The sequence below is a fragment of the Onychostruthus taczanowskii genome, unplaced genomic scaffold (assembly GCF_017590055.1).
Source record: "Onychostruthus taczanowskii isolate IOZ18803 unplaced genomic scaffold, ASM1759005v1 scaffold67, whole genome shotgun sequence".
Lineage (NCBI taxonomy): Eukaryota > Metazoa > Chordata > Aves > Passeriformes > Passeridae > Onychostruthus > Onychostruthus taczanowskii.
In genome coordinates, this window is record NW_024504455.1 from 752278 (window position 1) to 824177 (window position 71900).

Sequence of the window (71900 nt, forward strand, 5' to 3'; positions counted from 1 at the left end):
ATCTGGAAAATATGAAGGCTAAAACTTAAGACATCACTGGTGCTCACTGTGATGTTCCTCTCTGGTACCTCCATGGCTTTACAGGGTTGCTTCCCCATGGGCCTCCCTGCTGCATTGCCAGTCAGGTGCAATTTGCACATTTTCCCCCTCCCCAAATGTAGTTTATGTGCACTAATAGGTGAGTATGGCCCTTATGTGGTTACTGGGGCAGAATTCACATCTGCAAACCTCAGCAGGGCATTTGGCCTTTGATCATAAGCAAAATGTTCCACAAACATGGGAGGCATCCCACTGAAAGAGGTCACAGCACCTGCTACCCAGCAGCTTAAAGCTCAGAAGGAGTAAGGGTTCTTCACCCTTCTTTCTCCCACACCTACGTGTTCCAGAATTTCATCCAGCTTCCTTGTCTCACTGTATTTCTTTAGCAACACTTGGAGCAGTCACTACGGTGGCAATGGCCAAAATGGCTGTGTTAATAAGCTCAGCCTTAGATTGCTACAACAAAGCCTTCTTGAGCAGCTGCTTAAGAAAACATCTGTGACTTTTCACTTAGATGTGGGTTTTTTCCCCAGAATAATCAAAGGAAAGCAAAGAGATTGCCGCCCTGGCCCTCCCAAGCATGGAAAAGAGTCTTTTTTCCTTGGCTTTTGTTAAATTATTTTTCCCATGCTCTTGCTCTTCAACCCTGTCCTTAGGTCAGCTTAGAATGGTGAGTGGTCTAAGTATGATGGATTTATTGCTTTAAACTTCACAGAGTACTGGAGAATGAGGTAACAGCATAAGCAATGTGGAAAGACTTGTACATTTTTTAGTTTGATTACTGGATGTACTTGGAGGTTTCCAAAATGGATTTTTTTTTCTTACAAAAAAAAAAAAAAAGGATTGGTTTGAATACTGAAATTGGATCAAATCCATCTTGCATCCCCACCTAAGACTGAGATTTGGATCTACAAGTTGAGAATCTTGAGAATAAAGATCTCCCTCCTCACATGTAATTACAGATAGTTTCTGAGGAGGTGAAATGTCACAATATGATGAGATGGAAAGTGCATTAAGAGAGAATGAGTTCATCTTCCTGATACAGAACAGTCCCTGCACAGTAATTGGATTATGGCAGCGCTGGACATTTGGGAAAGTCTGTAATGCTGTGTCTGCTCCATTTGATTTGTACACCAATGGATTTCCCTTGCCAGTAATAGCTTTCTCTGAGCTACTGCAAACTCTGAAGTGGGAAATGAAAATTGAATTTTGGGGAGACAGGAGCTGCCACGATCACGGTGACATTGCAGCTTGTTATCCAAAGCTGTGGAGGAGGCACTGATGCATCCCTGTGGTGTAAAGACTTTTATGGAAAGAGCTTGGGCCCCTCTGTAGGTACTGACAGCTCTGTAAAGCTGCACTGCCATTGTTTAACAGCCTAGGAAGAAAAGATGTTCCTGAGCACATATAAACTATTTCTGTAAATAAAAACCAATTTCATTCACAATTTGTAAAACACAAGAAAGCAAAATCCAAAATTCGTAACAATGGGAGCAATCAATAGATTAGACACGCACACGGCGTAAGATTTAGACAGGATGAGTTTGCTTTTACTTTTGGGAATATATTTTTGGAAAGCTCCATTTTTGGGAACAAGAAAAACTCCCAGCGTAGTGTTATGGAATGTGAAAGGATAAGCGAGAAATCACCATGGAAAATTAATTATAAGGTTCTATTAGAAAAGTAAATTTTTGTTATAGTGCCTCTGAAGAGCCACACTTCAACTGGAGTATCTGCAGCTCTGTCTCCCCAAAAAACCTCTCACCTTTCTGTGCCACCACCTCAGCGTGCAAAATGCACCAACACCATCCCTTCTGGCAGGTCTTTATTGCTTTGAGATTGCTTTAGATGGATAATAATGAATCTTATAACAAACGCCACCTTCTGCACTTTCCTGCTGTTTCACAACTCCCCAAAACACTTTAGAACTCCACCCCACCACAACTAAAATGCAGTGTGCACATATAGAATATATTGATGTCTTAAATTTATGCTCAAGATCTTTATGCTCACCTGCCTGCAGTGGGGCACAAAGAGCAAACAGAGGCCCCCAGATACACCATATAAACAAATCTTTTTGGACCTATGATAGAGTTTGTATTTATTACTTTTACTGAAATCACAGAGTCAAGTGTTTTGAGATTACAACTGGTAAATTATACATATATAATGGTTTACAAAACAAAATATTGGCCTTCTGTGTGTCATTGTACAGTGTAGACCTTGCACAGTTCAGTTCAAAGGTATTTGTATTTTGTGTAACATATTTTTATGATGTAAACTGGCTGACACAGTGGTGCTCTAAAAATATTAACTCCCTCTGATTAGACAAAGACTAGGATGAAAAGTAGGTTTTGTGACACATCTTGGTTTCTGAAGGGGTACTGGCATTTCAGCCAGGTGACAAAGTGACTTCCTACAATATGCTGACACCAACAGTGCACAAAGAGGCACGGGAAACAAAGAAAACCCAAACTTTGAGCTTTCCCCTTAGTCTTGCCTGCAATACCTTGTTCATTTTCTCTTATCTGATGCTAAGCAGATGACCTGGCAATAGAAGTTAAATGTATTGCTCTACAGAATTATACCCTGTCTCCAACTTACTTAATTCAGCATATTTCCTGTATCTGATGGGATTTTAACAATGCCTGTATGCCTGTCACTATGTTTCATAAGATAACCTATTTGCAGATTTCACAGTTCACATGATAAATTGTGTAAACCAGCTACTATAAATAACGAAAAAACGATGCTGTCACAGTGGTGTAAGTCTGAAGCACCTCCAGCAAAGCCAAATGACGCCATGAAGTAACTCTAAATTTATGTAGGCATTACTAAACCCAGTGTAACTTTTTTTTTTCCCGTGGGAGTTATGGACACCCAAATACTCACATACAAGCACACACACAAAATATGCACCTGCACTCAGCCACGGGTGTCTGAACATGGTCTGTGCCAGGCTGAGGATTTTACTGTCCTTACACTGGCTCTGAGCCTCCACAGACAACTTCCAGGGCAAAAGATGCTGTGAGTTTTGTCCTGTGACTCGGAGAGTGCAGAGCAGTGGGGGGGTGTTGGGGTGCTTGGTGTGGTGTGGGGAGGAGCTCTTACACCACTCACCTGTGTTTAGGGCTTTTCAGATTTTATCACTGAAAACTCGTGCTTGTGGTTAATCCTTCTAAGCCCCAAAGCCCCTTTTGGGGTGCCAGCTGAGGACCCAATAATCTTTCTTGCATTAAGAGACATTGCTGGTGCACGTAATAAACCAGAAATAGCTGCATTTGCATTGTTCTTCGAAGCAAGAATTGAACTAATTAAGTTAATACAAGGGCACCCATAGGAAAAAAGCCCTTGAAAATGTTGAACATGGGAAGTATGAATGCAGTGAGGCACTCTGGCAGCTCTATAAAAATCAAATCACTTCACGAAAAAAAAGGAAAAAATTCTCCAAACCACGTTAACTTTTTTTTTCCCGGAAAGTTCCAGCCTATACCCAGAGAATCCAACTTTGCCTCTTGCTATAGGCTTCACTTCCTCAGTGTCAACAGCATGGCATGAGGAGAAACATTCACCTGAACTTACTGCTGAAAGCCCACAATTAATGATAAACCCTGTTCAAAGCCTGTCCTTAAGATCATCAGAGCCCAGCCTTGTATTCCCTGGCATTTTGGATTGAGCCTTGAGAGGAAGAATCACCCACTGGCCATCCCTAATTCCCCTAAAGCCCCGTGGCTTGGGCAGTGCCTGGGTGGCAGAAAAGAGCTGGAATTTAACTCAGGTGGGCTCTGGGGAGCAAGGTGACTTCAGCAGTGTGGAACTGTTCGTGTGCAGGCTGTGGTACTGCCCTCGCAGAGCCACTTGTGTCGGTCACTGAAGTGACTGCAGAAAAGCTGGAGGTTTGTCCATATCACATTTTTCCCCTCACACTGCACCCTATTCTAGTTCCCTTGAGGTCTGCACTAGCTGAACTGGAAGAAAAGTGGAAGCAAACAGGTATTATTCTCATGGAAACATGCTTTGCTGGATTTTTTAAAATCTAATTTTGCCTGATGTGGTGCAAAGAGCTGAAATACAATTAGGTAAAACACTTCAAAGCCTTCCAAGTTGGGCTTTTGACTTTTTATAGCCACATATACATATTTATATATGTATATAAACAGTGGTAACATAGAAAAAAACAGCTTTTTTAATGGTTCAGTCCTCATAAACCAAATCATATGTTTATCAAGCTATTTTACAGAGACACCCAGGAGCTTCCTCTTTAGTGTTGTCACTTAAACATAAGAAGCTGCATGAGAGAAGAGTGCTGGCAACTCAGGGGAACTTCACTCCCATGGAAAGGACTCCAGTTACCGAAATTCTGCTACAATTTAAGCAAGGGGTAGGATCAGCTTTGGGGGTCAATCGCTGAGGCCTCCAGCATGAACTGCACGTGCCTTTGAGACACCAATCTGTTTTCTGAATTCTTCAGGAGCCACTACAGGGCTTTTTTGGCCCGCAGACCTTTGGGACTTGCTTGTTGAGAGCTTTTTGAAGTGTACCAAGGAGCTTGGAGCATGAGGTGTCATCAAATTAAAAAGCTACAACTTCTCGAAGGAAAAGGTGGCAGCAGAAAAAGAATATACATCTACACATGTGTGTATACCCATACATGCAGAAAGTCTTCTAAATAAAATCATACAAAAAATGACCAGTGCCATATATTATGTAAACTCACAAGGTGTACTTTCAACACACACCCGAAGCATAAATTAAAAGAGCCAGAAAGAGAGACAGAGACGACAGCAAAACATTTTAAATATAGAATTTGCACAATTGGTATTTTGTTAAATAAGAATAAATAAATTCATTACATCCGTTCACATACCAGTTGTAAAAACAATAAATTATTTTATTTTTTTCAGTGCTGTGTTGCTTTTTTTTTTTTTTTAAACAGTTGTTATTAATCCACAAGATTATTCCCTCTTCCCCTTGTGATAAAACTGTTTCCACAGGAGGGCAGCTGAACTTAATTTCTTGTACACAGTCAAACCAAAGATGCCAGGCTTTTTCCTAATGAGAATATCCTACTTGCAAAGCAGATGCTGTAAACCCCACTGATGCTCTGGGCTCCAAATTCACCTAAGGGAGCGTGTCTCAAAGTCAGAGTGAATTTAACACTGAGATGGTTCCTGGCTGTGCCAAGAGCACAATTCCAGGTTTCCATCCCCTTGGTGCATTTCATGAATCCAGCTGTGCAACACTGGGCAGAAATGTAAACAATGATGTCACAGTGTGAGCGACACGGGATTCAGCTGAGAGCAGACCTTGCACCAATTCTTCACTCATCAGGAAAGTGGGACAGCCTTGCCACAGGCAAGGTTTGGAACTGGACTCTGATTTGGGAACACCTGAAAAAGCAAGTGTTGGCTCACCCTCTACCTGACATTTTTCAGGTCCTGCCTTGGTCTGTCCCCTTTGCCTCCTCACATCTTTGCCATGTGAATTTGCTTCGTTGCTACACTGGTGAAAATCACTGCAGTGGTTTGTTCTCGGATTTATTTCTAAGTAAACTCTTTCATTTTTAGAAGATATTTGTGATCTAAAGAAGCTCTGAATTTATACCCGCATATGGCATGCCTAGATAGCATCCAAAAGCTTTACTCAGCCTGCTGAATATACAATAAATTATTACCATGATGCAAACACAAATACTTGCACGTTCTGTCTCCACGATGACAGAACACAAACACCACTTAATGCAGCAGCTGTATGCTGAGACAAATGCTGTCTATGCTGAGACACATGCAATCTCCTGATCTCTTTCCTCTCACAATGGTTTCTATCTGTTATGGACGTTTTGGAGAGGTCCTAGGACATGTGTAATACACATATAAGCATCAAAATTAGATTACTTGGAAGGAAAAATAAGGCATTTCAAAGTGATCTTATTTTAACAGGCAGAGGAGGCATAAATGTTTACTTTCCAGCACTGTGCAAATCATCTGAGCCTTGATACCAGTTCTTACAATTGGGATCAAGAATAAATGGGGAGTATTCCTCAAGATGCACAGTTTTGCACAGGATCTACTCCTGAACAGAAGGCCACACCATTTTTGAAAGCTGATTAATAACATTTGTTGGCAATCCATTTAACAGAGGAGGAGGCCCTGCCCTTGGTACTGTTTATTTAAAACAGGGTAAAAAACCAGATCCTTCTCCAGATTTCACAGTTGGAGATGTAGCAACTCTATGCTGTTTTGAAATCATCACATGATTTTTGAGAGTTCACACAAACATGCCACAGTTGCAAAAACATGTTTGTGTCAGCCTGGAGTCAGACCTGCCCTTCTTGCTCCACACTCCAGCGAATTTTCCCTGCTGATTTCATGCCTGGGATTTTCAGAAGAGCCTGAGGTGTTTCAGTGCTCAAGTACCACTGACTTAGAGCTGAGGCTTGTCTGAAAATCCTCCTGCAGTCTCCTGCTCTCCTGTGTGGATGAACAAAGGAGTAAAAGATGGGGTCTATTTCATCAGTGGGCTTTTTTACCCTTTATTTTGGTACCTGTTATCTTAGGGTCTAATTCAAAGCCTATTATTAAAGAGATATTAAAGAGAGCAATTTTACCAGGGCTGCTCTCAGGCCTCCACCTGCACAAGGTGAAATGCCCAGCCTCAGTCACAGAACTTCCACAAGACAATAACAGGATTCAGGAATTGCTGCCAAGGAAAACTGTTACCAGCTACTGCCTGTGCTGTGGAAACAGTCTTATTGATATTGGACAAGTCCTCCACATCCTGATGTGGTTTGACTTCCTAGTGACCCCTCTTCCTCCCAAATGTGGTAGATATACAAAACATGAATGCCTTCTAGAGCTTTAAAAAAAAACCCCAAAACACACACAAAACAATTAAAAATAAAAAGACAAATAGTTACAAACTTTTGCTGGTAAGATGAATACCAGAGTTAGACACGATGGACAAAACAGTGATAAAATATTAACTGCTTGCTGTGTTTTTTTGACCTTGAGAGCCTCTTGAAAAGATGTAGGTACATTACACATTGTTAAATTCAAGGCAGAAGCCACAGAGAAAACACCAGAGAAAGCAGCTGAACACACCCTCAGAATATCTGAGTTAGAAAACACTTGATTACCTCACCTGTAAGTTTTGGTTCTCTAACTAGTTTTCTACAAAGCACAGGATGCCTTTGTTTCATGGAGAGGAGCAGCTCGAGCAGCTCTTGCTCAGTGACAACAAGGAGCCCAGGCTGTGACACAGCTGGAACAGGCAGGTTTACAAGCACAGCGTACACAAACTCCTGCAGCCAGCTCCTCCTTGGGTGCATGCCTGACACACACACGAGGAGGAGCTGCTGATGCTCCTGCTGTTGGAGGAATGGGGGCTTCCCTGCTCTGCAAGGCTCCTCCTGAGAATTTTGGGGTGGAAACACAGGATTTGTCAGACATTAATGATACACTGTCAGGAAATTCCTATCGCGAAAACGTATTTCCTTTTGTCAAAACCAAAAGGTATCACTTTTTAAAACCAGCAGCAAGCTCTTCATTTTCCAGTAAAACATCTGTGGCCCTTTATGAAGGATGGACCAAGTCCACAAGGGCTGCAGACATACTTTGGTCAATCATTTTGCTTATGTAATTTGTCTTTTGATTTCTTTAATAGAAGGAAGTGATATAAAGTGATATACCAACTGAAACATATTTACAAAACAGTATAAAATAAGCTACTGTGGGATCATGGGGACATGTGACGTTTCCTAAGGACATAACTGTAGCAGAGGTAGGTGAAAAAGGGGAGATGATTCTGTAACCTTCAAATATCCCAGGATCCTCCATTCACTAGTTTTTTCTTCTTTTGCATTATTTTATTTTACGTTTTTGCAGACACAGAGGGCTTATAACAACTTTAACGCTTACTTTCTTTGACGTATTAAGACCACCCTACCGTTATTTAAAGCAGTGCACATCTTCATTTGGTCCAAACAGGCAGATTCTGCCCATAATTAGAGACTGAACACAAGTACTTTGAAGCCTTTGCTTCTGTCTGTGTGGGCAGACCTGCCACCAGCACGCCAACAGCGGCTTACTCAAACCTCTCGGAAAGCAGCTCCCCGCCACCGGTTAGCACTTCTTCAGCAAGCACTGTTTGAACGCTGAGGGTCTCTGGGAGAGCAGACATCCCTTGGCCAGTTTGCCGTGCCCGTCCTTGCACTGCACAGTCCTGGTGTGCCAGCCCGTGTCGCACGTTCGAGAGCAGGAGAGCCACGGCCCCGTCACCCAGCGGGGCTGCGCGGCCTGCGCCGTCGCTTTGCCGCCGGCGGCGCCGCCGGGGACGGCGTTCGCCAGCTGGCCCTGTTTCTTTGGCACAAAGAAGCTGTAGCGCACGTCCACGGGCTGCGTGGGGTCGGTGGCCAGGATCTGCACGATCAGGATCTCCTTGGTGGCCGAGTGGCCCATGGCGTGCAGAAAGTCGTCCTTGTGGCTCCAGCCGCTGTAGTTCATGACAGTGCCGTTGATGTCGATGATGGTTTCCGAGGTGGAGATCATGTACTTGCCGTTGACCAGGTACTCCCCGTTCTTCTTCTTCAGGGCCAGGTAGGCCGTGAACCTGCTCTGGTCCTTGCTCTTGAACTGCCGCACCTTGATGTGGGTCGCCCCTTCCGGGATCTTCACCACGTCCGTGTAGCCCTTGCTGGAGGAAGGGAAAGAAGGAAGAGTGTCACTGCAACGCCTCACAAAGTCACTGGCATGACACAGAATCACGGGACCCAGCAGGCTGGAACAGATCTTTCAGTCCAACCTATGGACAACAACAACTTGCTTCATTTCAGTTCAGGCCACCTGGATTTTCCCTAAGATTAATTTAACCAGGTTCCGCTCTTGGCCTGCTGTGCTGTTCTTCATGTTCTCCAAGCAGTTTCTGCTGCACTTCTTGCAGATTGCTTAATCTTTAGCTTTAGGGACAGTTTGACGTGGGTCAGATACCAGAGGAATGAAAAATAACAGATAGCTTATAGATTTCAGCAAAGGGTGGGAGATATGAAATACGATGCACGCGCTGCCTGCCAAGGAAAAGATAATGAGATATGCATTGGTTACAGCTGTTTCTTGCTGTCTTTGCTATAATGATGATTAAGGAAAGCACGAGCAGAGGAACAGCTGGGTAGAGGTACCTTGGGAACATTTAAAAATAGTCTTGATCACCGAGAAAAAATTTGTTTACTTTGAAATTTATAAAGCCAAAGATTAATCATCAAGTGCCTAATAAGAGGGGCACCCAAAGGCTTCATCATGTGTGCCACTGGTTATGAACTATCTTAACTGGGATTTAGAAAAAGAGATTGAACTCTTTTACCGAAAGTGACAAGCATTCAAACCCTGCAAGCATGCTGGAATTTATCACTATCTCAAGTATGTTATTTTAACTTTACTGATATATAGAAAACAATTTAAAGGCTTTACATAGCTGCAAGCTACCAGCTGGACACTGGAGACGTGTTTTCATTCCTAAACCTGTGACAAAGCCGTCCTCAAAGTACCTCATATCTGAACGGTTTAATGAGAAAATACATGAAAAATACATAAAAGTGATGGCATCTCCTTTGGGATTGTTTAAAGAACAGACTGCTAATTTTGAGAATTTTTGGCTGCACAAGTAGAGGCTGCACATATTACAAATGAAACATTTGTGCTGATCCCCTGCTATTTCCAGCAGTTATGGGACAATGACTTAAAACTCCATTGATTTAGCACGTCCATAAAGCTGGAGCAATGTGGTGTGAATCCCAGGCTGGGGACTCTGCTCTACAGCACTGCACAAATATTTTTACATGAAAGTTGCCAGAATAACTCAGTTCAAACATGTCATTAAAGTTACAAAATCATTTGTTCAAAACCTACAAGCAGTCCTGGAAAATTCAAATTGTCTGCACGAAGAGCTGTAATGCTCCATGTGCACAGAGAAGCATGTGCAGATTAATTCCCCTCTTTCCCAACTTCTGATAATTTGGCTTTACAGCTTTTTAAACAAAAACCCTAGGAAGCAGATTTCCCAGGAGATTCTGTTTTGCCTGCTTTAAAAGAAAAAAAAAAAAGCACAAACAAATGTTGTCATGGCAATTGTCTGCAATGGGAAGTATTAGTTTTGCCTTGTACATTTAAATTGCTCTGTACAGATTGTTGAAGTTTATAGTGGACAGCAACAAGGGAGTTGCCATTTTTCAGTGGAGGAAAGATGATTTTCCTACCAGCACTGTCCTTTCAAACAAAACTGTACAAACAGTTTACAGACAATTAAGATTTCACTATTTTAATCAGGGGTTTATTTTAACGTCAATTACTCGCAGAGGAGAATTGCCCCAAGCAATTTTTCCAGTAAAAATAAATCAGCAGTCCCAAATCCAATCAAAATCATATTAGAACATAAATTCACCCTCTGGCCAGTCTCATGACACTTAAAGGCATGATTTGAGGAGTAAGATGGTAACTTCACGGGGATAATTATAACAAATCTCTCCATTTCCAAGTGTATCTATGGTACAAATCTGGCCTCCCTGAAATTCATGGAGCCCCTCTAACTTTTTTCCTGGAGCTTGATTATTGCCAAATCACATGAAATACATCTCCCACTGTCAACTTCACTTAGACATTCCCAGACATCCCAGTATTTACAAATTGGAAAATATTTGGTTTATAAAATTACTAATTTGGTTGGAAAGCAACTCTTTTTGGCAGAGGTGTTTTGGCATCATTAGGTGAGCAATCATTGGTTTACCAAGAAGAAGATTAGTTATGTTTATTTTTAAAATAAATTCACTCTCCAAGCCATTTTTGAGTGCTATTAATCAGTCTGTTGAAATGTATAGAAATAAAAGATCATTTCAGGAGTCAGATTTCAACTTCTGGTAGCTTTCAACATGCTATGTAAGAATTTGGACGTTATAAAATCAAGTTCATATATAAAAGATGCTTAACACAGTCACTGATTCTGAGTAACAATTGTCAACTAAAAGTTTCTATGTGTAAATCAGTCCTTTGAGATCTTGGTATCTGTATAAATGATGAATAAAAATCCCAATTTTTCTGTGATCTTAAGAATTGAAGAGGGAAAAAAATTAGTTGACAGAAAGGACTTACCTGAGGTTGGCCTATCAGTACTGCCCCTAATGTGGTGAGGGAAAACCATGGCAGAAGTTGATTTATTTTACTTGTATTAAGTTTTACTACATTTAGAATGTGAACTCTGAGAGAAAAATGGCTCATGGATAAATGCTATAAATATTTTGACTTTAAAAAATCCATCTGGAAATTGATATTATGCCAGTGGACATGAAGGGATATGAAGAGATATAGTCATGAGTAAGCCTATGGCATTTCTGATATCTCATCTATTTATCTGAACTCCACACCTACTCAGCAGTGGGAAAAGGCAATTTTTGGTATAATCTCTCTCAGCTGCTAAGGAAGGTGTTTACAGCTGTCTGCTCCTTTGCACTTCTAATACAAGGAATGTTTGTCACAAGATCAGGTGGGAAGTCCTCAGTGCCACTCAAACAGATGAGATGAAAAAGCACTCTCAGGGTGTAACCTGCTACTGCAGCAACAAGTGGGAAATGCAAAATTTCAGACAGATGCAGATAATTCTGATCCCAACAACTTTCTGATTCACCTCTCTCTTCCTTTTCCTCTGTCCTCTAGGAACCACAATCCATCTGACGCAGCAAGGTTTGCAAGTGGCATGACTTGCTCTTGCTGTTGGTGCTCACCTGCTTCACTGGCACTTTGTGTCAGAAATGAGCTGGGTGCAATGCTTTGCCTGTTCATGCTTTGCCAATTTCAGGATAATGCTAGGAGCCAGCTGTGCACATCTGGAAACTGCAATAAGCTACAGGCAGTGTGTTTTTTCCCCCATGTGAAAGCAAATTGCATTTAGAGACAGAAAGCAAGCAGAGTAACTATTTACACAACAAGGTGCACTTTGCTGTTGAGATCAGTACCTCTTTTTGGTGAAGGTTCCCATGACTTTTGTGCAGCTGGAGTTGTCTCCTCCACACACCCCACACTTGTCATACTGGAGCTTGGACCCGATGATGCCATCGCAGCCCGTTCGGATGCACTTCCCTCGCACGCAGACTGAGTTGCTGTAGGGTCGACACTCCGTGCCATCGGTGACCTGGGCAAGCAAATAAAACTTGGTTCAGACTGCCACAGAGATTTGTGGGTTTGGATCCACCTGGCAAAACCCAGTTCCTTATTTAAGTCACCAACTCGGAGCAGGTCGCCTCCCCTGACAGATCACACTGAGCTTCTCTAATATTGATGGTAAAAAAGAAGATGAAATGTGGCAAAAGGACAAAAGCAAGGACAGCTAACTTTCAGTTTGGATTGCATCTGATAGAACAAATCGACCACAAGTCATATCTGTACCACTAACTATCCTATACTAATTGGTTCTTTAGGAATTACTTTGGACTCTTTAAACATAGTTCAGGGTTAGACTTACTCTTTTCTCCTCATACTCTTTTTCCTCCAGAAAACCCCATAATGACAGAAAACTCCAGGCAGAAAGCCTTTTATCCACTACTGAAAACAACCTAGTAGAGAGAGGCCCATAATTTTCATGCATTCACATACTGAGATATGGAAAAACTTATCTCATTTTCTGGCCCTAAGGTACAACCACTGGATCAAAACCTTAAATCTGATCACAGTTAAATATTTGCATCACATGATTCTTTTCCCTGGTTGCAGGGAAAGATTTCTAAAATATGGGACACTTCTAAGCTGACTGAAATCCTGACTGGAGCTGCCATTACCTTCTGAGAAAATACCACATAATAACCGGTTCCTTTGGCTCGGCAGGTGAGCTTGCAGACGTCTCCAGGCAGTACTCCAGCATACTTGGGGACCCATTCCACAAAAGTCTTGACCCCCTTTGCATCAGACTGATAGCCATTCCTTGCTTCACACTGCTCTTGTCGGAAGGATTTGGCTGTGGAATTATTCACATCATTAGTGGCTATTTCAGACCACGCTGCAAATATCATTATGTCCATCTATTATTCCAATTTCTTTCCTACATCATTTTTAAGTTATGTCACACCACTTCTTTACTTAGAACTGGCCCTCCAATCCCTCTACTGTTTTAGCTTGGAAATCTCCCAATGGCATAACAAGCACTAAAGGCCTAAAGTTTGCATGATGTTTCATTTTAGAGGACTGAATTTGTTCGCTTTCTCTACGGCGTCCAGGGCGAGGTGTGGGTGAGGAATTAGGATATTGTACTAATGCAGAACGTCTTGCCTTGATAAATACAACCTGGGGAGGCCACAGTGAGCCTTTGCTGTGTGGTTTCAGGGCAGATAATCAGTGTTCAGTGTCTGTGGAGGGAGGGAGGGAGGGTGGAGCAGGAGGGCACTCACCGCTGGCGGGGCAGGGGGTGACGTTGCAGGAGCGGTAGATGGCCCGCTTGCCCGTGCAGTATCTCCCGTTGTTCCTGGGGGCTGGGTTGTTGCAGTGGCGATAGGCAAACTGAACTCCCCCTCCGCAGGTACGGGAGCACTGTCCCCAGGGGCCCCAGGATCCCCAGTTGCCATGGCTTGAAGCCTGAAAAATACATGGAACGGCAGGAGGTGAGTTCGTCATCCAAACATGAATGGAGCTGTTACCTCAAAGTCACTGCTAATGTTTTCCTCAGGTGAAGGCAATTCCTTCAGTTGGCTATTCAGGGATAACAGGTCTTAGGTACCTTCCTTCTCCCAGCAAAGTTAATTTCTATCTTTTATCTGCACGCTGATGACATCTCATTTGCACTGTGGGTGCAAAGCCAATGCTGGGCCTTGCTCCACCTTCAGCCGCTTCACAGAACACACCCACAGTTTCATGGGCTGCTCTCTTAGTTTTTGCTATTCCTACCAAAAAGGCCCCTTAAACTTGCTGCAAGGGGTTCAACTCCCAGAATATACCCCTACTGCTAATCTGAGATTAATTAAATCCAGATATTGTGATGTGTAGGTATTGCTTGGAATTACTGGCAAGAGATGGAGTTGTCAACTCTGCCACACTGCCTATGGTATTCCAATATAATGTAGAAGCATAGAAATCCATATAAAAGGGTACAGAAATCCATTTAAAAGTGCTGTTAGAAAGGCTGTATCTTGAATTGAATGGCTCCCATAGTTTAGAAATATTTTCACAAAGCTCTGCAAGTCCACATCTCTTCTGTGGATGCAACAGAAGGGGCTACTGTCTACCCAGAGAATTTAGAAGTATCTGAACTGTGCAGCTGACAGCTCTCATGGGGCTGGGGATTCTTCAGATATATAAAGTACACGGGTTCTTTGTCACTGGAAGCACAAATTTTTCTGATCCAGAAGTTATATTCTGGATTAATTTCATCTGTCCTTTTCTTCAGTAGAATTAGGGCCTTGGGGCCTTTCAGATGACAGCTGTAAGTTAAATGTGGAGATGAGATTTATCTTGGTTTCCGTGCCAGGTCAGAAAGCCATGTCCTGTTAAGTGCCATTTACTGAATGGGAAAATCGCTTTGTCTAGTTTTCCAGGAATGGAGGCTTTCCTTAAGGAAGAAAATACACTTCCTGAACCTCACCAACAACACCCCAATTACGAGCTAAAAAACCAAGGCAGCTTTCAATCCGACTCCCACAAAAACCAGCCCCTCTGAGGGATCACCTTTTCCAATTCCCCGCGGGGTAACTTACCGAGTAGTACTTCTTCTTGGTTTTGTCCACGCACTTCCCTTGGAGGCAGATCCTCCCTTTGCCACAGGGGGTTCCCTCCACGGCGGGCAGCTTCTTGGTGAGGCAGACCATCTGTCCCTGGCGCACCACGGCGCACCAGAGGCGCGAGCACACGTCCATGCCGGGGCACACCGTGTACTCGGCGCCGAACGCCAGCTTGCACTGCCGGATGGCGTCGTACGTCTGCCCCGGCAGCTCCTCGGGGCCCACCATGTGCTTCCTGGGCTGGTCCAGCAGGCAGTTCCCTACAAGAGCAAGACAAGGGGTTGTTCGCTTGGATTTTTGCTGTTCTTTTCCCGGCGGCGCCGCGAAGTCGTTCGGGCGACAGCGAGCCTCCTTCGAGGGATGGTGATGTGAAGATTCTGGTGGCATCAGGTTTTCACAAGGTCAGACTGCTGCCACTGCGTTCTGACCCTGCTGCTGAGCTGCCTATTCCCAGCCTGAGGTGTAAATGAGTTTACCCAGTTTACCCTTTTGGCCTTTCAATCCTTTACACAAGACTAGGAACACATGCCATGCTATTTATCCATTTGTGATTTAAGCAGCGAGCTGGACTCATGTAAGCAAGACTCAGTGCGAGCACAGTTGTAATTTGAGTTTTAAATCAGAAATAGTAAAGCTTCTAAAGGGATACCAGAAAAATCAAAAAGCACAGACTTGTAGCCAATGAGGCCAAAAAACCCAAACAAAACAGATCGAAAAATCAAAATTTCTACCAGGCTAAAGGAAAAATAGCAAAATTATTAGTATCAAAACTAATGTTGCCACTGAAGCTGGACTGCACTTTTCTTCTAAGGAGTGATACTTGGCTGCTTATGGAGCCAGTCTGAAAAGGATTATCCATTTTATACAAAAACTCATAAATAACAGGAAGAAAAAACTGCATGAATGTAAAGATTTGTATTTGTGTTTTAAGGTCTGCAGTGATCAAGATTTGTCTGGCACACTCTAAAAATGAGAATTCAAATTTATGTTCTAGGTATCTTCTGATAGCTGGGTTTTTTTTCACTATTGAAAACCTCACTTGTTGACATGCAGAACTATTTATTCAGTGTAACCTCTTTTACACTTCATGAAAGGGATATGTGGTCTGGGCAAGCTTCACTCATCCTCGGCCAAAATAACTCACCACAATTTACCTCAATTTGGAACCCACACCAGTGTTCTTCACTTGCATCATGGCTGAAAAAAGCCTATCTATAAAACCCTCACTATTTACACAAAATGGAATAGAATTTCAAGCAATGGCAGGGAGTTTAAGCAAACCAAATACCCCATTTCTCAATAGCTAGAGTCTTCCTTCCAAAACACACACTTACTGCAACTTCTGCTCTTCTAAAGACTAATGCCAATTAGCCCAAAATTCCTTCTGTGTGATGACTTGCAACCAAAAACTGTCTTGTTAAACCTGTTCCATTTGCTGACCCTGATTTACCCTAGCCTTGTATTTCATCTGGATCATGCTGAATTTTTAATGCAGACAAGGTGTGCCAGTGCTAGCTGTCATGAGATAAATTAAAAATGCCCTAGGTTGTTGTAGTGTAAAATATTAGAGATGTGATGAGGAGTAAGGTTTTCCCTGGAGCTTCTGGACATACTTTGCATATATTTGGGCAAAAATACACTTTGTAAAAGTAAACAGCAGTGGAAATCCTCTTGTGAGAAGAGAGGAAGCCACTGAAATGTGAGGGCAGTGATGGGAAGGCTGTAGCATGTCAATATTCAGTATTATACACTGCTTTTGTACCTATGCCTAAGTTTATCAAACTCCCAAGCAGAGCTGTTTTTCAGTATTTTAAAACATCATAATAACACTTCATTTCAACTGGAAATACAAATTTAGAGAAAAAGGAAAGAGAAGTCTCACCCTTGCATAAACTCATCTGTCAATCATTTCAGTTTCACAAGCTCACATAGCAAATATAGCTTTTCTTCCCCTCCAGAACACAGGAGAATGAGATCCAAACTTCTCCTTAACTGAGAGAAGTTGTGCAATCCCTACAAAGCCAGGTGCTCCAGAGGATCTCACACGACAAATTCAAAACTGAAGATAGGGAAGGCTCCTAAGGATTTCCCACAGGAAAAAAAAAAAAGTCTTTCTATAGCAGTGTCTGTGTTTGGACAGGGTGCAGTGAATTGCAGGTGTTTTTACCACCAGCTGGTCCAGCCTCCTGCTTGGAGGGCAGAGAGGGCTTCAATTCTGCATTACATTTCAACATCCAGAGCATATACATACTGCTATTCCCTTTTTTTTTTTTTTTTTTTTTTTTTTTTTTTTGGTCCTGGGCACCAAAGAACATCTTTGTGCCCTGGAATAGAGCAACATTGTTGGCTGTTGACAGTGCTAATTAAGCCATCTCATTATCTCTCCCAATGCCATGTGTAATATATCTTGGGAAAAAAAAAAAAAAAAAAAAAAAAGAAGGCGGAACAAGATCTGTGCAGGAAGCAGATAAGCAGGATATAAATTAATTAAAATACAAACAGTCCTTGTTCCAGGTTGCACAGAGCACTGGGACTGAACACACCAAGTCCCAAGCAACCATCCCACAGCCTGGTGGTTGGCATGACAATAAAGGCAATTAGTACCTATGGAAAGGCTTTGCTAAAAGCAGATGGATAAATGTCACTCTCCTCTGGACAAGAACCGAGCCTTTTCTTCCTAAATGTCAAACTGTTGTCTGGGGTCATCTTGTGAGCATTAAAAAAATGGTGATACCATGACAGAGCTGTTTATTGTTCTGAGAGCAGGCCCCAGGAGACAGGGAAGCAGCACCTTGATCCTCCCCAGCCCCCTGGCTGACCTTGGACGAGACATTTCCATTGGGATTTACTCAGCTGAGTCTCAAAATCTCAAAATTCATGCAATGCTGGTGTCTGCAGTGCACTCAGCTGTCAGGTGTTCTACTGCTGAGCAAAATCAGTTTATGGTGTCATTCAGCACCATTCGTGCCCCCAGTGCTGCTGAGGCCATTGATTGTCAGATCAAGTTTTCATATTGAAGTCAAATTATTGACTTCCACTTCAACTTAATGGAAGTTTGTATTCTGTTAGGACAGATCTGTGATTAAAAAAAAAAAACAACTGGGAAATTATAAATTTCTATAGAAGACTTTTACTTAGAAAAGGTCTCTGAATGGCTGATCCATCAAGAAAAGATTCCTTAAATATGCATTTGAACTCACACCAACAGCATTAGCTGTTATTAATACAATTAATTCCCAGAGGACTACAGACCTACATGATGAGAGTTCAAATTTGCTATGAATAACTTCATCATATCAATAACTCTTGAAGACCACACACCTAAATGATAGCTACTCATGAACTGAGGAGAAACCAGTTCCTTACACTCTCTGAGAGGTCATTCATGGGTGGTGGGAGAGTTACCTCAGTAACTCAAAAGGGAAAGTTCTCTTCATTTGTGGAAATTAATTTGGTAATATTAAATCAATGCCAGAGCAATATGGACCATAAAACAGGATAGTACAGATTAATGGATCTAATAAAATTGAGAGAAAAAATTAAGTCAGTCAGAGAAAAATATTTCAGGGAGCACTGAAATCAGCCAACAAAATATTTAAAAGCACATCTTTACATTCAGCAAACACACCATACATTTACCCATAAGCATTTTGGTTACCATAACAACTTGATCCATTCCCTCAATTATGTCATTTTTATCTCAGCATTTTGGAATTTGAGTGGTTTGTTTAATAACTGCAGTTGCTTTGGGAGCACAGTGAAGACTTTAAAATTCATTACAGAGCGAAGCTGAAGACTATGCTTTTTCATTTCTACTTTTGGAAAACAAAATTTTTGTCCTTATTCCCTGAGGAGTAAACGTCACATTTAGCAAATAAGCTGTCATAAAGTGTTCTCATTAAAAACAGAGATTGACAGTAAGCAGCACCATGTAGCTGCCACAGTGTGAGTGATAACACGTACCATGGCCATCATCAAAGAATTCTGTGATAGTTGCTGAAGTGCACTTGGACCAGGGTTTTGAAGCATCAATGCTGGTCAGAATGGAGGACATCAGGCGCTTGTCTTCCATGGAGCCAAAGTTCTCCTCACAGAACTTGGAGTCGTCATGGGAAAGCCCGAGCAAGTGCCCTGTGGAAATGAAACAAATTAATTAAATTATATGACTATCCAGAGTTTACCAGCTGGAGCTCACAATCATGTGAGGGAAGGGAACTGTACTCATTTATATTTATGAACAATTGACTTCTTACTGTTTCTCCACTTCACCTTCAGCAAGAAAAACTTTGTGAAAATGCTCTGGAACTGTCTAGAAAGGTGCTACATCTTTTTAAACAGCTAAAAATAAAAGTATTTAAGATGCAACTAAACAAAGGGTAGAAGAATGAATGGGAATAAAGCAGCAGAGAGCTGAAGCCTGAACTTAATGCTCCAAATGTTCAACGTCAGCCAAAAGTTGATTAATAAGATATGCAGGGCTAAACCAAGACTGCTTTAACAATAAGGACAAAGCCACTGCAGAAAAAAAAAAAACCTGATGCCCTGAAAGGGACACATTCTGCAAGACTTGGCCTTTTCTTTTTTCAGGTAAGTAAAGCCATTTTTGTTTGGCAATACTTCCTATATAAGGACAGATAAAGCTGTTTTTGTGCTGCACTGAGACACTGAATATCAGGAGGTACATGTCAAGTTTCAACCTGATACTGCACTATGCACAAAGACTTGCTCTGAAGAGATGACAACAGCTTTGTTTCATTCCAGACAAATGCTGGTGTTGAGCAAAACAATTCCCTGCTAAGATTATTATTTCAAACTGACAGATTCCTCTGACAGAGTAACCAAATAACCAGTGCACCACTTCTAACCTACAGAGCAAATTCTCTAAAAGTGTCTGAGCATTTAATACATTGTATATGTTAAGACTGCTCACAGTTGTAGAAATTACCTCACTGCAGAATGTTTGTGAAATAGGGCAATGAGGGTCTCACAGTGGAAAAGGAGTTTAATTTTTAAGTCTTTACCTTGGAACTAAACAGCCCTAGGTGAATAAAAAAAGCTGGAGCATTGATCCAAAGAGTTTGGCTGAGTAACATCCCATGGCATTCAGCACTGCTTCAGGGTGGGATATCAGTGATAGCTGGGTGCACAGCAGCAGCTCCAGGATGTAATTTTTCAGAGTGCTCAGCATTTTACAGCATCATTCAGAACTCTCCAGAGCTCTGTGACATGGAGCTTTCAGTCCTGCAGGGCAGAACTGCAGTTTGTCACAGCCTCTGGTACCACTCATCAATTAGGCCTTTTTCTGACCTGGAGGTGGGAAACTGAGAGGTGTTTTAAAAACTTTTATTCCATTTTCAGTCTCATGAGAAGGGTGAGACAATACAGATGTTATAATGCACACCATTACAATCAGAAGTGAACTATTTCCTAACTACAAAACACTGTAAGGTGTTTCTTGGCCTATCAGTTTTTGCCACACCATGCTGCAAATGCCTTAAAGCCAATTATCTAAAATTACCCCTCGTGGGTCCTACTACAGTGCATCTTTCATAGTTCTGTTTCTCTAAAGGATCTAGTCTCACTTGTAAGGCCACCCTTTGAAACTTGTTTGTAGTTCCATTTCCATCTTCTATCAGAAGGCAGTTTCCATCATCTGTCAGACTTCAAAAATTCTCTACAAGTTCATTTCCCACACCACTCTGCAGCACTTCACCCATGTAAGATGCAGTTTTATTCTCCAGACAAATCCCTTTATTGCAGAACTGCACTTCACTCTTCAGAACTGCTCATTTTCTGCTAAGGACAGCCCAAGGAAGTTCATTATTCAACAATACAGTGCACATATTCACAGCCTGTTAATGCTCCTGCAGCTTGGGCTGCTCTTGAGTTTCTCTTTCTTTTTTTCTCCTTCATAGAGACAAATAAAAAAAATATCCTTTGGATATGAGGAAGCTTGCAGGTAAATGTCAAGCTCCTCACTTTGAGCAGAGACATTGAAGATTTCTTTAGAACACTGCTGCAATTTAGCCTCCCTCCTCAGAAAAAGGCTGGACAGCCTCTATGGAGAATTTCAGAGTAAATAAATAAAATTAAATGCTTCTCAGGCCACTGTTCAGCACAGAACATTTCATCCCAAATACTTTGGCAAAAGCAGAGGAATCTGAAACAGGGTCATCTCCTGGAAAGTGTCAGGCTAATGGATTCACCTTCAATGAGAGAGCAGGGTAACTTCTCTGCTTTACAGTGATAAATGGGGTGAGCTGAGGACACACCTCATTAGCAGCATCTACTTTGTCATATTAAATCAGGCCATTGTTCCACTGCCTGACAAAAACCAAGTCACTTACTTGGCAGACTTCAGCCTCTTGGAGGAGAAGCTTCCCAAAGTATTTGTGAGTCTCCCTTGTTATGTTTAAAATTTTCAAAAATAATTGAAAAAACCCATCATGACAAGGAAAGAAGCAGTAAGTAGTGAATAATTTCCAAAATACATAATTCTGATTGTCAGTGTCTGGGCTTCTAAATTAGCCCCCAGTGATGTTAATGAGGATAATAGCATTAAATATATGAATTTTAGCTCTCCATACTGATTAACTTTGTATGCACATGTCCTGGGGTGACAAACACATTCACTTACAAACACTGTGAATGCAACTCTCGAAGGATTTAATGGAGTTAAATTTCCTAATTCTTACCACAACCTAAATTTCTCCCTGTTCTAACTTTGCCTTTTAAGGTACTCTGACCAGACTCAGAAGTGATTAAAGCATATGACAAACTCCCAATGATGCTGCAATCTGCTTTCGCATTTCATTAAAAAGAATCAAAATTCAAAATATCACAGGGCTGTGTAATCTCTAAATACTGCCTGGCTACGTTTTGCTCTTTTTGGCACAGAAATGAGAACAGCAAAGTCTTTTTAACACCTGTACCCTTCATTCTTTTGCATCCAAAAATTAAGGGAGGGACACTTCCCTCCCTACTTGAAGTCTCTCCCCACCACCACATGCATAAAACCCTGCTGATGTTATTACATGACATGAGGGTGGTTTCTGGCATTTTCTGGTGGGGTTCTTCCCTTCCAAATTGGAAAGGCTGATCCTTCAAGTGACCCTGCATGGAAGCAGAGCCCTGGAGAAAGCTCTGGACAGAAGAGAAGACTCGAGGAATACAGATCTTACACAGAAGGCTTTTGAAAACAAAGCCAATTTTAGCCCCACCCCATTTTGTACGAGTACCAACGTCAAACTGGGCTATTGAAGAAAAAGAAAAGGCTCCCAGCAGCTGTGTAAAATGATGACTGATTGAGAATGGGTTTGTAGATTATCTGCTGTTTTCTACTTAATGAAGCATCTTACTGGTGCTGACAGTTCCCACTGAGTGAAAATGACATAATACAATTTCACCAGCAGGATGGTGTTTGGTTAAGTTATGCTGTAGGAATGCACAAAACGGTGAAGGAAACAGATGGAGGGGAGGCAGGGTTTGCCCTCTTGTAGCCAAGGAGGAGGTGGCCTGCTTGTAAATCCATCTCCAACTCCAAAAAGACCCAAATGGAATGGCATCCTCTCCTCACAGCTTTCCCTGCTGAAGGCCAACACCTGCAATGGGCTCAAAAATGATCCCTACACCTTGCAGCAATGGGAGGCATATCCCTAATACAAGGTGGGAATACTTCAGAGAAATTATGCCAAGTCAGTTAAAACCTTGATCCTCTCTAAGGATCAGGACACAAGAGCCCTGCAGGGAAAGCAGGAGTGCACCAGAGCTGTGCTGGATGTGTGGTGAAGCAGCTCTCTTACTCCCAGGAACACTGGGAAGCAAACCACAATCACAGAATATCCTGAGCTGGAAGAACACACAAGGATGATCCAAGTCCAGCTCCTGGCCCTGCTGGACAGCCCCAAGAATCCTACCCTGTGTCTGAGAGCACTGTTCAAACACTTCTTGGAGTCTGGATATTTCTGTTTTTTCTTAATATACAGTTCCAGGCTATCTGCAGAGGTTCTCTGAGTGAACAAAACTACTGTCATACATTTCTCACTGGCATTTCAAGCATTAGAAACAAAGCAGAAAATACCCACAACATAGAGCAAGCTGACTCCAGGCTTTGCTAAAGCACAAACCAAGGTGGGTCTCCTGGACAAGACCTTGGACAGCATGCCAAAGAGCTGCTCTTGCACTCCCTCTGACCACAGGGGACACGCAAGGTGACACAGCAGGCTGAAAACGCTGCAGGCACTGTGATTTGTTTTCTCAGAGGAGCCCAGCTCGGATGGAGCACGTGTTTGCCAGTGAGGTCATTCCTTTCACCTCCTTTCCAGCTGGGACAACTGGGGAGCAAAAGAAGGTCAAGAGATTTGTCCCAGGTTCCCCCGTGAGTCAGTGGCTCTCGTGGGATCGGGGTTCAGGAAGCTCCTGGCTCAACATTCCTTGGGCTAATAATCACTTGTGCATCAGCCTCCTGCTTTCCCTTGGCTAAACAAAGGTTGCATGTGGGAACTGTGTCAAAATAAAACCACTTCTTCTGGCACGGGCTGTTTTTCTAACTCCTGTGAGTTTCTGACTCCTTCTTAAGAACTTCATGCTGCTATCACTCAGGAATCCTCTTGAAGTCATGATGGACCTAAGCAATAACAATTAACAAAGCTGGTGGTTTTTTTAACAAACAGAAGTGATTTGACTTGCATAGGCTTACAAAAAAATTGCATAGAATATAAAACTAGCCATTCCTTTTTTTTTTTGTTCTTGACCTTTACTTCCAGTTTTCTTTTCTTTGACTGCTATCAGCCACTTATGAAAGAAAAAGGATTAAAAAAAAATCACTCTCTCTTTTAAATCTCCAGCCCAGAGGCAGTTTTTAATGTTTCTGGCTTAGAAGAGTTCTTCAGACTTAATGAAACAATAGTCTGGAGTGCAGAGCTTCTTCTCAGGAGCAGACATTAAAAAAAAAAAACCCAATCAGACATTTACCCACCAGTGCTGCAGACTTTACACAAAACAAACCTGTGCTGAGCTGGCTTGTTGTAACAGACTTGTGGGAGCTCACAGACACATCAGCCCTGTCAGACAGGCAATTCCCAGGCAAGGTTCTGCCCAGGCAATCAGAGACCACTGTGTCCACACAGAATTAAATAATCTTTAAAAAGATGTGGCCTTGGAGGTCCACGCTGCACTAATTAATGGGGCATGTAGAAGAGAAATATTCATTTGAATGAAGAAGCAGGAGATGGTGACACACCTATTTCACACCTGCTCAACTCAGAGGAGTTTGGAAAGGACACAATTCACAGCAGCTCCCGGTAAATGAATGAACTCTGTGGGAATGTAAAAATCGCATTGCCTGCTGCACCAGAAGTCTCCCCCCACAAAAGTCACATTATTGGATTGGTATTATCTCCCTGCCAAGGAGGAAAGCAATCCCTGCTTTACCCTGCAAGGCTGGAGGCCAGGCTGAACACTGAACTTCTTTTTGGATCATAAAATCAGAGATCACTCAGGTTTGCTGGAAAAAACCATTGAGCACAACCATAAACCTAACGCTGCCAAATCCACCACTAAACCACGTCCATAACATATTTTTTGATAATGACTGCTGTGAAATATTAGGCAAAACACAGAATTTTACAGTTTGCTTTTAGCACCATGTCTGCTGCAGGTGGAGCAATGATGTATTTTATATAACATTACAAGGTAATAAAAATATTGCTGGGCAAGCCAAGAATTTTTATTCAAAATTTTAACCAGCAACCTTTTAGACAGCTGATGTTTGCTTTTTGAGGCATCAGCTCAATTTTCTGCCCCACCTTCAGCTCTTGTTTAGGCTTAGCTTTGTCTGCCCACCTTTCCTCTTAATGAAATGTTCATGAAGGCTTAATTTGAGAGCTTTTGCAAGCAGAAATTAAGACAGAACTTTGAAAAAAAAAGGTTCAAAGAGGAGGAATCAAGCAATTTTCCTGATGTATGTCAGCAGAGAAGACTTGGATGAGTGTACTCTCTGTTTTTTTTTGTTGCTTTAAGAAAGCAAATCTGCCTAATTACGATTACCTGGATATTTGCCTAAACTTCATCTGTCACGAAGGAAACCTAATATGAGAGTCACAACCTCCACTGTTTTTCTCATGTGGCTGTGAGACTGTGCCCTTGGCAATGTATCCCCCTTGAAATGAAAGGCTCCAGGAGATTTGTAGCTGTCAGGTCTGAAGCTTGTCTTTATCTGCTTTATCTTGACAGCCTGGAAATCAAAGGGCTGCATGTTCAGCAGAACATGGCAAAGGAAAGATTGCTGTCTTTAGTTACTTTTGAGTGTACACAAAATGAGCACATGCGGCAAAACAAGGAGTGGGAGGATTTTTTGACTCTTCTACGGACATCAAAAGACCCCTTTAAGTATCACACACGTTGTTCTCAGTTTCATTTGTTACTGAAGGAGTCAGAAGCAGAGTTTGCTGTAAGTTGGACAGGGTATTCCTTCCTCAGTGGCCTGCAGCTCCAACACAGCTCAGGCTCTGAATGAACTGCTCCAACCCACTCAGAGCTCATGGCATCCTGATGTATTTCAGTGAACCACATGAGGAGAGATGCCAGGAGCAATACCTCACTTCCAAAATGCCTTTTTTACAGAAAATGATGCTCTCTAATACATTTTGCTGACAGCGCTCATGCTACTTTTGTCCTCAGTGGTGACAGAGGCCACAGAAAGGCGCCACGCTAGAAAAGATTTGGTATCAAACTTGTTACTTAAAATATGAAGAAAATTCTTGGCTGTGAGGGCAGTGAGGCCCAGGCACAGAAAAGCTGTGGCTGCCCCGTCCCTGAAAGTGTCCAAAGCCAGCCTGAAGCAACCTGGAATAGTGGAAGGTGTCCCTGCCCACAGCAGGGGGTGGAACTGGACCATTTTTAAGGCCCCTTCCAACTGGATCATTTTTAAGGCCCCTTCCAACTGGATCATTTTTAAGGCCCCTTCCAACTGCATCATTTTTAAGGCCCCAAACCATCCCATGATTTTTGAGCTGTAGTTTCTGTGCAGTCCCCTGGTTTCAGGCATTACACAGCCCAGCTGTGGAGGATGTTGTGATAACTCCTCATAACCGCAGAAGATGATGCTGAGCAGAGACCTTGAAGGGGCATCCTGTGCATCCCTCTGTCCTGGGGCAGGATCAGCATCCCCTGAGCCACAGCTGCTTCAGCCAGATGGCTCCTGTGACCCCCCAGAATCAGAGCCTCCCCAGGCAATTCACTCCTGCCCTCAACTCTCCTGCCCAGATGATTTTGGCTAATGCTTAAAGCAAATCTCCCCTGCTGCAATTTCAGGCCGTTATCCCTTGTGCTGTCCCAGGTGGACGTGGGGAGTGATTTATTATGCAAATTTTTGCAGCAACTTTTAAAATGTATTTGAAGGCTGCTTTTATCCCACCCTTTGGCCTTGCCTCCCCAAAAGTCACACGTGAAAGATAAAAGGCAACTAATGAACAAAGGTTTAATTAGTTCCACGCAGCAATGCTAAAGCTATAGCCTAAAAATAAAATACTTGGAAAGAACATCAGTAAACCATATTACTCAGGAGGACAGAAGGAGTAACTGCATGCCAGAGTGTTTGTGTAACAGAGGAGTAGGAACATTGCAAAAGGTCAAATGAACATTATCACTGAGAAAAAAAGGCTGTATTGCCTCTTTTTAAAAGAGTAAGTTTCTTAAGATTGATGGAAAGAACAAAGATAAATATAATTTAAAATATTAGAGCCACGTAACTCCCACTGAGCTGAACTGGAGCTTTGCCTGCTTGAAGGCTGCAGGAAGGCTGCTTTTGTACTTAAGGACCAGATCAAAACTCGGGAGACTCTAGATCAAAATCAGGGTTAATTCTTGGCTTTCCCTGGGATTCCCTTTGTGATTTGGGGAAATTTCCTATTGACAAAACAAACAGTAGCTCCTCTTAGATTCCCTTGAACTCTCCTCGTTTTGCTTTTGTAGATGGCAAACTGTTTAGGGTGGTGGTATGGTTGTGCCAAAGCACAGTGGGACTTCAGCACAAACTTCTGACCATGACTGCATCTCAGAACACAGCACCAGGCTGCAAAACATGGAAACATCCCATCACAGAATATGTCAAATGCAATTCCAACTGATTAATTTGCCTGCTGCTGATGCTGGATCATGCTGATCTTCACTTGTTTATAATTCAGCAATGCCAAAGTAACAAATCTCTGATGCAAAGATCCAGAGTATTAGAGGGCAAATCTCATTGTTTTTGCTTCCTGATGGTTATTTTAATAAGGGACACATGGAGAAGCAATGTAGTGCTGCCCTATGAACAACATTACATAAATGTTGAGATTATGAGCAATCTCAGGTTCTTTACTGCTCTCCTCCACACGTCCCCAAGAGGCAGGGAAGTGCATGAAGCAAAGAAACATCTTTTTTTTTTTACAGACAACAGGCTGCTGATAACAAAGGCTTGGAGAATTCCTACATACTGTGCCTAAACTCAGTTCTGCAGAGCTGTGGAGGTGTAGTTGAAGGAGCTGCTAGAAGTAAAAAAAAAAAAAGCATACATATGCCACAACATGGTGATGATTTCAGGCAAGAATCCAGGGGTTATTTTTGGGAAAATGAAGCTACTGCTGTCCCAACTGACAGCAGCATGCCCCCTAGAAAATAACCAGATATGGATTTACTGAGGGCGGCTGGATGTCTTGGCAGGCTGTGATTTCAAAATAACATTGATGGTATTAGCACCGCTCCCCTGTATTCTGAAGAGAAACTGGATTACCAATTCAAAGTTACAAGGTTTCTTTCCAGTTTTTTGTTGCATTGTCCTTTTTTTTTCCCATTTGACATTGGAGACAAGCTATTACTGATTTTTCCTACATACAAGTAGGACAAGATTTAGGTCCTACCTTATCAAACTTTACATAAAGATTTCCACCTTTTATTGCCAGCTAATCATTTATACCAAGAATTTGCATCTATTCCTTCCTGTGCTCTCCTTGACAGGCCTGTGGAGGTTTTGCCTGTTGCTGCTCATTCGTTCTCTCCCCCTCAAAACCCACTGGCCAAAATCCACCTATTTTATCTGGAAGAAATAAAGCAAACATCTCCCACGTGCTGTGGCAGAAACCCTGGCAAGAGAAGCAGCAGGTTTGCTGTGCAGCAAAGCTGATTTTTGGCTTCCTGTGCGCCGATCCAACCTGAGCCCCCGGGCTGTGCATCCTCCTGCCGGGTTGAGCTGCAGTTCAATTTACTTTGGTTGCCTTCCAGAGAAAGAATCTGAGTCTGGAAAATGCTCTTGGATCCTTCAGGGGGGGAAGAAAGAGCATTCAGAGCCCCTGGAAGTCACAGTGAGGACACTCTGAGGATCAAGTCCTTGCTAAAGATGCTGCATCTGCTCCCCGTGCACAAAAACCACTGAGAGTGACTCTGCTTCAGCCAGTGGCTCACCTTGACCTTCCAAGTGAAAGAAAATAACATTTCAGGCTCACAGCATCCCCTCTGACTGAGGAACTGAGCCGCTGTAAAATTAAAGCTACACCCTGCCCACAGGACAGGGGGAACTTGGAGATTTCTGCATTGCAGGAAGAAATCTGGTCTCCAAATAAAATACAGCAAGGTTTTCCCCAAAGTGCTTAACTAAAGGGTATCCATGCCACACTTTTATTTTTCATCCTTTTTTGACCTTTGATTTAATTTAAGTACTCAAGCAATTTTAGCTGTGTTTTCTTCTCAGCTTCTCCCACTTCAGGCCACACACACAAAGATCATTCTGTGACTTGACACCCCTCCTTTCTTAAAAACTCCTGGTGAGGAGGGAAAAAAAAGAGGATGTTATTTTAAACAGCCTCAAACTAGAGGTTTTATGTCCATTAGGGTTCTTATTTATTCATTTCAATTCATGCCTTTTTTACATTGAAAATTATAGTTTTTAGAGATTCCTGTAAATGCTTAGGTATGTAAATGGCCTTTCTCCAAAATGTGCTTCTAGATCACTAAAAGTAATTCACTTTTGCTTATATTTTCTCTATATGGAACTCAAGGTAACAATGTGAACGTTTGCTGCTCATCCCTATCCTTACTGATCTGTGTTCTTTCATTTTTAATTGACCTAAAAATCTATTTATTGCTGATAAAATGGCTGGAAAGGCAACACTCTCCTCTTCACACACCAGAACCACCAGCAAGAGGGCTCCTCACCCAACCCTATCCATGACCCTCACTAGAGACATCACTTCTGGGTGCAAGGGACACAAGCAGTGTCCCCAGCACTGTGGCTGTGAATGACAGGCCAAGTTTGCCATTTAACCCATCCCAGATTTGTTATGGCTCACTCACAGCATCCACATCCCATGTGAATTTGTCTTTCTACACTGCTGTAGCTCTCTCTAAATGCACTGAATTAGTGAATCCAGAGGACTTTTTCTTTTGTTGTGATATTATCGCTTACTAAAATAAAATTTCTGCTTTGGGGACTCATCCTGCCACAGTATTTTGTGTTTCATGCAACGCCTGATGCCTCCTCCAGCCACCACTGATGCAATTCCTTTGCAGAGCTATAAGAGGAGCAAGGTTAGGATCACTTGTCACTGAAGAGTCAGGTCATTTTCCATCCTTGGTGACCTCTGTTTCCCCAGCCATATGTACAAGGCACTCAGATCTCAGGCTCTACCTGCAAGCTCCTTGAAAATGGAACCACTGCAATGATACTCCCAAAGCAAACTTTACTTTGGTTTGGCACAAGGTACAAGGCAATTCAGCAGCTGGCTCTCTGTGAAAGCTCTCCTTTCCTTGTTATTTCCTTCCAAGACTATATTTTTTTTTAAGAAAAAAAAAAAAACATTCTTCACTTTCAAATTGCTGTTCACTCCCCAAGGTGAGCAGCCCTTATAGCAAATATATTTCCAGTGAACACAGTTCACAAACATCAGTAAATTAAACATTATCAAGATGGCAGCATCTCTCTTGAAGGGTCATATCATGACAGAAGTAATATCCCAGAAGACAAACCTTCTTCCGTCATTAATTCTATCTTAAACCTTTCTGAAAGGTACATGCAAAGCTCCTAATTTAACTGCTGTCCACTGAGGTGGAAACTGAAACAAAGCTAAACAGGTTTTGTGACCAAACCTTTATCACCTAAATACTAACATTTCACTTATTACAGGATTTAAAATTAATTTCTGTACGCTTACAAAGACACTGCAATTATGTTGGGTTTCTGCCACAAAAGCTTTCCTCTGCAGGGAACAGAAGGAAAAAAGCTTCCTAACAACAGCGCATGCAACAAGTTGAAAAACGCGACTTATTTTCCGACAGATAAGTGCATGAAAACGACAACAGATGGGCCAAAAGCTTCCTCAGGAGGGCCATGCATTGACATCTCTGGGCAGTAGCAGCAGCTTTTGAATTTTCACTTCAACTGCTGCTCAGAAAGGCCACTGTCAGGGAGGAAACACCTACTGTGCGCCTTCCCCTGCCTTCTGATCCCTTATTAGTTAACCCTGAAGTGCATATGTACACAGCCCTAATCCCCAGGCGGGGCTCCGGGGCCGGGGGAAATCTGGAATTAATTGCGGGGTATTTTGGTTCCTAATGCAGCTGTTGGGAGTGTTTGGCTTGGCAGGGGAACAGAAAAGGCACTGCATACCAATTTCGTGAGCCACCGTAAAGGCTGCGTGGAGGCCGTCGTCTTCAATCACCGCGCAGCTGCGCTCGGGGGAGCAGATGGTCCCAACGTCTGCCATTCCCAGGGTATCACAGGAATGATGCCCACATAAATCCTGCCCAGGAAAAGGAAAAGAAAAGAAAAAAGAAATGGTTACAATGAGTTTTTACACCCAGCGGTAATGACCGGTTAAAGGCGCCTTTGCCAACGGCAGGTCCTGGATGAAAATATCAGTGCAAAGTTCCAGGTAAAGATGTTAAAAGCACAGGAAGGTAATCCCTGGTAAGGTCAGTGGGAGTATTTCCATGGACTTTAATGGGTTTTGGATACGTTCTGCAGCTAATTGTTGTTAGTTGTTGCAGCTAATTGTTGTTAGTTAAATTTGTATTTCTGCTATGCTCACACCTGCATTGAGGTAGGCACTGAAAATATGCTGTGGAAGCATTTCCTCATTGACAATGAAACCAGAAAATTCTCCTTATTTACAGAAGGTAACCAAGGCCCAGAGAAAGCTTCAGCTTCCTGATCAGTACTCAAACCAGAGATCACCTTTCTTTTCGGAAACCAATCCTATACTCCCACTTAACTGAAATGAGATTGCTACACATGAAACCTCATTCCACATCTGCCAAGCAGTACAATTACTAGTGTCTTACCCAATAATATACCAGGTATTTAGCAATTCTCAGAGACTGCTGAGAGTCAGTGATATGAGAGAGTGCAAAATCCCAACAACTTAACCACTTCTCCCCCATGTAGATATGGGGTGTGTCCGAAAACCATGCAAGTAGCATCAAGTTTTGTCTTTCAACTTTGGTCAGACATTGTGGTTTTATCACCAGCAGCAATTTCTCCATGCTGCTGTTGAAGCAGAGGGAAGAATAACAGTGTGCATGTGCATATATACACGTTTTTTGGAAGAGAAGGAGAAGTAGGGGCCATGCTATTTGGAACACTTCAACATTTCGCTGTGGTTGAATGAAATTGTCACTTTCAAGGCATGACAAATGTTATTATCAAAATGATCAAAGAGCACTTTTCCCCCTTCATTTTCAAGATTCTCTTCTTCCCTTCAGATCTGTTTCTACAAGGACTTCCTTTTATGAAGCCTTTCATAATTAATCCACCTGAATAACAGACACCTTCTAGGAGGCTTCAGAGCAGCAGCGTTCACTGATTATGACAGGTTAGGCAAACCTGGAAAAGCACAGGATTCAAACCCCACTGAAGTCAAAGAAAACCACACCTAATGCCCAGATACTGTGACAGAGCATCTCTTTACAAACACACAAACAAACAAAACAAAAAAAAAGAAAAAAGGTGGGTTTTTTTCCCAACAAAGAAAATTTTCAAGCTAAGAAGACAAGGCAGTATTACATAAATGGAGGAGAAATTTCAGGCTCAGTTCTGGCTTCCAGGAAACAATCAGTGGGACAAGAAGAAACCATCTTAAGCTCGATGTTTAGGTTGGACATTTAGGAAGAATTTCTTCACACAGAGGGTGATTAGATATTGGAAGGGGCTGTCCAGTGAGGTGGTGGAATCCCCATCCCTGGAGGTGTCTAAGGAAAGACTGGATGTGGCACTCAGTGCCATGGTCTAGCACAAGGTGGTTGGACTCAGTGGTCTCAGAGGTCATTTCCAACATGACTGACCCTGTCATTCTGTGATGGAGCAATACGACCTGAACCCACACAAGCAGCTGAACTGAAATTCTTACACAAGTACCAAAAAGCACATAAATCAGACAGAAACCAGCTTACTGGAGGAGGGCTAGACAGGTTGAGAGTGCCAAAATAGTATAAACTGCATTAATTCAGGCTTTGTCTCTGCATGCAGATCCTATGTCACTCAGTCTTTTCTGGTATTTGGGTGGCATTATTACACTGACATCAGTGCTGCTCCCAGCGTGGCACAATGGTATCAGCACACAGATGCCTCATGCCACTCAGGATTTACTCCCATTTGCACACAAGAAGCAGCTACACTGGGAACCTACACCAGCAGGCAAAGCCAGACTTCACAATGATTCACCACGTTTGATGACACAAATGTAACTAAAAAAACCCACAATTTTTCCAAGCAGGCAATCTTGTTAACTTCCACAGAGCTAATTCTGATGGGATGTGTGCAGCATGGAAATCAGGGCAGAGATGTCAGCATAATCTCACCTCAGCATTTCAAAATCTGCGCTCAGGATTGCGTTACAGGGCTCACAGGGCTGGTCCTAGAAAATCCCACAGCAGGAAAGACATGATTCTGCAATCTGCTGCTGTGCCAGGTCACCTAGCTCCTCCAACTCCCCACGGGCAGCTGGCAAACAGGTGTCCTCAGGTGACGTGGGACCAGCCATCCCCAGAAAGCAGAAGAGAGCCCACCCTGGGGTCAGAAAGTGTTGGGCAGTGCTCCAGCAAAGCCCTGGTCCCTCAGCAGCCCCGAGGCCACCTCCCTGTAGACCCCCAGCACCCGGTGTGGGGGTCCTGCAGCCACTGCCAAATCCCAGCTGGGAAGCAGCAGAGGGGCTTGTAAAGGATTCTGGAAACAAGGACAAGAAATATTTTCTGGCACCAGCTCCTCTGTCAGAAGCTGTTATGGGGATGTCTGTGGGTTGCCCATCTGCTGCTAGAGCAGGGCATGCCATGGCTGTGCTTTGGGCAGAGCATGGATTGAGCATCCTGGTTTTCCCTGCCAATTCCAGCCCTCGGTGGCTGCCTGAGGATGTTCATATGCAGCTAAGGCTGGCATTATCAATAATCATTTAGGCAAATTACTGAGGGCTCCTCTATGTTGCCATTGTCTCATTCACTTCTTTACTTCTCCTGCCTCTGCATGATTTGAACTGGAATGCATTTCTGTTCCTAGTATATACTAAAAACAGAACAGCAGCCCATCAAGTGGCATCTCTGAGACAAATATTCTGAAAAGTTTGCTTTTGGGTCAGTTCACCAATACCAGCTTCCGAACAGTTTGACTTGCAAGTGATGTTACCGAAAATCATGCCTTCTTAGCCATCAAACACTGGCAATGGATTATTCATTACCAGAATTAATAGCTACATTTGTTTTTTGCTTTCCTGGGCAGTCCTGGAAAGCAGTCTACTACTTTCATGAAGCAAACTTTCTGGGAGTACAGTAGGAGGTTTTATTTCCCTGGAAAATATTTTAACTTTTTGTTAAAAACAGGCTTCTCAATGTAATGATGCAATCTTAAAAAATCTGTGTGGGTAGCCTCAACTTTTCATACTCCAGCTAAAGCACGAGGAAGGAGGGGACTCGTGATACATAAAATCAGTTTCCAATGATTATTTCACTCTGGGTTTTTTTTGCCTCTACTAGAAAGTTAATCAGCTACTCAGATCTGGATGCTCATCTGCCTTGAAACAGTGGCAGAAGAGTTAAAGAATGTTTTTTTATATTTCTAAAGAAGGAAAGCAGCCTGGCCCTTGATCTGCTTTACAGTAGTTTCAAAACAGAAGAATGACATGGAAATGCATTTGCTATGCAGGAGGCAAGAGATGTTAAGACTTAAGCTTTGGCAAAGGAATGGCTTGGTAAAACTAAGCTGTACATCACAAGTCTAGTAGTTAATTAGACAGCTCATTAGAGGCCAAGTTTTCTTGGCATCCTAAATCCATCAGGAGCAGCTGGCTGGCTGCCAGGTATACATGGCCTTGTTGTGAAGGGAGGGAACTGTCACCGTGTCCTGCCTGCAGCAGGGAGCTCATTTCACCTGAAGTGTGCTCCATAGTAGGTTTCAAACCAATAAACTGTTTAGTGAAACCTGGTATTAGCTCAGAGGCCACTGACCAGATCCAAAACACAATGTGAGGACCAGCGTGGACACTTTGGTGGGATTTTATGGCAAAAGAACATGTCCTCAGGTCCTCTGAGTTATCTACCCCTCACAGGGCTGGCAGTTTGGGATCCTGCGGGCCCCGAGGTGCCACAATTCCAGAGTCTGGAACAGCAGGGCACTTTGCTTACTGGGGTTCAGATGTTTCATTCAGATGTTTCAGGTGTTTCTCCACCTTTGGCCCTGAGGGAAGCTGAGCCTACAGAGCTTCTCGGATCGGAATGAGAGGAACGCACAGGATGAGGCTTTGTAGCAGGTCAAGCTGCACACATCACCTTCTTGTAAATCACAGCTAAAACCTTTACAGCTCTGCTCACTTGTTCTTCTGGTCCTTTTGCAGCAGCTCATGAGTTCAAGCCTTTTCCCAGTGAGAACATGATCCAGCTACAAATTCCTTCCAGGGACGAGGCCAACTAGAAGCATCTTTTTTAGGAGAGCACCTTATGGTCTATACCAGGCTCCTTCCACACACACAGGGACCTGTGGCTCCTCCTGGAGCAGCCCCTGAGCCCAAGGTTTCCCTAGCCCAGGCTGCAGCTGAAGTGCAGTGAGTGAAGGGACTCAATTTTTGGTCCCAGTTGCCCATCCTCCTTCTTTCCCACTGAACAGCCTGTGGTAAATCACAGGAACAGCTCCTCTCCGTGCTTGAGGAACCCAGACCACCTTGCTCCAGGCTTCAGGTCACAACTGCCCTCGTTCTCACCATATGAATTACTCACTAAGCAGTGACAGACCTTTGGTCAGAGGGGTGGAAAGTTTCCTTAACACCTGGAACAGCTTACGACCTCCTGGTTAAGGAGCTCTCCTGGGAGGTGGGCGATGCAGACCTAAAATCCCTGCAGCAGAGGAAGGAATTAAGCACGGCTTTCCGATTTCCTGCAGCAGCGTTCCCACCGCAGGCCGGGCAGCCAGGGTGGGGTCAGGTGGTGCCAGGAACACACACATCCACCCTCCCATCAGCTCCTCTGCAAAGCGGGTGCACTTCCACTGATGTCACAGCAGCCTGGAATGGCACACGTGGTTTCAAATGCCATGATCACACGGGCAGAAAGGATGCTGGGCGAGGAAAGGCTCACTGGGTTACTGCTCTGACCTCCCCAGCCCACGTTCTGAGAGGGTGGCCACAGCCTGGTTACCTTCTGAAAAAAACCACGACGGTGATACCTGCCAAAACAAAACCCAAATGCATTTCCCCAGCAGTTTAGCTTAAAAATTGAGGTGATTTGCTTTTGGGGTTCATATCATAAATATGAGCCTGGGGCTTGAGCATTAAAAAAAAAAAAAAAACCCACAGCAGAGTTATGCAAACCACAGGTTATTTTAAAATACTGACAAAATGCACATAAAGCATTTGGAACCTGCATGGGGAAGAGAAGTTTCAGTTATGAAACTGGTGACTGATAACTGAGTAAAAATGTGTGATTTAACCTGCTTAAGCCACAGTTCCTTTGTGGGGAAACTCCACACCATCTCTCCAGACCAGGGTGAATCAAACTTCTCATCTGTCAGTTATGTCCCACTTTGTTTTCCCTAGGGACATTATTTAAATGTATCTGATGGGCAACAAAGTTGGTGAAAACACTATGAAACTGGTATACACATCACACACCAATTTCTTCAGAGTAATAGTAATTAACAGTGAAATCTATTCTATTGACCATTGGTACAGTGACTTGTTTTACTTCTGGGGGATAATAATTGTTGGAAGATGATAACAGAGAAAAGAAGAAAAAAAAAAAAAGGCAAAGGACAGAAGAAAGAAGTAGAGCCAAAGAAAGCATGTGCTCCATGCAGTGAAATTATCATCTACAGAGCTGAGATAATACAAAGCTTGCTGTTAAATTTCAACAGCACTGCCAGATGGACAGTTAAACTAAATCAAACACACCAGCCCCATATAATTACTGTGTAGAAAAAGGCAGGACAGTGGCCTTTGGCTCTGGCATGAACCCTCTGCTCGAGCCAGGCATGATGGTACTATCACAGATGATGCTAACAAGCACTTAGGAAAGGATTTTTTTCTTGCTCCTAATGTCTGTATCTACTGTGAGAAACATCTATTTTAATCTTCAGATGATTCAGAACGGGGGGGAAAGGAAGAGAGCTGGATTTTGTCCAAATGCATTCAATAGTTCACTTGAAATTTAACTAAGGGCCACTAATGAAATAGACTGGATGGATTCTAGAGGATAATTGCAGAGTAGGCTGGACCTCAGAAAAAGAACAGTGTGAGTTCAACTGCAGTTTGCAAGTCCCATCTAATCTGTTTTGCTATGGTGACAAATAATCTGGCAAGTGTTTTGCTGCACCCATAAAAATCTGAAGATAATCTGCTTCCAGCTCCTGCAAACAGCTCGCTATAAAAAAGGCTGGAACAGAATAAACTCTAAATTTGCTGTTGACTTCACTGCCACTGAGAACAAGTGATGAAACACCAGATTCTAAATTTGCTGTTGACTGCACTGCCATGGACAACAAGTGATCTCATCTCCAGGGAAAGAGGGCTTTGCAAGCTCTTCCTCCTCCCCACCACACAGCCACTTCTCTGCTTGATGCAGGAGACTCACCTGGCCACCAGAACTGCATCCTTGCACCACCAGATTCCATGGAGGATGCTCCAGGATTCATGTGGCCCAAAGATTTACAGCTGCTGCCAAGGACTCGGCCACAAAGCAGTCCAACAGCAGGGGACCCATCTACTCTCTAAGGCAGTTATGGTCAAGCTGCCTTGAGGAAATTTAAGAAATGTCAGAAAATTATCATGTTTGCTTGCTGTCAAGTCAGACCTCTGTCATGCTTCATCCTGCTCCTCATGGGTCAAAATGACAGATGGCAACCACTGGGAAAATACACTTCTCATTATCAGATTTAAAAAATCACTGTGGAACCCAACTAAATTTCTGTAATATTTAGTGACAGATGATTTCTGTGTCCACTTAAGGTTTCTACAATGGGCAGACATGTAACTCTAGTGATCCCTGCATTTACAGAGTAAACAGAGGACCCATTGCAGCAAATGGACACTTGCCATCACTGATAAGCAACACAAAACCCAAAACCAGCTTTAGGATGTTGCCTGTATCACCCCAAACTGAATTCATGTTCATATTGACTTACTGTGATCTGCAGTATAATTGCTTTAAAGCCCTTAGCCAATTAAATACAGATTATGACCAGAAGTAAGTGGCTGTTTTAACTCAGAATCAGTGAATTTCCTTCTGAATTTTTTTACATAGGAAGTACTTCCTAGTATGAATGATGATGACGATGACAACCATAATTTGAACTTATGTAATATAATGTGAACCACTACTAATTTAAAAAAAAAAAAAAGGAGAGCTGCCAATGCACTCTCAGGCTATCCATGGTTACTAATTTATTTTTAAAGAAGACAACCAAAGAGGATGAAGCAAAACTGCTGAATTCTGTCGGGATTCTTCCTTCATATAGGAACTCAAAGCCCTCTTTTAAGTGTAAAAAAATACCATCCAATCAAATGTCGCTCCGGAACAAAGATAATTATTATATTAGGGATTTGTATGGCACCAGCCACGCACAATGCAGATTCTATCCACACAAAGCCAATTCCATACAGCTGACAAACGATCTGCAAATATTATTCTGTTGACAGCACGAAGCTCAAGGTGGCCTCAGTTAGTAAACAACGATGGAAAATGTACCTCACACGTTTGCCCAACTCCTGAAACCCAAGGCACTTAGAAAGAGACATCTGGATGTTCAAAAATCAGCATGACGATATTCAGAGCCCATCAAAACACGCAGCCACGGCTCGGCGTCTTGTAGCTTAGCAACCAACTTCATCCATCCAAAACAGAGTTGTAAAAGTGGTGCTCTCCTGCCAACTGCTGCCACTCTCATTGAAAAGCTAAACTGGAAAAAATCTCTCCTTTAGTTCAAAGCGGGGCTGTTTTCCCCAGGAAACATCTCCACTGCTTTTTCATCCTTTAACCCTTTTCGTGTTTACATTCCACAGGGAGCAAACAGATTCATGTTGACATTTCAAGGGTAAGCATATAAAAATCGTGTGGGCTCACACACACTCTCCCTGCAAAGAACATCACGAACACATGCAGCAAGAAACTCCAGTCTGGTTCTTAATTCAGTCAAACACTGCCAAACAATGTCCGTGCACACACAGCAAAGCATTAAAGCAGATTAAGTTGTCCTGAACTGCATCGAGCAGATAATCCCAGAGTTAAAGCTGTTAAAATGTAAACCAAGGAAACACAAGCCTGCGCTTTTTTTCTCATGAAGCAGTCCTGAGCAGCAGTGCAAGCAACATTTGCATCTTAAGAGTGCAAGGAGACCACAGGAACCGTGGTGATTTATTTATTCTGTGCACTATTATAGCCCAGAGAGGCAATTCTATGCATTGCTCTTGAGCCTTTGAAAGTGGATTACTGATTAGCAGCACCCTCTTATTCTGGCAGGAGGGTGTCCATGCAAAGAATTACAGCTAAGCATGTGTAAAGCAACTGCACTTTACAGTCACATCCTATCTCAGTCCAAATTAATTTAATAATTGACATTAATGTCGTTTCAGAATTGTCATATAGCCCAGGGAAATAAGTGGGAATAGTGGCAGAGAGAAACTCTCTTCAGAGAGAAGGGATGGATTCTGGCCCAGGCTTAACAAGCCACTGGAAAAGATGTTTACAGCAAACCCATAGACACTCTGACCCAGTCTAGGTAGCCTGCTTTCATTCAGGTTATAGCGATAAAACAACGAAAGCTTGCAAATTGCACTGATGGGCTTTAAACTGCTAAAAAGGGCTCCTGTTGTACAAGTGATGCCTGACACAGAACCTAATGTTTCAACTATTTACAGCTATAAAAGCAAGCCAGGCGCTTTTTTTCCCCCCTTCTGGAGCAACTCCTTCCACAAACCATCCAAAGCATCCTTTTTGGCAGGCTCCTACGATGTAGCAAAGCCGGAGAACTCAAACGAACGGAAAGTCATGCAGTTATTTTTTTCGTACTGAGGGAAAGGGAAAAAAAAAAAAAAAAAAAAAAGAAAACACCAAACCCAAACCGCTGAAGGGATATTCTTACAGAACTTCATTGCATAAACTCGGGCCACATGTCTACCAGAGCAATGTCCCTTAACGACCTCTGGCAACGTAATTAATCAACAACCCAGCGTGGAGCAAGCTGGCGGGGCTCAGCACGGGCAGATCCAACCCACAGCTGATGAGGGCACCCACTGGGGACAGGACAGGGACTGCAGCCCCTTGCCAGCACCGGGGCCAGCTCACTCAGCTCGGGCAGCCCTGTTTACCTGCGACACCTGAACCACAAGCGCTGCTGGCTCCCAGCGCGGTGGAGCGATCCTCGCTGGAAATAGCGGCCCGAGGTGCTCCACGAGCAACACGTCCGTGCTCTTAAGGTGCTTTCCACCGCCTTCCCTAGCAGGTTTTGTCTGGGGACTAATTTAGGCTGGGAAGTGCTATCAGCCCTTCCCGGCTGGACCACCTCGAAATGTGTTGAACATCTCAGAGGCGCAGACAGGGCAAAGTCACGTCTGAAGCAAAGGGACGTCAGGCTGAGCCCCACGGTCACAGCTCCCACCTCTCCACCGGGCTGGGGTCCCAGCACTGCTCTGGAGAGCGCGGCGGGGGTGACAGCACGGGGCAGGGGACACACACAAGTCTCAAGCCCTCTGCCATTCCCGGCAGCGGGTGCCGCTCCCCGAGATGCTGCACTGCCCCATGGAGCGGGATCCATGAGCGGGGCGGCAATCCCTGGGCAAAGCCCAGCAGGCTCGAGGGACACGTCGCTGTCGCCGTCACGGCCATGCCCGCGGCCAGGGCCATGCCTACCTCGCGGGTGAAGAGGATGGCGGCGTCGTAGTGCTCCTCGTGGTCATCGTCGAGGCGGTTGTGCTGGTGCTGCCACTTGCAGAAGTTCTTGAGCGTGGTGGCGGCGTTCCTGTTGACCTCCAGCCCCTTCTCCTTGTCGCCCAGCGCCACCACCTTCACCACGGCCAGCCGCACGTGGTTCTCCAGGCTGGCGTGCGCGTACAGCCGGGAGGCGATGGAGGCCAGCGTGAGCAGGTAGTGCTGCAGCCCCTTCCCGTACTTGCGCACCATGGAGGCGTCGGCCACCAGCAGCAGCTCCACCTGCCGGGCCCGGGACACGGAGCGCCGCCGCCGCCGCCGCCGCCCGTCCCCGCCCGCCGGCCTGGCGGGGTCCCGCGTCTCGCAGCTGGTGCGGGCCGGCACCGTCTCGAAGCTGAAGCTCTCCCTGCGGAAGACGTGAGGGGCGCGGGCCGGGCCGTCGCCGTAGATCCGCGCCGCGGCCTCTCCGCGCGCAGCGCGGCGCGCCGGGCGCACGGTGTAGCGGGAGCGGCCCACGGCGAAGAAGCCGTCGAGGCCGCCGCAGAGGTTGAAGACGGCGAGCGAGCGCGGGCTGCCGTCCACCGTGCCGCGGTAGTGGCAGCGCGGCCCGTCGCGCTCCAGGTCGAGCAGGAAGCGCTGTCCCCCGGCGTAGAGCACGTAGCCCGCCCTGCCGCCCCCCGCGTAGGTCGGGTCGAGGCGCCGCACGGCCCCGCGGGCGCGGCCGGCGCGGGCGGCCAGCAGCAGCCACAGCAGCGCCGGCAGCATCGTGGCCTCGGAGCGGGGCAGCGGGGCGGCGGGAATGGTAATTGTGGTGGTGATAATAATGATGGTAATAACGGGAGGCGGCCGGCGGAGCGCGGCGGCGGAGGTAGGGGATGGGGAGAAAAGGAGAGGTGCGGGGAAGGGGGAAAAAGAAAAAAAAAAAAGAAAAAAAAAGGAACGACAACAACAGCAAAAAAAAAAAAAAAAAAAAAAAAAAAAAAAAAAAAAAAAAAAAAAAAAGAAAATAAGAAAAAAAAGTTCTCCCTCTAGAAGTCAAGTGTGAGTGCGGGAGAAAAAGATGTCAACAAAAGTCGCTCGCGTGTGAACTTTGTGTTTCTCTGCAGGGAAGAGCCGGGAGCACATAGAAGGGGAAGAGAGAGAGAGAGAGAGAGGGAGAGAGGCGAAAAAAAAAAAAAAAAAATTCCCAAATCGCTGCTGCCGGGGAGGCAAAGTGAGGAGAGAGGAGAAGGAGGAGAGACGGCTCGGAGCCGGCAAGTAGAGAAGTTTGAGCACTTCCCACTCCTCTTCCACTTCTCCGCTGTAGTCACCGGATCATCACCAGCAGCAGCAGCAGGGGCAGGTCTGCTGCGACTCGGCACTTTCTCGGGCTCCGGTGGGCTCCTGTCCTTCTTTTGCCCTCTTTTGTTTTGAAGAGAAGGAGGAGAAGGGGAGAGAAGAAATTCAGGCACCCCAAACCGCCTCCATCGTCTCCGGTGAGATGGTTAAAAAGAAAAAAAAAAAAAAAAAAAGAAAAAAAAGAGGAAAAAAAAAAAGCCCAAGAAGCGGAAAACGTCCTGGATTTCTGTAAAAGCCCCCTCCCTGTATCTTTCCTGTTGTTGTTGTTGTTATCCCCAGTCTGTCGATGTGAACAAGAGGAGAAGGGAGAGAAATGTGAAGATGAGAGGAGGTGGAACAATGAATTTATAGCGGAATGCCATCCTGCAATGGCAATTTCAACAATTCGTCACTGCAGGCTGCCTCTTAAAGGGAGAGCTTCAAAACCACCACTCCCACACTTCCTTCTCATTTAATCAGACAGAAGGAGAAACTTGAGGGGAGGCGGAAAGGGGGAGGGGGGGCGGCTTCGCGGGGAGGAGAAAAGCAGCGAGAGTGAGCGGGAGAGAGGGAAGCGGGAGAGGAGAAGAGCCGGAGGAAGCCGGGCCACGGCACAGAGAGATGTTTTTATGTGTGTGTGTGAGAAAAACGCGAGGTTGCAGCCGCAGAGCCCGCGGGGCTCGGGATGTGCCCGCGGCCGGAGCCGCGCTTACCTCGCGTCCTGCCGGGGCTGCGGCTCGCAGAGCTCGGGGAGCACGAGCACGAGGAGGAGGAGGAGGAGGAGGAGGAGGAAGAGAGGTCTGTGCCTGGCTCCGGAGCCAGCGAGGGAGCTGCCGCGGCTGTGCCGGGCTGGTGGAGCCCCCGGGTCCCGCCGTGTCCCCGCTCGGCCCCGGCCCCTGCCCCGGGCAGCGCGAACTTCCCGTCTTTGTGTGCAGCCCGCCTGTCACTGTCACCCGTGGGGACCGTCCTGCCACCAGCCCGGTGGCAGAGCAGGGAATGCCTGCTCTGACCTTCGGGATGGCTTCGGACCCCGAGGTCATCCCCCGCTGTCGCACAGAGCCGCTGGCCCCGTCCCCTCGTCTGCCACCCCCTGCCTGGGGCTCCGGTGACCGCAGCCACCTCTGCACCTTAGCCATGGGATGGGTGGAGATGGCGAATTCCCCGGGCTGGAACGGCTCTGGGAAGGTGAGAGCAAGGGGTCCCCTGAGGATTCCGGCTGATTTCCCCCTGCTGAGCTGAAGACCCCGCTCCGACAAACAAAAGTGCTTTTATTTATATTTATTCCACATTTCCTCTCCACGTCCCAGGACAGTGCCAGGAACAGGTGCTCTCTGGCTGCAGGACTCCGCAGGGATTCAGGTCTCCAACCTCATGGTCACCTGCAAGCAGGAAATAAACCTCTGACCACTCTGGAAGAAAATGATGTGCACAGCTGTGGTGCTTGGCAGGGTCAGGATGGGTGGTGGGATGCACAGACCTGCCCCTGTAGCTTCCAGGGACTGCTTTCCAAGTCCACCGTTTCTCTAAGGAACAGCTTAACTGAAGGCACAAAAGCTTCAAAAATTAATATTCCCGTGTAAATTATTGCATTAACATGACCCCGAGGTTGTGCTTATGAAATGTTTTAACTCACCAAAGTTTTGCAAGTGTTCATTCTTTTTCCGCTTTTCCAGAAAATGGTGATGCCTGCAAACTACAGTTCACTTCTCAACCTCCTGGTATTTCTTTTTCTATCATATCAGTGTTCTGTCATCCCCAAAAATTCTTCACTGGAGTCAGTAAGTTTCAAAATTAATAAGAGGTATGTATTAGGAAGGTCACATTAACTTTTTGGGCACTGGGCCAGGACTATTCAACATTTAAAAATTTAAACATTTCCTCAGTTACTTAAACTCATTATAAAGTTAAAACAGCAGAAAAAAAATTAAAGAGAGAGAAGACTCTCTTATTTTGATTGAAAAAAGAACCTGTAATTTTCTTGGATGAGTTTTACTTTTCCTTTGAGCCTAATGCATGTCTGCTCAGCACCAACAATATTTTTATTGACTTCACTGGGACCTGATCAAGCCCTGGATTTGCAAATATGTCTGGGTCCAAACTCCCAGATACCCCTGGGAGAGGTGCTAGAGATGAGATCTGGGATGAGGAATGTATTTTGGATAACAACCTCAGCACATCTCATTAAAGAAGTGTTAGTTTGTCAGTGAAAAGGGATATGGTGCACAAGAGGCCAGTGTAATGTTCTCCCAGGCTGCAGCCTAATTCCAACTGTCCGGCCATATAACCTTGGAAAAACAGGAATGCTTAGAGAGGCTGGTGATAATTAAATGGTGTGTCCCACTGCTCATCTCTGGAGCTGTCTTTGATTTCCCAAGTGACAGAAGAAGTTGGCTGGGCCTGCCCTGTTACACCAAGCAGGGATCCAGGCTTTCCAGGAAGGTACAAATTATTTTGTGCAAATAACCCCACAGATTAGGAAATCTGTCCTGTTTACATCTCTAAGCTGCAATAACTCAGCGCAGCAGTGCAGTAATGGAAAGATGGGTCAGTCATGCCTCGTGCAATGAGAGGGAACATCTTTTAGTCTGAGAGCCTGGAAGTGTAAGGATAAATCACCGGAATGAATCATCTCTTTCCTCGCAGTTTTGCCCTCTTAGCCTCTTTTTACAGTTAGAGCACTGCCTTTAAACAAGAAATCCTGTTAGCATGTCCCAAGCTGTGGATGACACTCAATCCTTGTCAAGCAGTTCTGACCTGGAAATTTCAAGGCTGACCTTTCCCGACTGAGAGATAGAGAGCCACAAATCCTCAATTAGCTTTGAGGCACAACACAAGCCTTGTACACTTTGGATCAAATTCAACCCTGGTGAAAGAAGATGCAATCCTCTGGAGTCTCTGGGAGCTGCTGTCACTAAAGTTGTGTTTCACCCCCTGGGTTTGTCCATGAAACCTTTTAGGATCCTGCAGATTACAGCCTGGGTAGCAGGGGATTCCTGATCCTGTAGTGTTTTATTCACATAAGAAACTTTGCTCTAAGCATTATAAACACTCACCTGAAGGAGCAGCCTGAGAGGTGTGGAGATACTGGAAAAGTTGTTGATGATTTTATCCAGGTGTCCTTCCAGTTTTGTATAAAAAGGACCTGTTTTACATCACCTCCTTTTCAATGCTCTGGCACATGAGAAGGGGTTAGAAAACCATGAATTCAAGGTTTGTATTGGCCCACAGCCCCCTGACAATCAGTCAAGACCTAGCAGGGATGTCCCACCCAGCAGCACCTGTCTTTCACCATTAATTGAACTCCTCCTTGGAAATTAAAATAATTCTGTTCAGTTTTCATTGTTCTGGTATGAGGAGTGTGTGGCATTTCTAACTCATTGGGCAGGGAAGACACCAATTACTGTGGGAAGTAACATTTGTTCTGTAAAATTGTAAGAAGGCTGAGTCAAACTCAAGAAATTTGCCTGCCCAACATGTTCTAAATACCAAAAATCAGCATTTGATAGACTTGTGATCAACACTGGGACATAGCTGGCAATGGACCCAGGTTTGGGTAAGGTCCTATTCCAAAATCTACCTGTAGGAACATAATTCTTAACATAGGACAGCTTTGTCCCTCCTGAGCGTGTCTCTTGTGTTAACTTCACTGAAAATTTTAATCTGATGATGTACAGAGGGATGGAGCAGCTCTACTAATAAGGAAAGGCTGAGAAAACTGGGATTGTTCAGCCTGGAGAGAAAAGACTTTGGGGTGCCCTAATGCAGCCTTCCAGCCCCTGAAGGGAACTTAGAGGAAAGATGGAGCAAGATTATTTATAACAGGCTGTAACTACAGCTTCAAATCACAAGTGAGGATGTATAGATTAGATATTAGGGAAAAAAAAAATTATATTCTGAGAGTGGCAGGGCACTTGAGCAGGTTGCCCAGAGAAACTGTGAGTGCCTCATCCCTGGAAGTGTCCAGGGCCATGGTTTGTTGGTCTTGTCAGAAGTTTTAACAATGCAAACGTGGTGATTACAGTGCTCAAGTCTGCTCTTCTTAAAGCTTCCCTTCAGTGATGCATTAAAACCACTGAAGAAAGTTATTTCTAAATGGCTCACTAGTAAACAAAATACTCATTATATAAGTAATTTTGCAAAGAATTCTTAAAGATTAATATGTTAGGCTGGTCTTCTGGAAAGGACTAGATATTCCAGCATTTGGAATAAGTTATGCAGCCTTTAACCCCCACCCTAGGATAGCAACATATGCAACACTGCCCCTTTTTTGGACTGTGTGTCTTTCTGTGGCTTGGATGTCGTGAAAACCCACTCAGATGGAGACCTCCTGGCAGCTGCTTTGAGGGACTTCAGCTTGCTTGTTGGCACTGAAATAAATTTGTGGTTGATAAACAGGAAAACGCCCCCATTACTGGTGCGTCCTTGCTGCCAGTCTCACCAGGTGGGTTGGCAGCTGAGTGCCCCTGGAGACTGAGGTTACTTCTGCATCCCTGCCCTCTCCCATTTCCACAGCTGGCATTTCCATGGAGTCCAGGACAAAGTTTATTTATTTATTTGTATTTAAATTTATTTATATAAAGTATTTATTTATAGGTCAAGTAACATCTACCTCAGGAAAACAATCAGAAAGTATTTCCACAAGGAAGACACAGGCTGTTGCTCTGTTCCTTGGATGCCAGGTTGTGCCTTTGAGCCCCTCACAAGCCACCCCTGCATTTGTCCACCACCCCTAGCAGCTGTAACTGGCCAGGCTCTCCAGTTTGAACAAAATAATGAACTTAAAGCAGTCATATTTGGTCAGGAATGCAAGTGGTTTTGGTGGGAACACCTGTGGCTTTAAGGCAAAATGTTTTACTTGGTTCCTGATGGTCAATGAGATCTTCAAGGCAGCAAAGGAGACACCTTTGCTTGGGGGTTGTGTTTTTATAACTTTCTTGTGCAAGCAGTGCATCAAGGCTATAACAGTGCCAGCAGGCTGAAAATTTTGCATTTAACACCAGCTCCATTTTCTGTCAGGGCTGAGGAGGCAGCCACGAGGGGTGTGGCGTTAAATTGGGTTGGGCGCTTTTAAAATACTGTATTGTTTTACTGTAACAACACGAGACTGTTGTGAATTTGTGGGTACCGTATCAAATTAAAATAGGAAACAGTCTGAGGCCTGGCTAGAAATCAAATTGTTGAGGTATCATGGAGGAGGAAAAGAGATTTCTGCAAGATTAAACATAAATAAAAATATCATGTAATAAAAGTAGATATCTTACAGTGAGCTGATGGCTCAAAAGAAGCAGTGGGATTGTCCAGTCAGGAGGAGAAGGAGGTGCAAATGACAAATTGTATTTCTTAGATTTTCAGGCATTAACCTGGAGAATAGGCTGGAAATGGACTCACATAAGCCATAACACAAGTGAATATTTGTGACCATTGAACCTACCATGAATTTTGTTTAAAAGCAGGTGTTGGGTGGAGGCAGTGCTCTGCAGGAAGTATCATATGTTATAGAGTAAGCATCAGGCCCTTCTCCTTTTTTATTTTCTGAACAGCAGCAAGATAATCAGAGGAAGGGTAAAATGTTAAACTTTCCTTGTAAAAAAAAAAAAATGACACTTGTTATAAAAATACATTTTAAGGGTGCAAGAAGTGCATGTGATGTATTCTACAGCTGTTCCTTCAGAGGAGTAGAAGGCCTGAAAAACTCTCGAGTGTAGTTTATATGAGGAGCAGCAGACATTTAATTAATCTCAGATTTTTACAGCCAATATGTGGTCTCTGAACATCCCTGCTCTAGTTAGCAGAACATCTGTAATAGAAAAACAGAGCTCAAATAAATCTGCCTTCTCTTGCACCCCTCCAAACCTTAGCACTTTTTGTCATTATTTCTTTAAATATCTTTCCAAAGATGTGTTGTTCAGCTTCTCCCTGTCCTCCCAGCCCTTCTTTTGCACATAGCCTGGATGTAGATCCTATATTCTGAAATAGCTAGATCTGAAATTCTGGGGCAATTATAATAAAATAAATGCCTCAAATATTTTATTTTTTGAAATTATTTTGTTTTTCAGTCAAGTTCTCAGTTGCTGCAAATTGGGATGGTTCCATGTGGGCAAATTGTTAGAGGCATAGCTTTATGAATTTGCACATCTATAAATGATATTCCAGAACTGGAGGTGGAATATCTTTTTCCATGTCATCTGAGGCATAAACCATAAAATGTACTTCCCTAGACTTCAAAGTGGAAACTGTAAGAGTGATTAAAGAGAAATTTAAAACAAACATTCGCTTGCCAGATCTCACCTGGCATTAACACACACGCTCCACCACTTCAGAGATCCAGTTCTGGTTGCTTTGTGCACGGATTTTTCCATCTCCCTCCTGGTTGCCCTGAAACTGGGGGAAGGACGGACTTTGCAGGTCCTGGGAGAGGCAGGGAATGCTCTCAGGTGGCACCACTGCCTGGCCCAGAGCTTCTTTTGGCTTGTCCCCACTCCAGAGGGACAGGTGGAGAACCCAGAGCTTGCTCTCCTGGCATTAATCCCCAAGCAGGACCATTTTGGGAGCTCTGGCTCTCCAAGAGGGCTTGGAGGTGCTCCCAGGCTGCTTCTGGCGTGATCCTGCTTTTGGAGGGATTCTGCTGTCACCTCCACTGGCTGTGCTTTGGTTTGCACCAGAGAGGGGTCACAGGGAGTTCCTTTGGGCTGAAACTCAACCAGAAATGTGCTGCCATGGGCACACAGGGAGTAGAGAGAGCTGGAGCAAATAAATCCTCCCGAAGGGGCACTGAGTGGGTGCCACGTCCTGAGCCAGCTCCTCCGTGTCCAGGTCTCCCATCCAGCTGCACTCTTTCCTGGAGCAGCCAGTCCTGCTGCTTCAGAGGAACAGGGTCAGCTGAGCCCTGCACAAGGTTCCTTTTCAAAGGTTTTAGACGTTGTGCAGGCTGAGATGTTCAATTTGTAAGACAGGGATGCAGCTTTTGGGATGTATTCTCCTGTCTCTAGCAGCAGAGACCATCCATTTAATGATTAGCACAGGCATGTTAATGAGCACACACATTTTAAGGTTTAGCACATATCCTGCAGTACACTCACTTCCCTCAGAAGGGCTGGGAGGTCCTTGTGACATTTAAATGCTATTTTAGTCTTATTTTAAGGGCTTAAATGGGTCTCAAGTGATGCATTAGGCTCAGGCTGGCCTTGGGCGTAAGGGCGCGATTCACCCCAAAAGAAAAGCCCAAACACAAGTCTCATCACAGCTGCAATATTCATTTCTGGAAGGCTCCCAGCAGGTCATATCCAAGCCACTAGACAGGCAGTTTGAGTTTTTCCTAATGATTACACAGTATCCTGGAGTCACTTGGACAACTTCCACCGAGAATGAAACTCTTTGTATTTAATATCCCCTGAAAATAAAAGTGGTATAAGAGAAGGGCCTCAGTCTTTTTCTTCTTTTATTGCTGCTGTTGAAAAGGTTTAGCCCACAGGGATTGGAGCACTGGGCAAAAACACAAAATATGCAGTACATCCTGTTACACCAAAGCAGGCAGATCCTCTCCCGTAACAACCAGGCCAGTACAATGGGAGACTTTGTCTGGTTTTCCTGACCATACAGCCTGCACGGGCTGTCATTAGGGTTTCCATTTCAGGAAGTTAAATGGTGGAAATTGATAAATATCACGACTCCTTTTTCACCATTGTTCCGGGAGGGTGTGTGTTTGAAAGGGATGGGGGAGCTCTATTACCTGACACTGCAGTGGAAGTATTCCTGCAACAGGAAATTATTTCTCTCCTTACTGGACACCCAGAATATCATCAAATATGAATCTTGGAAATCTTCAGCAGCCATGATGCAAAGAAATTCAAAAAGAAATAAATAAATGCAGTGTTTAACAGATATGATATATGGGCAGAGCACAGAACAGCTTGATCTTGAGTAGATGTGAACAACTGGTCCTTTCAAAATCCACCTATCCTGACCTTCAGCAGGAGAAAAACCTGAGGTCCACTTGACAAAAACACTCTTCTGCTCTACATCACGCTACAAAATCTCTTGTGGCCTGAAATGGATTTACAAAGGAGTATAAAAACACCTAGCCCACATTTCAGGGCATCCAAACTTCCCAACCAAACCAAACTTTTGCTCTCCTGCATAGTCTGAGTTGCAGGGATTTCATCATAGCCTCAGGGCTGTTTCCCAAATCACCTATTCTCTCTCTTCTCTGCTTCTCTGCCTGCAGTATTTTCAGATTTTTCTTCTCCCAGGGGGACATTTTGCAACGTTCATGTCATGGTCTAGATCATAACCACACCAGGCAACCTTATTTCCGTTCCTGATGTTTACTGGGGTTTATGTGCTCCAGTATGAGCTGACAAATGTGTGCACTCCAGCCCTTGCCAGTGAACAGCACGACTTTCCATGGTTCATAAAAACTCACCCATCCCAGTGCAGCAGAACCATTCTCCTCTGCTCAGAGCTGGAGTTCACCACTTCCCAAACATGGAAACCACATGGTGACATGTTTTAAGGGAAAACATAACCAAGCAATGTCCCACCCATGACCTTTCCCAACAAAAACCTCCCCTTCCCGTGCTGGAACTCCATCCAGTACAGCACCTGGTGTCCCACAAGGTGCCAGCTGCTGTTGTGTGAGGAAGATGAGCGTTACCACTATGTTTATGCCGTGTGTTCACACCCAAAATGCTCAGATTGACCCACCTGACTCATTAAAACTCGGTATTTTCAGGGAAGAAATGAGAGCTTTTGGAAAGGTGTTCCAATGCTTATTAACCTTAACTGGTAAAAAATGGCACCCATCTGAAATCCTTCTAGCTGCAGTGCCCAGACATCACACCTTATTAAACATTTTCCTGCCAGTCTGAAGAGTCTGCTACTTATTTTTTCCTAGTTAGGCAAATTATAGATAATAGCTCATCACTCTGACCCTTTCTTTGCGAGGCACAAGCAAGGACCTTGTGCCTATGCAAAGAACAATTTTTCAATATTTCAGTCTGTGTTTTGGCCTCCTTCAGCTAATCCAAAATATCTCTAAGCTGGACAAAGCTATTTTTTTTACTGCTGCAACTTGCCTTCCATAACTCTGTTGGGCAGAGACCACACCAGGAACTCATTACCTGAGGAACAGCAGCAGCTCCTCCCTTTGCTTTTGCACAGCCCCTGCTTCTCTGGAGAGAATGCTCCTCTTCTAAGGCCATGGTTTGCAGACTTTGTTTCCAGAGGCACTGCTCTGCTCCAGACTTCATCATCAGGATCCGAAATTCTTCATGCCAGTGTCCAGCCCATTTTAAAGCTTAGGCTGCCTCCAAAGCTGATTTTATGATTTATGTGACTCTGATTTTATACTTCAGTCACCGGTGTTGTCCCTCAGGGCTCTGCACTGGGACAGATTAGATAAAAGGAAGGAATTCTGCCCTGTGAAGGTGGGAGGCCCTGGCACAGAGTGCCCAGAGGAGCTGTGGCTGCCCCTGGAAGTGTCCAAGGCCAGCTTGGATGAAACTCTGAGAAACCTGGGATAGTGAAAGATGTCCCTACCCACAACAGTGGGGTTGGAACTAGATGACCTTTAAGGTCCCTTCCATCCGAGGTCATTTCATGACTCTGTGATTCTCCGTCTATTTGCAGGCCACTGATAAAATGATCAAACTGTGTTGTGCTGAGAATTGTGTGTTTTGCTCTAGGGGAGGAAAGCCTTGCTTGATGCTGTCTCCTCACAATCACACGTTGAGGTCTCTCAGTTTCCAATCCAGCCAACATTTGCTGCATATTTTCTGCTCCTCAGCAAATCCACATGAACAACCCTGAGCAACCACAGCGTAATGAGGGTGAATAATAGTTCTTGGTTGTACAGTCACTTCCTCCCTATCCCCTGTAAGCTGCAGCCTTTGCCTTCCAGGCCCAGGGCTGCTGTGTAGGACGTGGCTGTAGGGGTCCCTCAGAGTGAAGTCAGCCTTCCTGAGTGCCACTGACAAAGACATGACCTCACTGCAGCCCTGTTTTGGCTGCTTGGACAGGTTTCTACTTATAGGGCTCCCTCCTGCACTTCACAGAGACATAAAACCCCCCTGTCCTTTCCTGTTTGCATCTTCTGAAGAGCTCATTTTGGTGAATTTTAATTGCAGGGTTTTTTTTTTGGTTTTTTGTCTTACTTAGAACAGTCTGTCTGCAGTTTTTTGTAGATGAGGTCAGAGCAATTTTGCAGTGGAGAGCATTATAGCAGTCTCACATCCTCACTCCCCAGTCAGCGGGATCAGGGAGAGAATTGGAAGAGTAAAAGCTGGAAAACTCATTGGTCAGGATAAAGACAATTCAATGGGGAAAGCAAAGGCTCCACAAGCAAAGCAAAACAAGGAATTAATTCACTTTTTCCCATGGGCAGGCGCTCAGCATCCCCAGGAGAGCAGGGATCCCCATCACACCTCACAGTGATTTGAGAACACAAACCCCATCACTCCAAATGTCCCCTCTTCCTCCTTCTTCCCTACTCTTCATATCCTGAGCAGGATGTCACTGGGATATCCCTTTGGTCAGCTGGGGTCACCTGTCCTGGCTGTGCCCCCTGCACCCCCAACCCCCTCCCCAGGAGCACGAAAAGAGGAAAGGCCTTGGCTCTGTGTGAGCCCTGCTCAGCAATAACAAAACCATCTCTGTATGATCAGACCCAAAACACAGCCCCACATCAGCCACTGGGAAGAAATTACCTCTACCCCAGCTGAAACCAGCACAAGGAGAAAACTTTTAGTGGGTGAGGAAAATCTGCCAGTGCTTGACAAAAAGCCTCTCTGCACATCACTGTGCACAAGCTGTACTTGTCCTTGGAAGCAAATGCTGACTGAGGTGCAATATTTGATTGGTTTTGGTGTTTTTTTTGATCTGTGTGCTCATTTACAGTGATAAGGAGTAGTCTTGACACAGTGACTGGAACGGGGCACAGGCAGAATTCCAAAACAAAGCCAGCAGATGCCGTGGGTCCGTGAAAGCCACATGAAGTTGGTTTTCTGATGGTTTTCATTATGTTGTGGTGCGAGTGCCCTGCATTCACATGGCTTTAAGGATTTTAGCAAGCTCTGCCCTTAGTTTGAGTTTCAGGCTCTTTCTGCAGATTTGAGGGCACTCTGTGTGCATGTAAGGGAGGGGTTTTATTTCATTTTTTAATGTTGGAAAGCAAAACACTCTCTTTCTCCTTTACTTGTTGTGCTACCAGGAAAACACTGGGAGACTTATTGGTCAATACCTCTTAGAGTAAAAGTTAGTAATGTTTCCCAGTAATAAATGCTGTGGCAAAGACACGAATTCCTTTCAAGTTCTGAATCAGATTCTTTTTTTCCCCTCCAAACCATCCCTCAGATCTGAGGCGCTCTGAAAAGAAGGGTTTTCATACTGAACCCAGAACTCTCTGTATTGTTAATGGGACTGTCAAGGTGCTGTTTTCACAAGATGTGATTCAGAGAGCTCAGCCACCCACACAGGCAACTGCAACCACAAGAGGCAACACTTCAGAGCATCCTATCTGAGAATCCATCTAGAGGACATTTCAGACAGACCTGAGGCTCCTCTGCTCCTGCTTGGAAGTGCCTGGACACCAGCCAGCTCTAATTTAGAAGTCCTGCAGACATGTTAGCTCAGTTCTGTGCTTGAGCTAATATATCAAAGCCCTTGCAATCATCTGCCTGGAGATGATGCCTTGTAGGTAAAGCTCAGTCCTCAGGTGATCCGGGGTTTTGTTCCTTGCGTGGATGACAGAGGAATTTTGCCTCAGAATAAAAGCACTCAGGGGAGGAGTGAGTTTTTTGCTTTCTGCCATGCCATACCCATTGATTAGGCCAGGCAGATTTTTCTGGTTCTAGTGAACTTTTTTGGATCCTGTCGAAGTGAGGAAGGTTTTTAACAACCTCCACCACTCTCTCTGCCCTGCTTTGCACCCACTCGGGCCTGGCCAAACCCAGCCCTCAGCCACAGCCTGTAGGACTCCTTTCCTAGTGCACATGCTTTGCAGGTAAAAAAAAAAAAAATAAATAACTTGAATCAGAGGAAAAGCAGGCAGAAACCCCCTGCCTGCAGTCCCGTGTCACACCCAAAGCAAAACCGAGGGTTCTTGGCTCTCCATCCCAGCAGACAACAAGTTTGCACCTGAATCCTTTGGAAGCAAAACCTTTTCAGGAAAAAAGGCATCTGGCCCAAAATGTAGCATGGATTCCTTTGTTTAGCTTAGCTGAATCCCACGGTTTTGCGTTTTCATCCCTCAATCCTCCCTAGCAGAGGAACAAATCTCCGGTAATTTGAACACATGCTCGGGTAACTTGTTCCATATTCTCCATATTCCATTTGCATTCAGAGGCTCTGCCACGATTCCCCCGTGCAGAGAAACAGATGGGCAAACAAAGCCAAGGACGGCCCTGCCTCTCTGCACCTGAGTTTTGGGTTGGAATCTATGCAAACTTGGGGACTGAAATTCCTGCAAAACGTTTTTGGTTGTTTTTTTTTTTGTTTCCCCCCCCCTACTTCTTCAAACAAAATGAAACGTGAAACCACTCCAGATTAGAGCATGTAAATGGATTTGGAGATAAGATAGGCTTTGTTTTGTTTGAGACTCAGAAAGATAACTTTATGTAAAACTCCTTGTTGTTGGCAGCCTACTTTCTTTGCTGGGATATGATTTAAAGTCATCATTTACCAGCTTTTTTCACAACACTTTGATGGGAGTAGGAGGAAGGTGGTGGTGGGAAGCCTTTCCATGGGAGGTTTGCTGGATAGTTATGAAAATGTTGGATTTAAAGCCCTGTGCAGCGGAACTTCTCTGCTTGTTGCTTTTTCTCTGAAAAATCAGACCCAAGGTTGACCGCGTCTTTTTCATCATATTGATACTGTCTGTACCTTTGGTAAAAAACACTCAAGAATGAAACCTCTATTCTGTTAAAGGATGTTCTCCAAAAGGCAGAGTTTTAATCTGAGACAAGTGGTATTTTACTGACTCAGACAGCAATGCTTAATGATTGTTAACAGTATTTAGTGACTGTGAATGTTCAACCTGTATTTGCTTTGATTTCTGTTTTGTCTCTCACTCCCTTCACTAGAGGCTGAAAAGCTTCTGAAGAGCTGGGAAATAGTTTTGCCAAACTTTTGCTAAAGAGCTGGGAGATCTTTGTGATGTTGAGTGAGTTTGTTGTGCTCTGCCCTTTCCAGCTTTTCTACCTCCAGCAGCAAGAACGAGATGGAACCTGCTGATTGTTGGAAAGCCGGAGACCAATTGCTGAACAATAACTTCACAAAAATAAATAAATTACCTTCAGTTTAATGTCTACTGTTGTGATTTCTAGGGTTTTTGTTTGGTTGGTTGTTGTTTCCTTCGGTTTTTTTTTAAGGGCTGGAACTTTTCTAGGTTTTTTAGCATGACAGCAACGAAAGTTCGTCAGTTAAAAATAAATTTGGTACAGATTTGGTACCTAAAAAGGTTCACTGCTGCTTAGATAAATTTCAAAGACTGAAACTCTTGATGAGAGATTTTCTGGAAAACCAGCCAAGTCCCCAAGTTGAAGCCACACAGCAAAGTGGTCCTGAAATATCCAATGCCTCTTGCATATACAGAAAAATTTGGTTTTTTGGCTTATTCTGGATGAGCTGGATATGGCAGATCCTTATCCAAACGCCATAAGCATCCAAACTTGCAGGGAGCTGGAGCACCTACAAATGACCTACAGGAATTGTGAAAGGGCAGCAAAACCATCCCCACAGGTTCCCACATTTGCATTGCAGAGGAGTGCCTGAGGCCGTCCTGGAAATCCTAAATGCAGTTGAAAGTCACTGACAAATGGCTGAGGAGTTTTGTAAAACCCCTAAATAATTTAGGAACAGGTTTGGTAATCCCTTGAAATGGCAGGCTTTGGAAAATCCCAGCGATGTGGATTTATCATTACAAATGAGAGACAAGTGTGGCAAATCTGTGAAAATCAGCTATTACATTTTATCTTCTCCCACATCTCTGCCTCAATTTGTTCCAAATCTTGGAACAAAAGAACACTTTGGTGCCCGAGCCATTCAAGAACAGTTTTCTTGCAGATCAAATGACATGTCTGAAAGCATCTTGAACCTATAAATATTATTGCTATGATACTGCAAAGGTTCTTTCACGCATTTGATATTAGGACAGTGCTGACAGATCTGCTGCCTCACATAATACTGGTGTTTGAAGAAGTAAGATTTCACTAACCATTAATCCTACATTACATAATTTTATTTTTATCATTCTGTTTGAAAAGCAAACTTGCCTAGTTTTTCCTTTACTGCTGTTAGTTGTACAAATATTTACTGACTCACCTAAGCCGGGGTTTCCACTCAAACAGTTTTTACCCAGCCGAATGAGGTAATTTAAAAGGTCATTTACAACTAAAAAGAATTCTCACATACATCAAAACATAAGTTTTATTTCTGGTGGAAGGGAGGGTGATTTGCTACCATCAGTCTTGAGCTAGGCTTTATTTCATAATGCAGTAAATGTTGCTACCCATCAAATCCAACCAATTCAAATGACATTGGTGTATGATCAGGGTTGTATGATCATATGAGGGTTTTCTGTGTTTTGCTGGAGGTGTGGAGTTGTATCCAGGTTCCCAAAGAGTGGAAAAATGCAATTCCCTCAGTCCAGAGATGCTCCAGGGTGCAGCAGTCTTGGGGTGGACCAGGAGCAGCCAGGGAACTGGAGGCCCAGGAGGAAGGAGTGAGGGAGGCATTCACTGTGCAGGCTGCCCGAGAGGCCATCAGCACAAGGGACCCCTCTTTGGAAGGATTCTTTCCCCCTTTTCCCTCATTTCAGTTTTGGTTTAAAGAAATAGGATCAAAAGGTAGAATGCCATTAGTCCTAGCTTTGTTAGAAGGAAGCCAGCACTAAATCATGTTTCCTTCTAGGCTCTGCTTTATATTTTGGTGATGTGAAGAATGGGATCTGAATACACATGGGCCCATTATTTATCCTCATCTTCTTTCCTATTTTTCCTCTACATTTTTTAGTTTAACTGCAGCCCTGATTGTCTGTTTCCAAGGCCTTGACAAATGTGAGCAGCCCACATCCTTAGCAAGGCCAGGAATGCTGCTGTGACATTTTCCAAGCCTACCCCAGGTAGGATATTCCCTGAACGGCAGTGGAGTCATCCAGCTGCCCTCAGCGGTTTGGAGCTCAGATCCAAGGTGTGTGGTGGAATGTGCAGGAGAGATCTGGATCAAATTCCTCTTCAGTGTCTGTTTTATAGAGGAAGGAACTGCTTAGTGGGGCTTCCCAGTCCAGGTCTCAGTGCTCAACCATATCATCAGCCAAAAAGGGGAGAGTTATGAAGAGCCCCTGACTGCTGTTTTCAAAAGAAATGCCTTTCTCAGGCCTCTGCACTGGAAGCATCTGTTCTTATTTATGCAACTTTTCATATACAAGATCATACATCTTCATTCTGGAGAGATTATTCCTGATTGGAAAAAAAAAAAAAAACCCAACAGCAAACAAATCCCAACCCAAACCAACCAAACCTAAAAAGAAAACAAAACCAAACCCAAACCAAACAACATTTGATAGGAAAATACAAATCTCACACCTTGAAAATATCTCCAAAGAAGGTGAGACTGGCTCCTGGGTGTGATGTTTTCACCCGGGCTGGCTCTGCTTCAGCAAGGCACTCAAGTGCATCCATGAGCCTGGATTTTGAGTGGATTTTGTGGAACAGCAGCCAAGCAAACTCATAGTACATCCTGGTGCAGGGAGGAACCTGATTAAAGCTGTTGTAAGAGACCACTGGAGAAAGCCAAGTGCTCTGCACAACAACTTTTATTGATCCCATAAAACTCAGGAACACTCCTCTTAGCCAGCCACCTATTTTTGCCTGCTATTTACAAAAATATGAACCCTGCTATTGGTGTGTTTAAACCCAAAGAACACTTTTGCAATAAGTCCCAGCATTTAGAGTGCTCTCTGAAAGAAACATCCGTGCTCTCCCCACTTGTGCAGCTACAGAAACCTCCTCTCTGCTTTGGAGCTAGATAAGAGTGGTCCATGGTGATGGAGAGAGGATTTGTGCCAGGAGGCACAAATTGAAACACAGAAAGTTTCATCTGAATATGGAGATGAAACATTGGAGACAAACATGGCTTTAGCAGGGAGTGACACAGGATGGTGGAGAGAAAAAGGAGGAGTGGAATGCCACCCACTTAATTCATTATTATTGCCTGTATACTTCTATTTGTTCATGAGTAGCTCAGCTCTGTTTCATTGCTCCTGTCCTGGTTGCCTTGTTCCTTGTCCTGACAGGTTCCAACTTCAGCTGAAATCAGATCCCAGAGGAAATGAGTTGGGTTTATATCTGTGTAGAAGGGTTGCTCAAGCAGGATATCTGTTTATGAAAGCACTGTCTGGAAATTCTCATAGGGTGTCTATTACTTGTAAACCTTTAATACAAAAGGAGATTCAAAATGCAATCAAGAATACAATGGGGTTTGCAAGTTCCTGCAGTTATCCCTCTCCAGTCCTATAATCCATCCTTCTGCGTGACTTGCATGGTTCTGGCCTGATCCTACAACCCTATTCACATGGAAATGCAGATATTCACATGAATAACTGTTTCAAATCAATGTATTTTATTCCATGGTGTACACATTTCAGAATCAGACCTTCTGAGGAAAAGATGGTATTGTTTGCAGACAAAAGAGCAAAGTGTTCCTTATGCTCAAATGACCTAATGGGAGATTCAATATTAATTTCTCTCATATGAGGAAAGCATATTTTATATATTTTTTTCTAAATGGAGAGGAAAAACATCAAAAAAAAATTAATTTAGAGGCATAAAACAGAGCCTTGGAGAGGTGTGAAGTCATCGTCTGGTCCATGTCTCTGTAGAGGACTGGCTTGAGAGGAGAAACAATGAGAAAAAAAAACTTTGTCTGGTGTTAATTAATTATGTTAACATCAAATACACTTTACTAGTTGGTGATTAGTTCTCACATTTTTAGGAGAAAAGGACAGGTCTGTCACTAGATGTTTGATAAAGGATGTCATCAGCATAATTTCTTTAAATATATTTATTTTAAAATACCGTTCATTTCTGAACCAAGGATAATTCCTGTTGACTGGTTATCCCAGTACAGAAAACTTAGAGTGGGTGGGCAATTGTATTTTCATTTATGTTTGATTGCTTCTCCTTATTTTATTAAAAAAATTAAACTCCCTCATACAGCAATGTTATTGGCTCTTCTAAGCAGATAATTGATGAGCCAGCACAGATTACATTTGGGATGAAATATCCATAAATCTGTAGTATCTAATAACACGGCTTTGTTGAAGAAGTAGTAATTTGGAATTAGTAACCTTAAGCACAAATTTGTCTCTGATACCAATAAAACCCTTTTCCCAAGGAAGAGCTAATTCTGTGGCAATCAGCCTCTTTTCTGAGCGTGGAAAGAAAAACAGTCTTACTTCCACTAAAGTGAATACTGAAACACAGGATTTTCACCTTCCCACCAGTGCTGATCCAGACTCTGGAATAAATTAAACCCACAAAATTTTAACTGGGGAGGGCTTGCAGTGTCTGAGGCTGCTTGAAACAACAGATTCTTGGCACCAGACCTTCCTTGAGATGCTCTTTCCATTGTAAAAAGGATTAATAATAACCAAACATGGCTAGTTAATTTCTCCAGAGTCCTTAAAGGGTGGGAACAGTGTGTAGATGAGGTAGAACCCCTCACTAGTCTCAGCATTCAAAACCCTGCTGGGTATTCCTAGCCTTTGAAATGTCTGCTTTTAATTATGCACATTGCCTTTCTGCCAGGGAGCAGGTGGAACAGCTTTCAGCTCAACTGGGAGCCCACATCAGCTCCTCTCAGCAAAGCCTCTTCAAGAGCGCTTCTCTTTCTGTGTAAAAAAACCTCAGGTATGCACAGGAGAATTTTCTCCTTCCAGTTAATTGTACTAGAAGTAGTTGGGAACGTGCACTTCCCCTCTTGCTCTGTTACCTGCCCACCAGGCAGCTCTGTGGCTGTGCTGTGCTTTGGAGAAAAAACCTCTCTGTCTTTGTATCCAGCCTGGCATGGAACCATAAATTCATAGAATATCTCAAGTTGGAAGGGACCCATCGCAGGGTCCAACTCCCTGCTCCTCACAGCAGTGCCTAAAACTAAACTATATGACTACCAAAAAAAAAAAAAAAAATTAAAGGAATGTTAACTGGGAATGTCCTGCAGAAAATGTCACGCTGGTTTTCTTTTTACAGCCACATCTCACAAGGTATTATATATCCAAGGTGTACACACCTGTGTGCTTCACTTTGGGACTGTTCAGCCTGGAGAAGAGAAGCTTGGGAGTGACTTAATTGTGGCCTTGCAGTGCCTGAAGGAGCTACAAGAAGGATGGAGAGAGACAATTTACAAGGAAAGGAGTGACAGGGTGAGGAGGAATGGCTCCGAACTGAAAGAGAGTGGGTTTAGGTGGGATCTTGGGAAGAAATTCCTCCCTGTGAGGGTGGGGAGGCCCTGGCACAGGGTGCCCAGAGTGCTTGGATTCTCCATCCCTGGAACTGTTAAAAGCCAGCTTGGATAGAGCTCGGAGCACTCTGGGATGGTGGAAGATGTTCCTGCCCAAGGCACGGGGTTAGAACTGGAGGACCTTTAAGGTCCCTTCCAACCCAAACCATTCTGGGATTCCATGACAGGAATTCAACCAGTGAATTAACGAGAAATGTCAACATCAAGCTTGACCCAGCAGTCATTCTTACCTCTCCCCCATCTTTTTGTCACTCTTTGTTCCAAAGGCAAGAAAAACTCCTGGGCAGCTAACTCAGATCTGCTGTTTGTTCTCATTTTTTCCCAACTTGAATTGGATCTGTCAGGGAATCTTTTTCCCCTTTTAAGGCAATTTCTCCCCAGGTTTTCCCTGCGTTGTTTATGGACAGAATGAACACAGCTGCACATGCAGGCATGACTGAAAGTCAGGCATCCAAGCTCCTGCCTCCTTTCCACTCTGCATGTGCCAAAGGGCTTTGGTGCACAAGCTGTTTGTTGACAGACATAAGGAGGTGGAGGTTTGAAAATTCTTGCAGATATTGTTACACTGTACCAGGAATATCTGTCAACAATCAGAAATCCTACAGACCCAAGGTCTGCTCCTTGAAAATGACTCACAGGAACTTCACAGAAACTTTGGTTAAAGAAGACACAGCTATTTACGGACTGAAAGGATGTTATATTTTTTAAGTTCTGGTTTGAGAAACAGCCCTAAATGTAATTGCTTTTCTGAATAAGTGTAAATGTAGATAAAAATCCAGTCTACTAAAATGAAAACAATTCAATAGCTCCAACCTGCCCTAAGCCTCTCATCCCCTTTTGTTTCATCTACAACTCTTGGGGATGAGAGAGGAGAGATTGTGAAAAGACAGTATGGGCTTGGCACAGCCACAGCTTTAAAACCTCTTGATATTTGTCTTGAAAATGAAAAGTATAGCTTACTGCCACTCAGTAGCTGGATTTTGCTAGGAAAACTATAATCACCCATCTTACTTTTCTTCTGTTGGCTTCGTTGCCAGGAGGTTCTCCAGTTCAAGGCTTTGGTGTTGCAAGCAGGGCAGGGACAGCTCTCAAGGGCAGGGCTATGAAAGCAGCAGATAATCCATGCCACAGACTCACTTTTCATCTGAGAAGAAACTTTCCCCACAAGGGAAAAGACTTGTGGTGCTATGAGGTGGTAATTAAGAAGAATGCAGACAGGAACTTATTATCTATGTAACGTAAGCAGGAGAACAGCGAAATTAAGTGGAGGGTGGACTGGTTAAAGTAAGAGTGAAGGAGAGCATTTTCAGTGTCCTGAGGTTATGACATTTCTACCAGAAACCTTTAAAAAAGCAGGTCCCTAATACACAGCTATTAGCATTTCTCAGATCAAGCGACCAGCTCCTGCACAGAGATGTCACTGTCAGTTTTCATTAGCTGGAGATGCAGGCAAAAAAAAAATCAAAGTAGGGCTTAAATGGGGTTTAAGATGGGTCTAAGCTCCTTGCAAAGCCTGAGGAACAGCTGGCATCCAATGTAAGCGTTGTTCATCCAGCATGGAACAGTCCTAGGTCTTCTCCCCTTACAGGAACTCCCTCCTGAAGAGCCTTTTAATCCTTGTTGGGGCACTGAGCACCAGGAACAGCACAAGAACCATAAAAAACATGCACTGGGCTGTGGAAATACCCATGTGGGACAGCGAAACATTGCAAATATTAAAAAAAAAAAAACAAAAAAAAAAAAAACTCAAAAATGTGGATTAGAATAGTAGGAGTGATCCTAATGCTCTTCAAGGTTCCTTCTGTCTTCAGCACTCCAATGGAATTTCGTGTGTCCCTAAGACTCCTCCCAAAGCATGTTCCAATGCCATGGTTTTTCAAGTGTACCCATCTCATGCCTTTAATAATTAGAGGAAATAATTGCTCATCTTTGATGTGCAAAACCCAGCTGAAAGTAACTATTTGCACTTGAAACAGACCCCAGGAATTCCTCCCCTCTCTCACCCTCTTGTACTGAAATTGTGGCCTGTTAAGAATCATCTAAGAAAAACTCAGGCCACAAATAGTGATAAAATATCTGCTGCTTTCCTTTAATACTATTCTCGTCCTATCAAAGTGCATCTTAAAATACCTTTTTTTTTTTTTTTTTCCTTGGTTTAAGTCAGAAGTGCAATGGCATTTGAGCTCTTTTTTCAAAGACTTGTAATTGCCCAGATGATAAAGCTGGGCGCTGTGGCAAAAGGCATAATGGAAGGAATGTGTTTCACTTCTCACCTGTCTTTCCCAAAACGTACTGGCAGCCAAGGATGATATTTGAGACCCTTTCAAAAGAATGCTTCTCTTCTCTAATAAAAGGAAGCTTTATTCGGATACTCTTTTTAATTCCGAGGTCCAAAAGAGGCCACGCTCTCAACACCCTCAGAAGCTCAGCTGGATTGAAATGGAAATGTTGGAGCCAGCACATGTGTTGCTACTTCTTTTGACTCCATAATTTAAAAAGAAAAAGAAAAAAAAAATCATTATTACATCTGCTAAAGGGTTCAGCTTTGCCTGGTCCTCGGCGACCCGAAACTCCCGGAAGGCAAAAAGCGGAGTGCTCGGCCCTTTTTGGGATTCTCCAGATGGTCCCTGCCAAGCACATGACTTCCTGACATCTGCTGAAGCAGCAGTACCTGCAAAGCCATGACACTGCTTGAGGTGCTGGGAGAGTGCTGGAATCCAGCCCTTTGCAGATGAACATCACAAATATCCCGATATTTCAAGGAATTCCTGACATCTGCAGACAGGAGAACCTCCTGGTGTTGCAGCACTGGGCAGGAGCAAGCACAGAAATACTAACTAGAGGTAATACAAGCACAGAAATACTAACTAGAGGTAATACAAGCACAGAAATAATAAATCTTTACAGTTAAATGGAAGCAGACATGGTGTTTATCTTGCTCAGCTTTACCCTTCAAATTTCCAGTCTCTTGCAAACAAATCTGTTGCCCTTGCAAGAGATTGTTCCAGACCAAAGAATAGGTCCTGAGATTTAATCTGACTTGGAAATTACCTCCCTAAGCTTTTTTTGGGAGAAAAAATGTCACCAAATCATCTAATGTAGGCACCAGGCTGTATAAGATAACATTTACATAGGTCACTGAGAAATGTCTCAAGATTTACCAGTGCATCTCTTTGTTTTTGGTTTCCCACACCTCCATCCCTTCAGAAAGTTGTGAGTTTTCACAGAAAACACCCAAACCTTGTGAACATGTGCTTGCCTTCTAAAAAAATAAGAACAACAAAAAGTTCTTAAAAATCCCAAATGCTTTCAGCTGAGAACTCATTTTTGCATGGTTTCCACAGATTTAAACTGTTTTTTTCTTTTCTTTTCTTTTCTTTTCTTTTCTTTTCTTTTCCTTTTTTCCCCAGAAACCCAGCCTAGTTTAGTTCAACTAAAACCCCCCTATCACCCACAATGTACATACAGGGAGTTCGAAACCCTTCCCTTACAGAGCCAAGCTAATGTAAAGTAGCCAGAAAGCATTAAAAATGTTTCTTAAAAAGCACTAAAACATATTTGCAGAATTGGCCAAAGAGTTTCTTCTCTGCTGGGGAGTTTAAGCTTTCAATTTAAACCCTTTAATAACAATGTCATGATCACTGTTATTAAAGCCCTGTTATTTTTATTTTAAGCTTGCTACTGGGCACTTATTACCCTATAAAGCCCTTTCTAAAAGCTGAGACTTTCTAAAATCTATTTAAAATCCTTGTCAAGGGTACATTCCCCTGTGCATTATCTGTTTCCTTCCATGCCTTCATTTCACCTCCACATTTTCTCGAGGCAGTTGTGCTGCACCAGGCATCCATGGCTGAGAGGGAGCCTTTGCTCTGCTGTGTGCCTTCCAGAGGAGCCTGAGAATTTAACAATTTCTCTTCCTTTACCTCTCTACTTTTGCAAGTCTTTCCTCTCACCATCCCTTCCAGCTCCAAATGTTCTTGTCTTGTTATTCCTTCTTTTTCTCCTCTGGATTTCTTTGCAGTTACCAATGAATTAAAAATATAATGGCACTGTAGATCTCCTTGTGACAGAGAGTGGCCAACGTCAACCACTGTCCTGGGGAAACCAGGTCATGCTCCTTCTTCCAGAGCAGTGGATCCCCAAAAAACCACACCAACCTGGACAATAAAACACCTGGAGCTTAGGCACATCGCTGCTTTAATTCAAACTCCAATTAATGACATTGAAAATGAAAAAAAAAAAAACCCAAATCTTTAGGGGTAGCCGCACCTCTGTGCCACTGGAAATGCCTTGGGGTAGCTGGGATACCTCTGCAGGGCTGGCAGCAGCAGCAAAGGCCCTTTGGGGAATTTGTGTCCTTTTGGATCAGCAGAGGGAGGCCAGGTGGGCTCAGATGTCCCCAAACACCTGTGTTTTGGCACCTGAAGGGCAGCACTCGTTCCACAAAGCTGTTCCTGGTTAAACAGACACTGATGCCACTCCTGATAGAGCTCAGCAGATAAGGACCAGTTTTGCAACTTCAGCCTGTAAAGAACTACTCTGAAAAGTGAAAAAAAAATCTCACCAAATTTCTAAATATATGCAGCAAACTCACTTCTTCTTTGAAATCATTATATTTTATAAAAATCAACTGACAATCTTGTTCTAATTTCTTGGGTTTGTTTCTAATGTGTTAAGGCATTCTTGCTGTGTTTTCCAGCTTTTCTACAATTCTAAATGCTTGGAAACCCTTCTTTGTTTATTGCTGCTGCTCCAGGACATGCATGATTTTAGGAGATAGGAGTTTAAAAAATAAAAATTGCAAAACTTCCAATATGAAACATTCAAAAAACCTCACAAATCTCCGCAGCCCTGGAGCTGTCTTGATTAAACCTGACTTTGTACAGCTCAAGACTTAGAAGAAGTGGATGTGTCAGAACATGATTTTCAGGAAAGCTTGCATTTCTTATGGAGGTTTTGTTAAAACTTTATTCCAGGTTTTATTGCCTATAAGTCAAATGCAAATAAATGGAGTGAAAGTGGGTCTAGTAAATAACCACTTGTAATTCTGATTATTTCAGATTATTTCAATTATTATTGAGGAACTGGAAAGTCAGAACAACATAAACTTTTAAGAGCAATTTAAAAAGCTGCAAGATTTTTTTTTCAATGGATCAAAATTAAAAACAGGCTGTATGGAAACTGCCAAGGAGGCCCAGAAAACCCCCTCACTTTATAACTCCTGCCTTGCTGCCAGGGCTTGTATCAAGAAATCTTTTTATCAGACAGGTGGCCCTGACAAAGAAGGGGCATTTGATGGTAATCTAATCTCTGAGAGTGTTTTCAGTTGCAGAGAAGATGAGAAATATTAAAAAAAAAAAAAAAACCCTTGCAGCAAGAAAATTAAGTAGGGACCAAAAAAAATCTATTTAAAACTAATCATAAACCAAACTAAATAATGAACATAAAATGCTGTGTGAAGCTGCACTGGAAACAGTGCTTACTGTTTAAAAAATGAATTCTATTAAAAGGAGTTTCTCAAATTGACAGCCTGCCTAACTCCAAGGTGAAATAAAGTTCTCAAGATGGCATTGCTTTTGAGGGAAGCATTATCAGCTTTTCTAGTAGAAAAATTACTTCAAATGTGGATTGTGCTAGGGAACATGGTGGGCTGGGAGAGGAGTAGCTCTTACAACCACTCAATCACATTTCTGACCAAAAATAATTAAATCATATCTGCATGGCCTTATTCTTCATATATTTTTCACTTGCCTTCAGCATAGACAGAGCCTTAGGAGTATGGCTCTAACATCTAAAAAAATTATTAAAGCAACTATTTTAAAGCTCTCTTACTCACATTTTTGCCACCTTGCTGCTGCCTCCCTCAGTTATTTGACACACACTTGATGTGAAACAGTTCTGAAGAGAAGAAAAATATTACACAAATTGGCTCTAGCAGACAAGCTCAACTCTGTTCCCACATAATTGTGAAAACAGGGATTTTCTGTTGGCTGGGAGCAGCCTCAGCACTGATGTATGGCTTTTCCCTGATTTTCCTTTAGCTATGCTCAGCACAGATATTTGGTTTCAATCAGGTACCAAATTCATCTGTTTCCAAATTCATCTGTTCCTCCGAAGCTGCAGCTCTAGGCTTTCCACATGTAACAAAAACTGTCTCTAGCTCTGACTCAGGCAAATGTTCAAAGCAGAAATCTGGGAGGATGGCAGCTTGGTTAAAGTGGAAAACCTGGAAAAGCCTGGAAGTGTGATTCAGTTGTCTCAATTTCCTTCTTTTCCCTGCAAGTATCATATTTTTTTTGCAGCTGCTTTCATCCCAAATTCAGGTTCAGGTGCTCACAAGAGTCCATGGTGACCAGAGAGGCAGCTCTGGTCACCCACCCCAGCTCCAGGAGAATGTTGGATGAAGTTTTTTTTTGACTTAAGAGATGGGAGATGCAGGAGAACATCTGGGTCACAGCTCCAGGGTGACTGCATCACTTTCCTGGGAAAGCTCCTGCTTCCTTCCCAGCTTTTCATGGGACAATACCCAGCTCCTTGCTCAGGAACAGCACTGGCATCTTCTGAGGAAGCAAAGTCCTGTGGGATGGTGTAATTCATCCTCCAGCACCTGCAAATGATTATTGTTCATCATGAGAATACATGGTTTTGGTGTTTGTTTGGTTATTTTTAATTTTTGGTGACTTTCTGGCAGATGCATTTGAGGGAAACACATTTTATTAGTCATTGCAGGACTTTAGTGGTGGACCTGTCAGCGTGACATTTTTGATGGACCTTGATGTTAGAGGCCTTTTCCAGCCCTAATGACTCTGATTCTTTGTGATTCTTTATCCTCCTGCCTCTTGAGGTCTGTGGGATTTGATCTGGGTGGGAATCCTGACCTGCTCTGGCTCTGACAAGGGTGGCCAAATCCCCTCACAGAGCCCCTGGAATGCTCTGCTCCCGCCCTGCTGGAAATTTCCAGGGAACTGGAAATGAGGCAAGAGGATTTAGTGTGTTTATTTAGATTCAAAATGTATCTTACCGTTGGAAAAAAAAAAAAAAAGAATTAAATACTCAGAAGTTAAATTAATCCATTGCAAATGAGAACATCATATTGTAGCAGCAGTGTCTCAGATGAGTTCAGTGGACTTTGAATCACTGAAACCCATCTGCTCCAAGCCCTTTTTGCTATTTTTTTAGAGTATGAAAATGTTGCTATTTCTAAGAGTATTTTCCTTTTTCATGACTGTCTCATGGAAATAAAAATGGGAAAACATTGCAATTTTAGATTTTTCCTACAAGGCCTCTCATTTATAATTCTATACTTACACCGGAACCTGAAAACTCTTTTCTATTCTATTTTACTCTTAGAAGAAATTATTGGAGACTCTTCTCCTAAAGCAGCACCAGAAGAAACTGATGTTTTATAAAAATAGAGTCAAACAAAGAATCAAACTAGACATAACTTTAAAATATTTCCCCCCTCTTTTAGTTACTGCAAACTTGCACATATATCTTAAGAACATACACTTTGTTTTTAAAGTAGTGCTTCCTCTTTAAAGAAAATCACCTTCTAGCATGCTCAGAAAATTCAAGATCGTTTACATCTTGTTTTACATCATCTTTTAATGCTGTAAGATGAGAAGAAAATAGTGTCTGCCACACAGAGGTCTATGTGAGAGCCTCTGCATTTGTTCTCCTACAGCAGTCCCTGTAAAATGATCCCTGTGCTCATGGCTGGGAAGTTCTGAAAGCCCAGTTTTCCTCCTCCTCAAGGCCTCCTGCCCTGTACATTTACTACCAGATCCAACCTGGAGTGATGTTGCTTTGTAAAAGTGCAAGGAAAGGATGTGGAGCAGATTTTAGGTGAATTTCTTTGCATGCCTTGCTGTAGTTTGTTGGAAGACTCCTCTCATTATCCTGAGTTTTATCACAGCTATTAAGGTTTATCAGTGGGTACTTGATATAAAGATTGCTCCTGTATAATGAGCAGGATGAAAGGCCCGTTTGTGTCTCACTTTGGGGATCTCTTGCAAACTAATTACCTTGATGAGAGCAGCTTGCAAACACAAAGCACTCCAAAAGCCCGGGCTCATATTTCTCAATTTGTATGAAAATACACTCAAACCTTAGCCTCAAACGAACTCTGCTTTCATTTGCACCTAAATATACACCAAGAATAACTCCTCCAGCTCCAGTGCTGCTTTGTTCAGCACTAGGGATCTTCCCAAACAGATGTAATTGGGAGGTTCAAGCCTTTATTTGTTACCTCAGCATCAACATGCTGGTGAATCATCACTGTTAGAGCCCTAAAATTACACACAACCAAGGCTCCTTTTCCTTCTCATCTTGATCCCATACTGCTGTGATCTGATGGATTCTGAGCTGAGGGAAGAGCACTTTTAGACCAGAAATGCCATGGTGGCACTGAGCCAAGGCCCTTCTGGTGCAAGGCAAAATGCAGTGAACAGCTGACACTCCTCGCTCCTTGAAGTGAGTCCAAAGCAACTTAACACAAGGCTGTGAGCATAAATTATGATAAAATAACAGCACTGATTTAAAAACCCTTGTAACAAATCAAAGGTTGTAGTCTTTCAGGAATTTTGGATTGACAAAATAACCTGGAGAGGAAGTAATTCCTGAAGTGTTCCAGGCTCTGAGCATCCTGGCCCAGTGAAAGGTGTCCCTTGGAAGAGGGGCTGTAAACTGGATCTTTAGGGGCCCTTCCAACCCCAATCTTTCTGTGATTCTATGGATTCTATGTGATTCTATTTCTCTGATTCTATGGAAAATTTCTTTTCTGAGTGAATTTCCCTCCAGTGACATGGTTTTCTCCCTCAGGTGAAGCATCTCCCTCCTCTATCTTGAACTCCCTGTAGCAGAAACTGCTCAACAACACCACAGCAGAGTAAAAGGAAAACATTTTGAAGATAAAGATGTCAATTGTGCTGTGTAGCAACAGCTACAGAAAATAGGACAGGAAAAGGCCCATGATCAAAGGAATGATGTTGATGTGAATTAGTAGGGTCATTGTCTGAAATGTGTGATGACAGTGACTTAAAAAATTGCTGTGTTCTTCAAAGAGTAGCAAGTTATTTGATTAAAAGTCCAGATACTACCAGTACCATGGAGCTGCTGTTTAGTCCCTTTAGAGGAGGACAAGAACATGGCTTTTGTACAGCAGGACAAAACCATTATTCCTTATGTGGGAGCCCAGGAATTGAATGGCAGCAGGAGAGGCAGCTGAAAGGGCAGTTCCATGGCTGGCAAGGGGAGCAGCACAGGAAGGAACAGCTGAGAGAGCTTCCTGGCATTCAGTGGGAGCTTCAACAGATCAGGGAGTGAAGGGGAAGGCAGGGAAGGAAGGGCCTGAGCAGCCAGGTTTGCCAGGCAGAATCAGCAGCTCGAGACATGATTTTGGCAAAAAAGTGCTTGTGCACTCATGCATTCAAGAGGAAGGAGAACTGTGATGGGGAGAGATGAGGGAAGAGAGAGAAAAGCTCTTTAGCCAGTGGAACAAGGTCTTGGAAATAGTTTAAAAGCAGAGTTGGATGTATGGGGTGATGGAGAAAGCAGTCACAGGTTTTTTCTAATTCAGTAGGATGGAAGGGCAGTAATATTTTTAACAGTGATAAAAAGGTAGGAACACAAAGTGGGATAGAACCTTGGCCATGATATATCCAGGATAAACTGCTCAGGAGCAACTGTCAGGAATACAATGATAGGAAACAGTGAAGGGGGGCAGTTAAAAAAAAATAAAATTCAGGGTTTGTCTTTTCTACTGTCCATGTTTGCTTCAATTCCAAGCGGATAAGCAAGGAATCTGTTTGTCCATATTAGATCACAAAATCACAATATTCTTGCTCATTAACCTCAGAAAGGGGGACAAAGGATGAGCAGCTTTGTGACAAAGGTACTTCTGTTGTTGCCCTTGAATCAACGGGATTATTTCACCAGTCCAGTGTATCCTGCACTGCACATTTTCACTTTGTTTCGTTCAGCTAGGCAGGATTTCATTAATTTTCACATTTTCATGCTTCAGGTCTGCAAGGTACACACCGTGCTCCAGCATAAGAATTTCCTTCTAACCATCAACCCGGAGCACACATGGCACTTCACACAGCGTGTGTCGGAGCAAGTCAGAGCTCATTCCCATTAAAGGGTGGGCAGATACTGTTTTCTTTAGGCACTCAATTAAAGGCAGGTGTCTGGCTCCTCATCAGTTCTAGGTGGTCTTTTCCTCTTGGGTTGTTTTCCTTTTCTTGGTGGTGACTCAAGCGCTTTCTTCACTTTTGAAATCTGTAAAGCTCCCCACGATCATTTCATATTCTCTCCGGTTACATGTGCAAAAGTTTCCAAGGAACAGGCAGGACTTGGTAAGTAATTTTTCTTTCTTCTTCTGCTAGGTACAGTTTTATTCCAAATTCCTAGTGGTGGTTAGTGATCTCAAAAGAAATGGAATTACAGAAGCAGGAGTGTGGATGGCAGGACAGGCCATTTTCCATTGATGAGTTCAAAGGACACTGAGTCACCTCTGCTGCTGAAAGACCCCAGAAATGGAACAGTGATGAGGACTCCTGCTTTGTTTGTCCTCTAATTTTGGGACTCGAAATTTAACTCCTCTGTCTCTTCCTCTCCAGAGAAAAGCTGAGAAGGCACGACGTGTTCAGATTTAGCTGCTTTTGGATGTAATTGCATGAAATTCACATTGACTCCGGGATCTCTGCCAGGGTACATGCTGACAGAAGACAGCACAGACCTTGGGCTGATAATGAACCTCTCTTCAGTCATCAATATTTTACATCAAATAATCACAGAGTGAGGTTGAGAACTGCAACGGGACGTAGAAGGAAAGGATCAAATATGCTCATGAGACTATGTGAGTAGGATCATTTGGTATGAGGAAAAAATTAATTTAAAATGGATTTTTTACCTGTACCAGCCTACTGGAGATAAGCTGCCATCCTTGGCAGCTCTTCAGGAAATGGCCCTGGACTAAAAAGCACAAACACTGCTCCAGCAAGCTTTTAAAGCAGTGGTGCAGAAGAAGCTTTGCCCAGTCTTTGTGCAGCTGTGCTTTGCAGGAATTGGAGGATGGAGCATGAGTGGTGTGCCAAGATCACGGGCTCTTCATGCTCTGGAAATGCAGAGCTCACTCCTTCAAAGCTTCCTTGGAGCACAAAGGGAGTGAGCAGAGGGTGGGGGACAGAGGGACAAGGCTCTGGCCAAGTGTCAGGGGGTTCCAGATGGCCTGGGTGTCCTGGTTTAGGGCAAATTTGGGAGAAAACCTCTAAAGGTGTTCCTTTAGAAAGCAGATTTAAGTGGCCGCTCCCCCAACTGGTTCGGGAAAATATTATCTTGGAGAAGAGTGGAAAAAAACCTGTTTGTTTAACACACAAAGCATTCAGCAGCACAGAAAATTAACAATATTAAACAATAAAACCTCTTGCCACCCTAAAAGAGATGACAAACTCAGAAAGTCCCTTTGGTGGGCTGTTAGTCTGTTATCAGTCCCTCCTGCGCTGGAAAATGCCACGTCCTGGGCCAGGTGTGAGCTCCTGGTGCTCTTCTGGGTGTTGAGTCCAGAGAGGTTTGAACAGTTCCAAGAAAAAGAAAAACCACAGTCTAGGGAGCTTCCCTGCCTCAGCTAGCTAAAACTAACCAGAAGCAAAGGAGAGCTCTGTCCTGCTGTCTGTCCATGCTGCAGACAACACAGGAGTGTGGAGGAGCAAGTGCAGTTTCTGATAACAAACTCTGCGCTTCTTCTTCCCCCCCTTTGCTCTCAGAACCAGCCTGAAAGGTGCAAAACTCATTTTTTTGGGCTAAACAGACAAATGGGGATAGAACTCAGCATGATAAAGTCACTCCAGGCCACTGGGGCAGGCTGACACCCAGGAATGCAGGACAGACAGACGGCTGCTGCGTGTGCCCAGCGTGCAGG

The 71900-nt window shown here is 43.7% G+C and overlaps 1 protein-coding gene across 1 annotated transcript; it reads right to left on the reverse strand.

The window, feature by feature from the left end:
- Nucleotides 1–4202: 4202 nt before the first annotated feature.
- Nucleotides 4203–41067, reverse strand: ADAMTS5 (ADAM metallopeptidase with thrombospondin type 1 motif 5). Its single transcript, XM_041420854.1, has 8 exons — nt 40133–41067; nt 30423–30555; nt 18746–18913; nt 14759–15042; nt 13460–13643; nt 12854–13029; nt 12035–12210; nt 4203–8730 (listed from the first exon to the last, which is right to left on the reverse strand). Exons 1-8 carry the CDS (start codon nt 40913–40915, stop codon nt 8160–8162), a joined length of 2475 nt encoding a protein of 824 aa, XP_041276788.1. The 5' UTR covers nt 40916–41067; the 3' UTR covers nt 4203–8159.
- Nucleotides 41068–71900: the final 30833 nt, after the last annotated feature.

Excerpts from the sequence above, each read along its gene's own strand:
- ADAMTS5 (XM_041420854.1), bottom strand. The coding sequence starts at position 40,915 with ATGCTGCCGGCGCTGCTGTGGCTGCTGCTGGCCGCCCGCGCCGGCCGC. Across the intron at positions 13,030-13,459 it reads CACCCCCTGCCCCGCCAGCG|CCAAATCCTTCCGACAAGAG; the intron begins GTGAGTGCCCTC and ends ATAATTCCACAG. Across the intron at positions 12,211-12,853 it reads ATGTGGTATTTTCTCAGAAG|GTCACCGATGGCACGGAGTG; the intron begins GTAATGGCAGCT and ends TTGCTTGCCCAG.